Here is a 70,106-nt window from a genome sequence, read left to right on the forward strand (position 1 = left end):
GATGTTTTTTGTACTGTCATGATTGAGAATGAATAAATCAGAAGTTTTTTGCAAACAAAGAAACTGAGAATGTATCCGAGATATTATCCGTGTGCTGCTCCTGGATCGATCAGTGTATGCGTAACTAACTATCTACTGGGTACTTCATAGTTCGTAGTCGCACGCTATGGTAAGGTAGGCCTCGAAATATATTCTGGCCGTTCGCGCCACATCATCAGGTTGGTTGTAATGCTAGTATCATAATTAATATCATTCATGCCAACTAGACAATTTTGATGAAGTGTCATAGCATTAAATGAAAAAGAGAAGATGGAATATCATATCACGATATTATATCATAATAAATATTATGCTATTTTATATCATGCATGACAATAAATAAAGCATCATATGATATTAATATATAATACAATGCATTAAGGAGGTAGTATCATACTCCCCATTATAACTAGCGTGAGAGAGCGAGCCGCAAGTCGGCGTACGTGTACGCGCCGAGATATTTTACCAGAGATTCTGTGAGGGACGCACACTCCGATTTGAATGGATCGACGTGGTCTCTATTAAAAGGTAAAAAACAGAGATGAGATGTGGACTCCAGGTGTACGTGCCTAACAGTCGCCTAAAAGTTGACCAACCATTTACCCGTCTGACCTGCTCGCCGAAGTCACCTTAGACTTGTTGGCGTGTTGCCTTTTGTGAGACAAATGGGTACGTGTATGGTAGAAACTCTTTTTTATTAAATCCATGGACCATCGGCACATTGGCTTTGGTTTCACCTAATAAGTTCACCTTGGACAGAATAAAAGGATTGCAGTAAGAATTTATGAATAACGGGCATCTTTACTAGAGAACTCAATGTCAAATCGTGATGCAACTCGACAACTCTGTGTATTTTTTTGAGAAAGCGCATTTTCATTCAATCTTTATGTCGAGCCGACACAACCGCACTCGGTGAACGGCTGGCCTCTAGGTTTTAGATAGGGCTCCTGAGAGTCAAGTGAAAGAGATCATCTGTTTCTTCGCAAAAAAAACAAAAGAGACCATCTGTTGTTAGTAGCGGCACCAGGACTTGACATAGTGTTCCCCTGTAAAAAAAAGACTTGACATGTGTTTTTGGAAATAAACTTCCATCAACTCGAGACAATATTTTTGCCAAAGGGATTTTCAGGACAAACAAACAAAGTAAGGCTCAGGTCTTTGTCAAATTGTGTGGCTAATGATAAGATATATGGAATTCTTACATGCTTATAGCGAAATGAGAGGTTTTTTTGTTATATTTATCATCCATACGGCTACCCACTTGATCCAGATTTGGTTCTTATTACTACATGGAAGGTCATCTCCAATGTTGCAAAAACATGGGTCTTAAGCCAAAAAAACACTTAAAACATATTTCTCAAACATTGTCAGAAGGGGTCTTTGCAAAAAATAAAAATAAAAACTAACACCGAGTTATGTACCAAGCCATAAAGAATTAAAATGTATTTATCTCTTCTCTCGCGTGATTTGAGGGGTCAAAACTAGAAGAGGAAATGGTGACATGTGGGCTCCACCCTAAGGCTCCCAGTGGTATTAAGCATCGGAGGAATTCTAGTTTGCTATAGCATATTGAGTAAGACCTAGCTTATAACCTATTTAACAATTATATATTTGTGATGCCCATGCTTTGTACTTTATTCATCTGATTTGGATTATGACCTGGTAAAAGAACATGTGATGTATAATTTATACCATGATTTGCATATTGCTGTAGCATCAAGACATTATGATTTACAATAATACATTCTTCGTTCTACAAAAGCAATAATACATTGCATCAAAATGTGTTGCAGGCATCAGCCGTTAAAAAGGCCGGACTGCCCTTTCTTTTCAAAATAAAATCAAAGTAGAAGTGGTTTATAAAGGTGGTTGACATTAGTTGCTACAATGTCGAGGTGTCCTTTCATTTCCCTATCACTACTCTTATAAAAAGCATAGTTGGTGATGATGGTGTGCCTGCCATCCTGCAATATAGGCCGTTCGATCTATATCTAACGGATAGAAAGAAAACTATGACAATTTACCCGCACTCCTCTCCATATTTGCAGATAAGGTCTTCCCTCGTTCATCCCTTTCTCCCACAAGATCTTGATAGTCCGTGCAAAGCACGGGCATCTTCCTAGTTAAAATAAAACCAAAGGAGTCAGACGTGTATAGTTGGTCTAGTTGACATTCATAAGTCATCATTTGTAAAATAAAATAAAACAAGTACTTTAGTACATCTCGATTGATTATAAATATTTGCATTTTTTTTGCCCATCCGGAATAAGGAGTTGTTTCAAATTAATGTGTTACTTTTATTGTGGGTACACCTTATTTATGACGCTCGGGATATTTTTTTTGCATGTCGTGTCCAAATTTTTTGTTTGCCCATGTTTACGTCATAGCATGACACCGTATGGCTCTCGTACCAAACATCTAACAAGGTTCCATTGTTCAACCCATCCTTCCCCAATAACGTCCCTTTTCTACCCCTCGCCACCCTCCCCCGATTCACCGCTTATACTACGGTTGCCATGAAAAAAGTTTAAACCATGCAAGACAGACGCCATCTTCTTGCTTTCACGGTGCGTTTTATTTAGAGGACTTTGCTCGTCACGGGTTTCAACCAATGGTACCGGTTGATTTTCTGTACCGCGCCATAACTAATAAGATGATCTAATTAGCGGCCGGCGTTGTCTCGTCGTACTCGCGTCGGCGCGACAATATCTCCCCGTAAGTTTTCAAATTCGATTTTCTTCCGCGCCAATATATATAGACGATCTAATAGGACGACAGTTTGGGACACCTAGGTGTCCAGGCTCCTTGCCTTTGCACCATTCGATTGCATTAGATGTCAATCCATCACAGATTACTGATTTGGAAATAATTACATAGTTTGGAAACAGTTATAAAGATAATCATAAATGGATACCATTAAATATGGTCCAACACGCCATGCATATTAACACTTTTTTAGCAAGCAAAAAATACCCATGCATGGCATCGTTCCTTGTTGAGAGACATTAGTAATACAAATTGGAGACAGAAAATGCCATTGGGTATACGTACATTTTTTTCATATTTGTATGATCTGACGTATGTTGCATGGTTGGTTGGACACATAAAACATTTTTATTATTCCAAATTAAGATAGTATTAGATACCTATGGATGCCATATTTCACGTACCGAGGTATATACGGAACCAGATTTTTATAGTCTACAGGTTGATGGGATACCTACAATATTTCCATATCCTTTTTCACATAGGTATATACACGCGCATACATGTTAGGTATACTGTTTTATTTTTAAGTTTGCTGGGTATATACAAGGAGATTTGTGAGTATGTCGTAAAACATTATAGATACAAATGTTTGGACAATGTTTTGTATTATTTGATTGTAACTGATGTCTTAAAAAATCAGAGCATATATGCATACACTTTTCATTTCATTCGGTACATACATACCCTTGGGCATCTCAGTATCTAGGTATTGCGAAAATGTGAGAAACACAAAAACTCATATGTTAACAAAAATATATGGGTATATACATTGCGTCTTATTAGCATGTATTTGATACCTCGGGCATGTGTCAATGATTTGAAGTACGTACACCATTTAAGTACATACATATCAGATTACATACATACTCATGATATTTTCGAGGTATCTACATACTCATGATATCCCTGAATATATTCATTGTGTCTTGTTAGTAGGTATTTGAGATACCCGAGGTATATCCATAATTTTTATTTGGTATAATACAACGGGTATGTGTATACTCTTAGTTATATATAATACCACGGGTATACGTATATATTTCATTAAACAATACTTATGGTACGTTTATATTTTTATTAGATATAATAGCCCGCGTATGTGTATATTTTCATTAGGTATAATACATCAACATAATATTTGGAAATGGATTGTTGCTAGGAAATCAACATAATATATTTTTGGAAAGCAATTCTTGACAGCAGTGCATGCAATGAAAAATGGAAAGCTACTATTTCATTGATTGCACGCCATGTACTAATAAAAATGGCTTGCCATTAACGGCCTAGGTGCCCATGTACCTAGGTGCCCCAAACATTTTGCCTATATATATATATATATATATATATATATATATATATATAGATCGCCATTCACCAAAACTAAAGTAAATGCTTAATATGCGTGCTTTTTCTCCTAATAAATCCTTGCGGGTTCGCTCCAGTGCTGCCGAAGAAAGAAATGCGCGCGCCGACACGCAGCATAAATCTTTCGACTGTAGCGCCTCAGGATCCAAGGCAGATTTCTCAAGATCGCCGTTCACCATGTCGCAGCTGAGCTGAGCTGGCTGGGCAGTGAGCACACGCTGCGTCTTGGGCAGAGCTCTCCACCGCCGCCGCGCCGGCGCCTTGGACACACGCGGACCTGGACATTGTGCGTACCAGAGGATTCGCTCGCGTAGACAGATCTGGCATCGGGCAGCATGCCACCACGTGCCACGTACTTGCGCGGGTCCCGCAGCCACAGGCCGGACGACGACGTGTCACCCAACGCTTGCTCTCTTGCATGCTTCTTTATTTTATTTTATTTTATTTTGAACACCTCTCTTGCATGGTTCTCACCGACACAGCATTGATGCAGGAGTGCAATCATTTCTACGCCGCGCCACACCGGCGGTATTACTACTATTTCATCGATTGCTGAATCCACTTTTACTTCAATTTTTTGGCTAGGAAAAGAGGAAGCGTCGTCATAATCAGCTGATCCATTTGGGCAGGGCATCTACAGCCAGAATTACTCCAGAAACTCGCGGACGCGACCGGGCGCGTCGACGAACAGTGACCGGTCACATCTTAAATTTGCTTCTTTGCATTCGAGTCTAGGGATCGGATTTGCTAAGTCCGGTTGTAGATGGGTTTGCTTTTGTGCATTTGAGTCTTTCATATTTCATCCCCTAAATCCACACAAACTATGCAAGATAAACCTATATACTACGACACCCTAGCTATGATTCGTCGTCGAAAATGTCCATGACATCGGTGTCCGGCGCCGGGTGGACGGGCGCGTAGGAGGGCTCCGGCTCCTCCTATTCCTCCTCGACCTCATCCATCCATGCACGCGAGCACTCCTCCTCCTTCTCCTCTGCGTTGTACTCCGCCTCCATATCATGTCGACGACAGCATCTGCCTCCGCATCCGACTCCGAACGAAGTGAATCGAGGATGACTTGCTGCTCCGCCTGCAGATCTGCGTCCCCAACGTCCCCCACATCCTCCTCCAGATCCTCCTCCTCCTCCTCCTCCTCCTCCTCCTCAACCTCCTCCTCCTCCTCCTTCAAGTCCTCCTCTGGATCCACTCCGGGCTTCACGCCTTGCTTGGAGCTGCTCAAGGAGTTGCAGTCAGCGCTCCGGCGTTAGATATGGGTAACTCCTTACCCGGCGGCGTGGATGCATCACTAGAAGACGAGTTTCGGGCCGCCGGGTTTTGAACTGTTTTCCTGTGAGACCCCGTCGTCTGTCCGGCGTGAATGACGCGTCCGAGCGCTCCATATCTGTTCATATTTGGGTTGGATATGAGGGATGCCGGTCAGCCGGATGTTTGAGTCCCGTTTAAAAAGCCCATCTGAATTGCATTTTTTTGGTCGGTCAGTGATCGGGTCGTCTGTCCGGGAGTTTGAGGCGGATTTGGGAAGCCTCTCTAAGAATGAAAATTATCGCCTCGCCCACCAACACAATTCACCATGTGGTAGGCCTTTGATATCCACGTACACTGAAAACGCATGATTTCAATAGCTCATTACAAGTAAAATGGAAGATGCACCACATTTGCAGTCATGTAGATGTAGTATATCCATTTTTCTGCCCAATGCCATCGTAGACCATAGTCGAACACGTAGACATGTATGTTTGACCTGCCGGCATTATTTTTCACCCAGTTTTCTTTACCAAGTTACGCGCGCGCGTGTTACACATTCAAACACGCTTTCCTCCGGTCCTACTACCCTCTCCAAGCCTTTGACCCAAATTTGACGCCTCCCCTTTTCCGCACGCGGCACGCGGCCACGCGCCCCGTATAAAAACACGGCCGGCCGCTCATGCTCACGCCCCGCACACAAACAACGCGCAACCGCACACACCAATGCTTAGCATGTCGCGCGCCCCGCTCCTCCTCGCCCTGCTCCTCCTCTGCGCCGCCGGCGCGGAGGCCGCGGCCGCGCCCCTGCCCAGGTTCAGGGAGGCGCCGCACTTCACCAACTCGGCCTCCGCGCGCTGCCCGGCGCCGCTCCCGCCCGCGTCCGGCAAGGACGGCGCGGCCTGCTCGCCGCGCGCGGCCGTGCACGTGGCGATGACGCTGGACGCGTCCTACCTGCGGGGCACCATGGCCGCGGTGCTCTCCGTCCTGCGCCACGCCTCCTGCCCGGAGTCCGTCTACTTCCACTTCCTCACCGCGGCCGGGTCACCCACCCGGACGGCGGAGCTGGTGGCCGCCGTGCGCGCGTCGTTCCCGTCGCTGGCGTTCCGGGCGTACCCGTTCGACGAGTCGCGGGTGGCGGGCCGCATCTCGGCGTCCGTCCGGGGCGCGCTCGACCGGCCGCTCAACTACGCGCGCTCCTACCTGGCCACTACGCTCCCCGCCTGCGTGCGCCGGGTCGTCTACCTCGACTCCGACGTCGTGCTCACCGACGACGTCGCCGCGCTCGCCGCCACGGCGCTCCCGGAGGGCGCGGCCGTGGCGGCGCCCGAGTACTGCGGGGCCAACTTCACCGCCTACTTCACGCCGGGGTTCTGGGCGAGCCCGGCGCTCGCCCGGACCTTCCGCGGGCGCCGCGCGTGCTACTTCAACACGGGCGTCATGGTGCTCGACCTGCCCCGGTGGCGGGCGGCCGGGTACACGGCGCAGATCGAGGGGTGGATGGAGCTGCAGCGGCGGGTGCGCATCTACGAGCTCGGCTCCCTGCCGCCCTTCCTCCTCGTGTTCGCCGGCCGCATCGCCGCCGTCGACCACCGCTGGAACCAGCACGGCCTCGGCGGCGACAACTACCAAGGCCTCTGCCGCGGCCTGCACGCCGGCCCCGTCTCCCTGCTGCACTGGAGCGGCAAGGGCAAGCCGTGGGACCGGCTCGACGCCGGCCGGCCCTGCCCGCTCGACGCCGTCTGGGCCAAGTACGACCTCCTTCGCCCGGACACCGGGATTGACGCCGTCTTGTGATGATGGAGTGCGCGCCATTCTCTTTTTTGATCGGTTTGGCTTAATTAGGAGATACTAGATGAGCAGCTCCTTCTTTTGTTGATTGATGTTGCAACTTTGATTAGAGTGTTTGTGCAAGCTGCAAGTGTACATAGTACTGTTTAGACGAACAATTAAACAGAAATGGATCACTAGTTAATTACTTTCTTTTATTTTGACAAGCAAGTACTCCGAAACAGTTGGACTGTGATCAAAATCACACAAAGACAACTCGAAACAAATCCAGTAGAGAGAAGTATAATCGGGTCGAAGACCGGAAATGCCCGGTCGGTCTCGGGTCATAGCGCACCTAAATTATTATTTATTTATTTTGCAAAAAAGGCAAGTGTTTTCTGAAACTTTTTGAAAACAAATGGAGTATAATTTAGTGTTATATCCGTATAAAATTTAAAAATTTCCACGAATGAACGACTTCAAGGTAAGAAAACAAAATATTAGTAAAATAAACATGAACAGTAACTTTCATATATATCTTTTCCTAATAATAAAGCACGGATTGACTCGATGGGTTCACCGTCACAATACGCTTATTCCCATAATTTTACGCTTTTAATTTGATTTTAAAACATATTCGAGGTGGTACTAAATTTTTGCTCTATCTATTTCGCTGGGCAAAAATATGATCGGCACCGTTGGGATTAGATCCCTGGTCTGCCATGTTGATCGCAGCACAGCAAACCACTCGGACTAGGCTCCTAAGTTTGCTTTTTTGGGCGTCTGAACCTTAAGAATAAAGGGCAGGCGTACTCGGGCCGAGATCAATGGCCACGGTCGTGATGGGCATGTACGAGTGCTGCGGCCCACTGTCGTGATGGGCGTGTTTTTCTTTCTTTCTCTGTGGTTTGTGTTAACGGTATAGTGTGATGTCATCTACTATATGCCGGGTGTACGAAGAAAATAAAATATTCAAAAAAATCAAGGCTTATTACGATAGTATAACTCAGCTAGCTACGGCCTCCCACATCGTTTTGACGCCCTTAACCATCCGATCAGGCTCATGAACGAACCAGATCGTTTTAGCATGCCGCACAACGCCGTTGCCCTCATGTGCTGCGCGATCTACATGAGCCGGCTGGGCCAACATCAAAAGGGCCGCTGCTCCTTAGAACGGTCTGCGGGCTTTCTGGTGAACCGGGCCAACGTGCTGTACACGGCCTGAACGGCCACGAGGCCCGCATTTAGCGTCACGCCTGCTGATCTTTTCTTCTGTTTTTGCTCGTTTTAATCGGTCTACTCGGTGCACCCGGCGGTGGCGACACAATGCAATAATGGGGAGACGCTTGGCCGTCCTCCAGTAACGTCCATGGTAGTGCGGATGCGTTACTATTCGTTTGCCTCCTCTACTCCGTCACCCGTACATATATATGTTGCCTGCATCGGATCCTTTGCTGCGTACAAGGGACCAGGCTGGAAGTTGTTTTTCATATTTGTTTACTTATCAGATAGTCTCACCTTGCTATTTTACATTAATTTTTACCAGTTTATATACAATTTTTAGGTTTTCAGGCATCAAGAAGCTGCATTGGAAATTAAGCAAAGAAATAAAGAAAGGAAATAGACATTCTTTGCATGAGAAATAAAGAAGAAAGATGGTAATTATGTGGAGCCGGCAAGAAAGGTAATATGTATTGAATAAGAAATAAAGAAGGAAGGAAAGAAGGAAATTGATGGTAATTATGTGGGCGCCATATTAATCCCAGGAGTAATTAGCAAGCCTAGCAAAAAAGGAAAAAAATTGCATGAGAAATAAAGAAGGAAGGAGAAAGAGAGAGGAAGGAAATGGGCGGTAATTATGTGGGCATCATGATATAAGGAAAGAAAGAGAAAGAAAAACTAATTAACAGGAGGTGCGGGAATCAATGGCAGGTTGGCATGCCATCTTATGAGTAAAAATGATGTGGCATTTTTTAATCCTCACTAAATTCATGTCATTTTTTCTTCCATTATGTTTTCCTTGCTATTATAATCTTTACTAAATTTGCGCCAAATTTGTAGCACATTGAACATTATGTTTGCACATACAATCCTCACTAAATTTATGTCAATTGTTTCAACCGTTCTAACCCACAGGCATATATAGTACTTTTAATATATATAAATGGAGGTATAATATTATTGATCCTCCCATTTCGTATGTCCATGGTGTTTCCTCATACGGACCTAGGCTATTCTACCAATCGTTTGTCTTGGGCCAGTTGGCCTCTGCCACGTTCGCCCGCGTAATGTTTCACCAGTAAAAAGAACCGGTGCCCTCCCAACATGTCCGTGCGACCTGGCCCAACAAATCAAACCCACCACCCCTTTTAGAAGATGAGGCAAAAAATAGTTGACCGTTACTGGAATCAAACTCACAACCTTCAGTGTTTTTGGCGTTGATCGTGTTACCCTAAAAAAAGTGTTGATCATTTTAAAATAAAAATGAATTTAGTTTTTGTTTGTGTCCTACACAGATTGGTACTAAACTATTATGATGTAAAATTCAGATAACATAAACACAAGGCACAAGTATTTGATTGCGCAGATGAGGGTCATGTGGCCGGGATCTCAAACGCGACTGTTCGCTAGTCTGTCCATGCAGGTGATGCAATTCCTTATTGGTTCCAAGCTTAGGTGGAATGTTCGCCGTGTAGTGGACATCGTTACCAACAATGATGACAAAAAAAAGAAGTGGTAACAAAGATGGGGCGCTAGGGGTGATAATTTATTTCTCCCGTTGCAACGCACGGGCACTTTTGCTAGTAATAATAAAGCACGGATTGAGTCTCCGGGTTCACCGTCACAATGCACTTTCTTCTCATGTCATAATACGCTTTTACGATTTGTATAGACAAAATCGTAATATATACGAGGTGGTACTAATTTGGGGTCTGACGTACGGCTAAAGAAAATAAACGCTTCCAGACTTCCGCTTGGGACACGTTCGCATCGCCCACCTAGGCCTGCTCCCGGTGCGCCCCACAACTGGCTGGGCCTCAGCACATGGATCGCCCTCGCTGTGGCGGATCGCCCATTTTTACTCCACGCCGCCCGTACCGGGCCTCATGTGCTGATGGTTTTTCCTTGCCGTCGTAGGATCATGGCAAAATATATATGATTCGGCTTAATAATAATACCACATCGCCACTTTACGCCTAATCTAACCGGTTCATATAGGCACATCTTGATTATTCAACAAGTGACCAGAAACAGAAATGAGAATAATCACAAGGGGAACAAGCGACCAGAAACAGAGGCGAGGATAATCACAAGGGGAAGGAAAAGCTCGATCAAGAGCGGATGACAACGCCACGAATCGGGATTCAAAATCAAAGATAAAAAATATCACAGGCCGGTGGAGGGTTGACGGCAGCCGGATCCAGACGGGTGGATCCCGTCCGGTTGAGGCAGATCCGGCGGCGGCTGGACTTGGTAGGAGGGCGGTGGATCCAGATACGACGGGCTAGACTTTGGTAGGGGCCCGGTCGAGGGCAGACGGATCCAGACCGGTGGAGCCAAAGCGGGAAAAGGGAAGGTAACGAGAAGAGGGGTGGTGAGGGGGTGTGGGAAACTGGGGATCGATCTTCCCTGCCTTCTAGGGTTAACGGGGGGTAGGTTGGGCCGATGGTGTTGGCTTGGTTTTTGACTCCCCTGTAATACGGCAAAATCAGAGAAATATGGTGTTGGGCTTTAAGTCATTTAATTTTTTTGTGTCATTTAATATGTCTTTTGCATTTTGAAAAATAATATGTAAAATTTTAAAATCATTCATGCATCTTAAAATATTTGTGTAGTCCTAAGAAAAGTGTTCATGTATTAAAATAATGTTTTCTAATCTAATAAATACTCACCCTTTTCTCAAAATGAAAAAACATGTAACTCCAAAAAGTGTTCATGTGCTTACAAATATATTCACAATTTAAAAAATATTCATGCTCTTTAAAAATTATGTGATATAAAAAGTGTTTGTGTGTTAAAAAGAATGTTGATGCAATTTGGAAAGAAAATATACAATTTTAAACAGAGAGGGTGTAAGAGGGATGGCGTATGAACTAGGCATAGGCCGTAGCTCGAGAAGGACAACCGTCATGCCCAGCTCGATGCTAATAGTTTTAAATCTAATAGAGATTCACTTGTGATGGTGTAGTTTAATGACATGTATGAGTGCGGTGGCCGAAATCATCACCTTCTATTGACCATGACATGGTCGGTAAAGGTTGGAAGAGGGATAAGCGAAAACACGGATGAACCCTGTGTTTAAATAAATAACATGGAGCTGCAAAGGGGTCTTGAGTCGTGTTTATCGTGCTAGCAGTGTGATTTTTACTCCCGTTGCAACGCACGGACATGTTTGCTAGTATATATATATATTGTTGCATTTGTTTTCTTTCGCCCTGAATATCATGGAAGTCATCCCGTCACGGAACTTTTTACACAAGTGTAACCCTAGATCATGTTTAGTTTCAAAAAGTTTAAAGAATTTTTTTTATTTTTTGTTCTTTTTTTTCAATTTAGATGCATTGGCACCCGAGACCCAATGATCCGAGCAAGGTCAAAGACTAGTTCAAGAAAAGCCCCTTCTCCTCCTGTCGGCGCCGCCACCGGTCCGCCCCATCTCCGATGGCCTCTGAGCCATGGAGGTGCGGAGGAACTCGCCCGCCAGAGTGGGGGGGAACTCGTTCTCGTTCTTGTTAGGTTCAGCGTCTTGACTGGGGTTGTGTGGCGGTAGTGATGTCCCTTAATAGGAATAATGTCTCTCACGTTCTATCCCTGTCCTTATGGTGCACGGAAAATTCCATAGTGAAAGACTAGTTAGAAAATTCCATAACTGTATTGGTTTCTTTCTTTGTTGTTCATTAAATTAGCGTTGGTGTTTCTCTATAGTGGATGACTCATATTTTTTCCCTTCACCAAACTATATCTAAAAAAGGTTGCTCAATCTGATCCGGATACTGTATCTGTATGCAACTTGCCCACTCACCTGATTGTTGGTCGCTACGCGTAATACAAAATAGTGTAGTGTTGGTAAGAATCCTACGACGAGCGGGCCGTGTCGGGTGACATTCGGCCTGCACTTTTTACTTTTGGTAGCTGCGTAGCGCCACCTTTTCCAATTACAGTGTCAACTCCACTTACGCATTTCTCCTCATCTTTTCCCATTTGCCAGACTTGGACGAACACCATCTATGTACCAGCTCTAAGTCACGCATGACCATCGACCAAGAGTATATATGGATAGTACAGAGATGGTCATACGTGCCAAACATTTGGATAGCAATCTGCTCCCTCCGTTTTTAATTATAACCCTCTTAAAGATTTTAATATGTATTACGTAGAGATGTATATAGACATATTTTACAGTGTAGATTCACTCATTTTGCTTCGTATGTAGTCTGTATTGAAATATCTAAAAAAGCTTATATTTAGGAACGGAGAAAGTACTTCCCTAAAAAAAAAGGAACGGAGAAAGTACATCCGTCGCGAACTGAAGAATCTCAAGGGTTGTCTCAAATCAACTGGAATGTTTTTTTGCGAGAAAACTTTCAATCTATTCATCAACTGTCGAGATACTATAAAGAACATTAGAAGTAAGAATTACATCAAGGTTCGTAGATGACCTAGCCATTGGCGGAGCTTGAAGCTTAACTATGGGCAGGCTGCGTGGGCCAAAATGAAAGAAATAGCCTGTGATGGTGTTCTAAGGCCCAACAGTACAAAAAGTTGTGTACAAATTTTAAAATATTGGGTGGGCCATGGCCCATCCGGCCTTGTTGCAGCTCTGCCATTGCACCTAGCGACGACTACAAGCATTGGAGCGTGCTGAAGGCGCGCCACCGTCATTACCCTCCCTCATCGACCGGAAAGTTACTTGCAATACTTCTATTTTAGAGAAAAAAAATCATCTAGATCAACATTAGACGAGTTAGTATGAGAAATTTCCTTAGATTGCTATCATACAAGGACTTCAATTTTTCTGAAATAAATAAGAAACCGAACACCTTTCCAAAATCCTTCAGCTCGTCACATCAACTTTTCAGTAAAATAATTACGAGGGATCGATCCCGCGACCTCCTGGTTGCCCGGCGGCATTGCATGGCCAATTAGAAGGGAAAGAGTCGGCTTTTACACATTTTTCCTTTTTTTCTCTGATTTTTTCTTTCTTGTTTTGCAATGTTTTTTTTCATGTTCTTTTTTATATTTTTCATTTTGTTACTTTGTTTTTTATTTTATTTTTTCTTCTCCAGTTTTGGTTTTTATTTTTTGGATTTTTATTTGTTAGTTTTTTGTTTTTCATTCTACATTCTTATATACATGATCAACATTTTTTCAAATACTCCCTAAAAATAATTTTCCAAATACTTTTTCAACATTTTTCAAACACTTATCAACATTTTTATATACATTATCAATTTTCATATAATTGTTCAACTTTTTTGAATGCTTGATTAACATTATTTTTAAATCCTTGGTCAACATTTTTCAAATACATGTTCAACATTTTTCGAATGCTTGCTTAATATTTTTAAAATACTTGTTCAATATTTTTCAAAATTCTTGATTAACATTTTTCAAATACTTGTTCAACATTTTTCGAATGCTTGATCAACATTTTTCAAATACTTGTTCAACCTTTTTTCCAGTACTTTCTCAAATGTTTTTTAGAGTTTTTTTGTAATATATATATATATATTAAAGTATAAACAGAATTACAAAATAAAATAAAAAATAAACTAGAAAGCGTAAAAATAAACCAGAAAAACAAGCTTGGCCTCGCTCGCGCGTGGGCCAGCCCATCTGGGCTCCTCGAGACGCGAGGCTGCCCCTTGTGCTCTCTTAAAGCGAGAAATAGGGGTGCCCCCCCAAGCCTGTGCCCTAGGTGATCGCCCCTCCCGCCTAGGTACATAGTTGGATTTGTCGTCCACCCCAATAAACGTGAACTTAAGATCGTCAATGGGGACAAACCTCTTGCTAGTAAGGTCGGCGAACCATTTATTCCTTGCTAGATTAGAAAAAGGGCAAAACGGAAGAAACACTGACCATACCAAAACCGGCCTCAAACTTGTTGTTGCATCGCCTTGACATGCCGAAGTGCGTACGACGATAACCCATCAGATCCGTGGCACAAAAACACCATAGACCTCCTAATTTGTGCCGTGTCTGCCACGGTTACAGTACCAAGACGTCGCCTCCATGAACATGGGAAACTTTTTTTTTTTTGCGCAAACCATGAACATGGGAAACTAACATTGAGAAAACAATTTACACTCACTTGAACGATGATACGTGGTTCCCCTACCTCCGCGGTGCCAAATAGGCCATAGGAACTGCCGGAAACACACGCGAGAAAACAGAGCTTCCTTTGGCTAGAACGCTAGGTGAAGCGCGCACACACACACACATGCCCTTTTTTAGAAACACACCTTTTTTTTTTGAGAATCAGAAACACACACACACACATACTCTTTTTTTTAGAAACACACACACACATACTCGTCCTTGTTTTTTATGCAAGCCCGTGCATATTGGGCAGCCCAATAGCTTCACTAGCTCCACCAGCCAGCCCCCAGTAGGCTACACAAACTTTGCGAGCCCACCCGCTCTAAAGCAGCCTCGCAAGCGGCCCAGACAAGCCTTGCCACCCTCGCCGTCTCCCGCGACCACGCCACCGCCGCTGCCGCGCCGTGGCACACCGGCATGGATCCCAGGCCGCCCGCATTCGACCGTCGCCGCCCCCGTTTCACACAATCGCCCGACTTACCGGCATTCCAGCTGTGAAGCAGTGACGCTGCGTCAACCCGGCGACCCCCTCGCCGAGTCGCCGTCAGCGAGGCTGTTGCGTCGATCCGCCCGCGATCCTGCGTCCGTTGAGGCGTCATGGCTCGCTTTTCCGTGGAGGTGGACGCGCTTGTCGCGCGCGCGAGGAGAAAATATCTCCGGCGGGCGGAAATATCTGGCGCCACTGCTGGCGTCGTTTTCCCATCATTTTGGGTGGCCAGTGGCCACCCCCACTCAGGCACCCGCCACGTCCGGTTGCGGCTTGTCGCTCTCCGCGGCGAGCTGTGGCCACCCGTGCCCCGTCCTCTCCTCACCTCTTCGGCCGCCCCGGATCCGCTATAAGAAATCTCACTCTCCGCACCACTGGCCAGGTGCGCACTCCCATCCCATCGCATCCGTCCCCCCCCTCTCTCCCTGTTAGCAACTCCTCCGCCCGCCTCTCGCCGGATCCGCCGTTTCTCAGGTGAGACCCCTCCCTGCCCCGGTTGATTGGGTCTGAATGAATTTGTGGGAAACGGCTCCAGTTTTTGCTGGGTTGGGATCACAACTGTTCTAAGCCAATTGTGAGTACTTTTCCGTATCGGTTCGATTGATCCATGGCGAAGAAGGAAATTGGGACCTCAGAGCAGAGTATGATGTCGTCCTGACCAAACTCCAAACGTGGAGATTAGTACTGACTGTTGTCGCAGAAACGACCCAAAGTCGACAGTAGGAACGTGTGGTTCAGATACAGCTAACCTTTTTTTTTTTTTTGATATAGTATCAGATACAGCACCTCCAGTAATAACGAAGTTACCTTCGATATTTTTTTCGTTAAAAATGTAAGGAGGGGCAACATTCATCTTTTCACACGAATTACGGAAACGTGTCATCAAAGTTGAATACTCCCTCCGTTCCGAATTACTTGTCGCAGGTATGGATGTATCTAGATATATTTTAATTCTAGATACATCCATTTCTGCGACGACTAATTTGGAACAGAGGGAGTAGATATTTGTCTAAAAAAGAAGTTGAACAGAGAGAGCACGACTGCAATCTTTGGCATTTTTTTTTTTGCATCGAACGGCACCTCTTTGCTGAATCGGTGCAAGATACGCGGCCAGAACGGGGATACGCCCCGATACGCCAGGGATACGCGTATCCTCTGATGTATCCTTTTTTTTAGACAATGCTTGTTTTCTTAATTAAAAAAGGAAATAAATAGTAATGGGCTGTTACCACTTGATCCAAAGCCCATCAGCGGGCTGCCTTATATCAACGTCTGATCGCGAAAACAAACCCTCACTTACATCGTCTCATAAAAACCCTCACTTACAACTCTCGCCGATCTCTCCGCGCCGCCGGCAGCGACGCAGCGTCTCGCCGTAAGTCTCCCTGTCTCCGTCCATCTCCATTTCGCAGGCAAGTCTCAATCTTGCGTCTCGTCCATCTTCTGCTGGACTGCTACTATATCTGATCAACTGCCCGTCGCCGTCTGCTGGATTAACTTTTTTGATCGATTCCCCGGTGGTCACTAGTATTAATTTAGTTCATAATATCTACTAATCTGCCGCAACATATTGCCTGCCTGCATCTACTAATCTGTAGCTTGTACAGGAAATGGCCGCGCTGCAACCGTCGTTCTCGTCACTAATGTCTATGAACAATAGCTGCAACACCATGAAGTTCCCCAAGACTGCACTTTTGCCTGGTTTCGGTGGCATTTCGCGTCCTCAAGATGTGCAGGACAGGAGTGCTAGCCTCACCTGTTCAAGGCCTAAGGCAGTTTCAGTGACTGACCAGTCAGTAGCAGAGCCAGCAAAACCCAGGCAAACCAAACACACAGTTGATCCTGCTGCTCCAGAATTTCTGCCGCTCCCGGCATTTGAAGATTGCTTCCCACGGAGCACCAAAGAATGCAGGCATGCTTCCTGCTTTTGCTTCGCCTAGCAACTGTACTGGGAGTGTGCCAATATTGTTGTGTTCTAATGTATCAGTTTTATCTTATATTTGCCATGGTTATGCTCTGCAGTGAAGTCGTTCATGAGGAAACAGGCCATGCCCTGAAGGTTCCATTTCGGAGAGTCCATTTGACCGGAGATAGCGGGCATTTCGACACATATGACACCAGTGGCCCACAAAACATAAGCCCAAGGCTTGGTAACTCACTAGCCTTATCTCTTTTGCCATATTCTCTGTTCTGAACTATGTAGACTGTTTGTACTAATAAGCCATAACATCTAGATCAGCTGTTCAGTATGAAATTAGACGGCGTGTTTGTATTATCGCTCTCATGCAACCACGTACTCCCTCCGTTCCAAATCACTCGTCGCAGAAATGGATGTATCTAGAACTAAAATACATCTAGATACATCCATACCTGCGACAAGTAATTTGGAACGGAGGGAGTATTTGTTTTGGTGCCTTGAATTGCTCTGATGTTTCCCTTGTTGTGTGTTAATAAGTTCATCTTATAGTCAAATAATGGACAGTTTCATTGTTTCAACAGTCGGATGGTATTGATCAGATGCCTGGTTTTGGACTTGGAAAATAGTTGAAAAGGCAAAGTAGACGTATTAGTTTTTATGATCATATACCGGATATCTCTACAGATATTCTTCTAATGTTTTCTTAGTTGTAGTATTTCAAACTGTTTCATTCTTAAGTTTACCCTAGTAAGCACATTGGTTGTGCTTTGCGGAGAGATTACCCTTGCTCCTTCAGGAAAAAGTAGTTTCCTCCTGTATATTCTCAGTTAAAGTGTTGTAGAAGAAAACTGATGAAGTATCCAGGGAAATGTATTAGGTCCCTCGGAAAGTTAGATAGCATAAAAATAGCAATATAATTATTTTATCCATTCAATTGAATAGATATAGTTTTTCTGTGTCAAGCTTTTTGAATAAGTTTTAAACTCTTGAATAGATTGTGTCAAGTTTAAAATTCAAGACATTTAAGTTTGTTTGTAATAAGCATGCGTTGAACTTTTACAGGACTTCCAAAGATAAGAAAGGAATGGATTGACAGGAGGGAGAAGTTGGGTAGTCCTCGATACACCCAAATGTACTATGCTAAGCAGGGAGTCATAACAGAGGAGATGTTGTACTGCGCCAAACGTGAGAACCTTGCTCCTGAATTTGTCCGGTCAGAAGTCGCCCGTGGGCGAGCCATTATCCCTTCCAACAAGAGGCACCTGGAATTGGAACCCATGATTGTTGGAAGAAACTTCCTTGTAAAGGTGAATGCAAACATTGGGAACTCAGCTGTTGTGAGCTCCATTGAGGAGGAAGTCCACAAGCTCCAGTGGGCCACAATGTGGGGAGCAGATACTGTCATGGACCTTTCAACAGGGCGCCATATCCATGAGACCCGGGAATGGATTATTCGTAACTCCTCCGTTCCTATTGGAACTGTTCCGATTTACCAAGCACTTGAGAAAGTTAATGGTATTGCTGAAGATCTGAGCTGGGAAGTCTTCAGGGACACTTTAATTGAACAAGCCGAGCAGGGTGTTGACTATTTCACCATCCACGCTGGTGTGCTGCTTCGTTATATTCCTCTCACAGCAAAGAGGATGACCGGCATAGTTTCACGTGGCGGATCAATCCATGCAAAATGGTGCTTGACGTATCACAAGGAGAACTTTGCTTATGAGCACTGGGATGACATTCTTGACATTTGTAACCAGTATGATGTGGCATTATCTATTGGTGATGGCCTGAGGCCGGGTTCCATTTATGATGCTAATGATAGCGCTCAGTTTGCAGAGCTGCTGACTCAAGGGGAACTAACTCGCCGAGCATGGGAGAAGGATGTGCAGGTCAGAATAATAAGTAGGAGTGAAGTTGAACTTACAGAGTTGTTTCCTTTACAATATCAATATTCTAATATGTATAGTCATGGTTTATGTTTGTTTTTCATTGCAATAATCAATAACAGGACGTTCTAAATAGGCTTTGAGTAATCAACCTTCGATATAAATTCTGCTCACAGGATTGCTAACTATGTTATCCATTCAAAACTGTAGCTTGGTTTGTGCATAAGATTGAAGTAGATATTTCGAGTAACAGGTAAATAGTATAAACAAGATATTTTTTCCAGTACAGTTGAATATGATTGCCAGATCGACAGATTATATATTAAATGTAAAAGAGCACTTCTATTAGGATATATGTTTGCTGTTTATCATCCAACATTTCTGCATTTTCAGTTAAAACAGGATTTCTGCACCGGTACCTAATGGGTCAACTATTTTTGAAACATTGTATATACAACCATATTCATTTATAGTGCGGCGTAGCTTACTTTAATGAATAGGCTAAGCTTGTATAGAGATTAGTCGTCAGAAACCAACTCGTGAGAAAATATTGAAGACATAATATTCGAATTCTTGATTGTAAAGTGCTTTAAGTGATGAATCATTTTTTTATGCTCTAGTGACTGACAGTTGAACTTAGAACTGTACTATGCTCTGCATGATGAATTGTTTCTACCTGCTATGTCATTCAATAGTAAAACTTGGGAGCTGTCTTTCTGATATTTACACTTCTTAACTTCTAGGTGATGAATGAAGGTCCTGGGCATATTCCGATGCATAAAATTCCTGAAAATATGGAGAAACAGCTCGAGTGGTGCAACGAAGCACCTTTCTATACGCTGGGTCCATTGACAACTGATATTGCACCTGGTTATGATCACATCACCTCAGCCATTGGTGCTGCCAACATTGGGGCTCTTGGCACCGCACTTCTTTGTTATGTAACACCAAAGGAGCACCTTGGGTTGCCTAACAGGGATGATGTTAAGACAGGTGTGATATCCTACAAAATCGCTGCTCATGCTGCTGATTTGGCAAAGCGTCACCCCTATGCACAAGCATGGGATGATGCACTAAGCAAGGCAAGGTTTGAGTTTAGATGGTTGGACCAATTTGCTTTATCCCTGGATCCAGTTACTGCAATGTCTTTCCATGATGAAACATTACCATCTGATGGTGCTAAAGTAGCACATTTCTGCTCTATGTGTGGTCCCAAGTTTTGTTCGATGAAAATCACGGAGGATATTAGGAAATATGCCGATGAACATGGTTACGGGACAGTAGAGGAAGCTGTGAGGCAAGGAATGAGTGAGATGAGTGCTGAATTTTTGGCAGCAAGAAAAACAATTAGTGGCGAACAACATGGTGAAGCTGGAGGGGAAATCTATGTGCCAGAAAGCTACGTAGTTCAGAAATAAGGTCAGTTTGTTGTGTATTTTTTAACGACTGTCTTGCAAGTAGGGAGAGGACGCTCATAAAAATTTTCCCCTTTGGGGAGACTATACATGATAATAATACTGTTATTCCCCCTACATCTGAAATATTTCAGAAAATAAAGCACAATTTAAATTTGGAGCCACATATGTTTTTTATCCTCTAGGTAATAATTCTAACCAACGATGATCCCATCAGTTAGAACATATCGTAATTGCATTGCATGATCTGCTTGATCATAGTTCTACATTGTGATGTCATGCAATGGATTAGTTCCATTTGCATAGAGAGTGTGAAACTTTTCCAGCACTGAGCAAACTTTATCTTCTTTTAAAAAGTCAGTGTCGAATTAAACAAACTGTGTTTTAGAATGGTCGAATTAAGCAAACATTTAGTAGCACGATAATGTGGTTGAATGATCCATTCATTAAATTCGAACCAATTACATTGACATCATAATGAACTTTTATTGAAGTGACCTTTTCCAATTATAAGTTTAAGGCAGTTAACAAACCATGATTATCGTTGACTTGTATAATGTACCAGTGTGAAATAGACAATGTTTTGTATCTCTCTAATGTAATCTCTGAATTCAGAAATACAAACTTTGTGCAGATGTCCTTGGCAGCCGTCTGATCCAAGTGATGCAGATTTGGTGGCTAGGTCGTTTGTCAGCAGCACTTCTACCATCTTCTGTTAGGAGGTGGTAAGCAGGATATATGCCTCAATAAAGCTACTGCTGCTTAGCGTCAGTTCTTAATGTCATTATGGATTATGGGTTGTAATAAAAGTGAACTCTATGTTGTGTTACTTATGTTATAATTGTCTTTGCATATCATTATGGGATTGCTAGTGATGAAAGTTGCACCAGGGGTGCTTGTATTCCCAACGATCTTAAGGCCCCTTGGCCTGGATTGTTGCGATATGGGCTGAGAAAGTCCCTTTGAACCTGAACAGGATAATGCCTGCGAAGGGAGTGTGCATTTCTATTTTCATGTTTCCCAGGATACACTCAACCCTCGACATTCTGGAAATCGAGGGACCAAGTTTTCCTGAATGTGTGGAGCGCACCCGCTGGATATGCATGTTTCCTACTCTGACGCAACATGGTAATGTACACGATTTCTTTAACCAGCATACTTATTGGCATTTCTCCAAGAGGAGAGGATATTTACAGGCATAGTGTTATCATGGAACACATCAAATTTAGTCATCATGGAACACATAAAATTTACCCATCACAACTTTTTTTTTGAGGAATCCCATTACATCTTGGAAAGCATTGACAATGTCCTGTGTAATTTACTTTTTACACCTATTCATGTACATATTTCTATAGTAGAAGTATAAAAGATGCAACTAGACTGACAGATTGGAATGGTTATGTACATGCCACTTGTCAGTTGAGAACAAAATCAACGGCAGAACTCTTTCCGACTTGATTATGTGAAATGTGTCTACTAAGAATTATTTTGTAGAGTGACTGAGATACTGCTTATCGTGAACTATTCCTTTGGTTGTTCCCATTGTGATTGTCAAACATTTTCAAATACATCATAAACTTTAAACATTCATGCATACATAACTGTGTATCTACATTGTAAAACTTGGCAGCACTTTAGTGCTGGACTGCTGGGCCTGCATAGTTTATGACAACAAGTCTCCTCCCAAAAGTTAAGGCATTTCATACTTGTTTGATCTGCTGCTTAGTTCACGACCGCAGTTAGGCATACTGGAGAAATATGCCAAATCGGCGCACACCTGTCAGCTGTGCAAGCATGGTGAATAGCACGCATAAGTTTGTGATGTATCTATTATCAACCATAAAGGCCCATATATTTATCCTTGGATGCCATTGTATTGGCTAAGAACATGATTTTAGTTTTACCTTCTGATGTGTGAGACACATATTTCTTAGTCGATTTATTGCTTGCCACTCCACTTCTTGGCTGTGAATTACATGACCCAACCAAAATACCATGACTGACGCCAATTGTTGAGAGAATTGTGGGTAAAACACGTCACAAAGGTGGTGCTGGTGGCTGGGGTCTTTCTGAGTTGATAGTGGATTTCGGGTCTGCCCTCCGATGTGATTGTGCTGGTAGGGTGTAGGTCTTGAATTCTACAGGGCTGCGCTATGCACATTTTTTTTCTGATACGCAGCTCTAGTTTTCACTGTTGTTTTTCACCTTTGAAGTTCCATACAAAGGGATTCTTCACAAGTTCAGGTGTTAACTTGTACTTGTTTAATCTATATTGATATGTGCCCTTCCTATTTATTTTGGATGCATGGAACAATGCAATGTTGCTTCACCAAATTATCTACCTTGTGTTGCTTTGTATATTAATGTTTTCCCCTTGACAAACTTCAAATGTGAATTCAGGAACATATTTTAGAACTTCATGCTTGGCCCAAAATATTTTATAGCTGCATAACTCCAAAGTATTTTTGTTTTGTAAGAGGAAGATGTGTATTTTACTTATGGGCCATGGGGCTAATAGAAGTATGGCGCAACTCGTGTCAAACCACACAAACCAAACATGCCTGAACAAAGACTGGTGATACCTTTCCTTTTTCGCATAATTTGGCTAGCTTGCCGCAGTGTGACAAGCCTAACTAAACACAGAGCCATAAGTGTTATTACAAGCTTAGTGAAAAGACCGAGGGTACTTGAAGCACAATTTTCTAATGTCTTGGAACACACTGTTCGCATGATAATAAACATTTTTTTTCTGAAACAAAATGTTCGCATAATAGTAACAACTGTAAGTCCATTAGAAGCATCAATTTCTGGTGTGATTGAACATATTACTTGTGAAAAAACAGGCGTGGGAGCGCAACAATCACCACGAAGAATTGGAACAAATCCACTTGGTATGCATCACAAAAAAAAAGAAACACTTGCTATGAACAACAATTCTCAGCTCTTTTATTTAAGGAAATATATATCTACAACGAGGCAACTTTCTCTTCCGCCCAATGATACCAAATGGGGTGATTATGGCTAAAGTCGGGTGCAGAAAAATGCCTATAAACAAAACAAATGGAAACAGAGAAGCACACACTTGCAATGGAAATGTATTGGCAAAATGTTAGTAAAATAAAAGTTCATTAGAAGAAATTATGCTCACGGTGGTTGAGGCATGTGTGGTTTAGGGAAATATGTATACAATAAGAATCACACATCGGTAGTGCTTGCTGCAAAATTCCACCACCATTGGCACACATGTAAATAAACAGTGAAGCATAATTGCATATAATGAATACGTGGACAATATCCACCATATTATTGTCAGTACATTGGATACATGATAAATGGAGGAAGCTCGTACTCAAGAACGGAGGCAGAATACAACTGGAAAACCATGGAAACATGTGAGAAATGATGACATTATGTGGAAAATATTGAAATAATGACAACGCAAGACTATGTGCAACACATAACAACAACAACAACAACAACAACACCAAAGCCTTTAGTCCCAAACAAGTTGGGGTAGGCTAGAGGTGAAACCCATAAGATCTCGCAACCAACTCATGGCTTTGGCACATGGATAGCAAGCTTCCACGCACCCCTCTCCATAGCTAGCTCTTTGGTGATACTCCAATCCTTCAGGTCTCTCTTAACGGACTCCTCCCATGTCAAATTCGGTCTACCCCGCCCTCTCTTGACATTCTCCACACGCTTTAGCCGTCCACTATGCACCGGAGCTTCTGGAGGCCTGCGCTGAATATGCCCAAACCATCTCAGACGATGTTGGACAAGCTTCTCTTCAATTGGTGCTACCCCAACTCTATCTTGTATATCATCATTCCGAACTCGATCCTTCCTCGTGTGGCCACACATCCATCTCAACATACGCATCTCCGCCACACCTAACTGTTGAACATGTCGCCTTTTAGTCGGCCAACACTCAGCGCCATACAACATTGCGGGTCGAACCGCCGTCCTGTAGAATTTGCCTTTTAGCTTTTGTGGCACTCTCTTGTCACAGAGACTATGTGCAACACATAAGAAAAATAAAAGAAGCGCAGATAGCACATGGAGTATATATATCAATATAAACAACGAGGACTATAGAAATATGGCGGGTAAAGGAAGCATGTATATTGTTGTGTGCAATAAACCATTTATACGAAAGAATCATGTGTATGAAGCAAAGGAAGAATGACCATTAGAAATAAAAATGCAAGAAATAATGAAGCATGTTTGGCCATGCTGCAGTCTTAGGGCATACTAGAATAAACGGAAGCACTCCGCAATCAAAATTTGCTTCTACTGAAAATGAATTTTACTTCTAAAGAAATACCAGCTTGCATGTTTGATAGACATACATATTAACACAATTGAGATATGAAAAAAAATATAACGAAGCAAAGTGAGTGAAAAGAAACATGCCCTCGCGTCGTCCTCCGAGGGCGACTAGGGTTCCTGGCGTCGCCGCCACAACATTGCCTCGGCGACGTTCCGGCACCACCGGGAGAGAGGGGAAGAGAGCCCCCCTCCTCCTTATTCTTCTCCAGTCTCCCTCCTAGATGGGAGGAGAGTTTCCCCTCCGGTCCATGGCCTCCATGGCTCCCGGAGGGCAGGAGCCCTCCGAGATTGGATCTCTCTCTGTTTCGCGTTCTCGTTTTCTGACGCTTCACCGTTTCTTAAATTCCTGGAGATCTGTAACTCCGATGGGGCTGGAATTTTAACATGGTTTTTTCCTGATATTATCTTTCTTGCGGCAAAAGAAGGAGGTCAACCGACTTACGAGGTGCTCACAAGCCACCACAGCGTGCCCATACCCCCTGGCCGCATCCTTTTGGCTTTTGGCCACCTTGGGCATCGTCTTGCGTTGATTCTACTTCCCCCAAATCACATATATTCCAAAATAAATATCCATAAATTTTTATCGTGCTTGGACTTCGCTTAATATGGATATTCTGCGAAACAAAAAAAATGCAACACTCAGGAACTAACACGGGGCGCTAGATCAATATGTTAGTCTCAAAAATAATATAAAATGTTTTCAAACTTATATAAAGATGTAAAATATTGGCATAAAGATGTAAAATGTCTTCCTTTCGTGTGGGTACGCAACATGGTATCCCTGTCTGTTCTCGCCACCTCTGCTCGAGGACCCCCTCTCCCGATAGCTCCTCTCCTCATATTGCTTGCGCTCATACTCCCTTTGCCATTGTTGTGCCTTGAGTTGTTCCCTGAGGTCCCTTTCCTTCTTTCTCTCGATCTCATGTCTCAGATCCCTCTCTTCTGGCCAGCCGCCCCTAAACTTCTCCTTATTTGGGGAGATAACTTCCCCCTTCTCTCGCCGGTTCTGCCCACCAGTGCGGGCATCCCCGGGATGATCAAATTGCGCATTCAGACTGCGCTTCACTGGAACATTACGAGCGCGAGCATGGCTGTCCTGCTCCCTATTGTTGCCATCAGATTGTGAACTCATAAAATTGCTAGTACTGGCATTATTGTTTTTTCCTCCTTTAGCCTCCACCTTGGAGCCAGTGCTCCTCCCCGGTGATGCTCTTAACCAGCCCCCCCATTGCGCTGCTTTGTCAACCAGAGGCACACAACACCCGTTTTCATGCGCCCGCACTCAAAGCAGAAGTGGGGGATTTTTTCATAGTGAAAATCGTACCAAGTACCCACTTTGTCCTCTTGAGACTTTTTGAGGAGGAAGCCACGCACGAGAGGCTCCAGAAGCATGATCCGTGCTCTGACACGCAGCTGGTTTCCTCGAGCCATGCCGTCCTTGTCAACATCCACCTTCACGACTTCCCCTAGCCAATTGCCCAAAGCCTTGCCGAACGCCTCTGTCCTCTTGCCCGGTGGTAGATCAACAACTTTTACCCACACATCTATCCGATCAAAGACCATCTCCGATGGCCTGACATTGCTCTCATACTCCTTCAAGGCCAGGACATTGAAATCATATTGCCAAGGGCCATTATTCATTGCATGCCTCCAATCCCCTTCACTACCAAAGTGCACGACGAAGACGTTGTCGCCCATGTCCCAGAACCGAGCCTCGTGGTGAAGACCCCAAGCCCTCTGCATCGTTTTCTCTAGCACAGTCCTGTTAAGCGGTCGCGGAGAGAACGCCTTCCCCCCCGCAGACCACTTCATGTTCTTGGGCAAGATCTGATCTGGTTCCTCAAAGACGAAACCCTCCGCCTCCTTGTCCAACAACACCATCCCTCCCATCCTAGCTGAGAGGCTCGCGGTCGGATCCGGCGTTTTACATGTGATCGGGGAGTTAGAAGAGCCCCCGCTCGTAGCTTTGCCCGGGGTCGCTGTCGCCGCCGGGTTTGCCTTTGTCGTCGGGCTCGCCGCAAGGCGCCCCTTCGCCTTCTCCGCCATGGCTCGCACCTTGAAGGAGGAAGGCTACACCAGTCCGCGCCGAGGGAGACGCAGTCGCCGCCCCAGGCACCACCGTAAACTCACCACCCCCGTTACCAAAACCCTAACCCTAGCGCCGTCTGGGAGATCGCCTCGCGATCGCCCTTCAGTCGCCGCTTAACGTTTCGTACGTGGTGGACCCAAATGCGCGTTGATGTTGACTTAACGTACAGTGATGGCACGCTTGGTGGTCCGTATCATCACCTTTCCTATGGATGGAGAAAGGTCGGCCGCAGTCAACGGCGCGCACGACCCCCTCATTCCGCACGGCCAAACGTGCCGCACCCCGTCCCATCACATCCCCACCGTCCGTGGAGACACGCGTCGACCGATCCACCGCGTCGCGGGCTTCTCTCTCCCATTTCCCTCGCCCTTCTTCCGCTCCTTCCCACCGAAGCCACCACCGCCCACCCCTAAACCCGACCCTCCGCCCGCTTCCAGACCCTTCTCGAGCTCGCTCCCGCCTCTCGCCATGGGGAAGAGCCGCCGCGGCGCAGGGGGAGGGGCGAGGGGGCCCGCGCCGGCGGCGAGCGCGAGCGACGTCCAGCGAGCCGCGGCGGCGCTCGCCCTCGCCGAAGCCGCCGCCCTCCACGGGTTCGAGGTCACCGACGTCGGTACGTGCCGCGCGCCGCGACCGACCCCCCTCTCTCTGTCCCGTTTCGCGCCGCCATTTCGGGCGACATCCGCTCCGCGATCCTCCATCTCCCTGACGGCGGCGTGCGTTCCTGGTTTAATTTCCTGCTCGTCGCGCGCCCAGGTACCGGCGGCTGGTCGCCGCAGATGCAGTTCCTCCTCGCGTGCTCGCAAGGCGACCTGCGCCGGGCCAAGGGTACGATCCTCCTCCGTGATGGCGTTGTTCTGGATAGGGTTTTAGCCGTGGTTGGTTGCTACTTACAGTTGCAGTATATGATATGTAAGTTGAATAGTTGATGGTGCTGCTATGTGCTATGTGATGGTCTGCTCGCTTTAGTTGATTGATTTTCCTCTTGTGGGGGTTGTTTTCTGTACATTTCACCATCCGTTTACTGAGCGTCTTGATCTTGTTTCATGCAACATTCTTGTCGGAAATTGGATCATGTATGAGGATGTGCCTTAGTTAACGTGGTTCTGTTGAAATCTGGGTCGCCCTGAAGCCTTGGTAAATGGCATGGACAAGGATGACAGGGAGTCGCTTGCCTCTGTGAGGGTCGAGGGCTGTGGGGCGTTGCATTCCGCAGCAGGCGCGGGTGATATGGCCATCTGCAGGTACCTGGTGGAGCAGCTTGGATTTGATGTCGACTCGGATGCTAGCTCTGGTACGTACGCACGCCTCTCTGAAATACTAAATCAAATGCTCCAATGTTTCTTTCCAGTTCTTGTTTCTGGGAACCAAGCTACTGCTACTTAATACCATACGATGCAATTCGTAGATGGAATGTGAATTATTGGCATTAGGAATTTCCTTATTTGTTCATCTCTCATGCTCCGTCCATCTGCTCGTGCTAGGGCCAGTTAATTAAATTCTTACTGTTCAAAATTCAGAAGAAAAAAAAATCTTACTGTTCAGTTTATTACTTCGCTTCATATATTTTTGTTGCATAATATTAGATTATGATAGCGAGACCTGATGACTATAAGATTTCCTTCTAAACATGCTTGTGAATGCAGTATTAATTATACCATTTTGTTTATATGCACCTGCAAATGTGTGTGTCTGTGAGATTTCAGTCTTCAGTATTGCTTGTGATATGATGCTGAGGAAGTGCAGACAATGGCAGTAGATTTCTTAGGCCCAACCAGTTGCTATTTGACTAAAATTGCTTGATTGTAATTCTCTTGGCAGGTTCGACACCCTTGTCTTTCGCGGTGGCGCATGGGGAAATGACTGCTGCAAGGTATTTTCTTGAAAAAGGTGCTAATCCCAACACAAAAAGTTCCTCCACCGGCACGACTCCTCTGCATGAAGCAGTAGCAACAGGTGTCTATTTCTTCACATTCTGCTCTGTAAAAGTTTGTTGCATATATATGATGTCATATTTCTCTGTTGAGTTGCTGTCCGATTGTGTTATGAGGTTGACCGTCCCAACTTTGTGTTTATGATTGGGATGCAGCCCGGGAGTGATAATACGGAAGTGATGGTTCCACTACATGACTTCTTTAGAAAAAAAGTCCCAAAATGAATTTGTCCAGCAATTGAAAACCTTCTTGTCAACATGTTGTGAATACTGATAGGATATAACTATTTAAACGGTGTGGACGCCTCCTTTCTTGCTAGGCTGTGATGAAATTACACGACTGCTGCTATCGAAAGGAGCTAATGTTGAGGCACCTTCTCCTCATGGGACACCTCTAGTTGCCGCTGCAGCCCATGGGAAGTTCAATGCTATGAAGATTTTGCTGGAGCACCATGCAGATGTAATTAGTAAATTGATGTTCTTCCACTTGAGCTTACTTCTTTTTCTGCATAGCTCAAGTTTTGATGCGTATACAATCCCTAGAATCCTATTTGTTCAACATATATGGGACCTGGGAAGTGACTTGTATTTTTTCAAAATAAAATTGCAGCCGAACAAAGTCTCATGGGACTTTGGTACACCCCTGACCACAGCACTCTATGCTACTCCTGACAGAATGAATGAGTCCACTTGCTTAGCGTGCGTGAAACTTCTTGTCAAGGTGTGTGTGTGCAATTCACATTCTGCACATTTTGGTTGCTTGATGGAATCTCATGTCGGAAGATACTTTTTCATATCTCCACGTGTTTTATGTTATATCTGTTCACCCACAGGCTGGCGCGGATGTCAATTGTACAATTCCTGAAACTCCATTGGCAATAGCAACTAACAATGGTTTAACCACATGCTTTAAATACTTGTTGGAGGTTGGCGCCAATATCAATGTTCCAGCTAACCAGGTGAATTATTTTTCTAATGTATGTTTGTTCTTAAACCTTGATACTTGATGCTCTAACACCATTGTTGTTATCTCTGGCACTTGTTGCATAAACTTGTCCTGGTGATGAATATTATGTGATGTCTCATGGAAATCTTGGAGTGCACTCAAATCATATTTCTTGTTTACTGCTCCTTCAGTGCATATCGTAGTATTCAATATGTGAGGTTCAGTGACGTTGAGACAAAATCATGGAGAGAAAATCAGTTTAGAAGCCCCAGTAGTCCTATCCAAAAAGTAGGTGCTCACGATTTCCAGCACGGAGGTCATCTGGACGTAATGATCCTATTGCTTAGATCTGTTGCTGTTCCATTGTATCATTCATGACTTCACTTTTTAATATTTGCAATTTCATGTTTAGCTTAGTGTTAGAATTGTAGGCGCCCAATGATGTTACGTTTTTACTAGTTCCATGCGAAATTTTGGATCCAGACATATCACAAGCCCAAGAACTGTTTGCTTTTGCTCACACTAGTTGTCTGTCATGACATTATGTTATAGAGGAGATTGCATAAATTATATATCTTTGATTTTTGCAAAAATCTTCTCGTGTCATTTTTTTGCACTCACAGCCCCTGTATTTTCCTTTTTTGTATCCTCCATACACTGACCTGCTTGGGAAACCCCTCTCACACACACATATGGACATTGAAGTGATGGAAAACAATAGTGAAGGGTTATTGCAAACAAGAAACTGTCAGCTGGGAGTTTCCGATGTAGGAGTGACAAATGGGGACATTAATTTATGTGTTCGTTTTTCTTTTGGTATAAAGTATAAACTGGTATCAGCCTATCAGGTGTCTCTGGTTGCCAGAATTTGGATGGTTGGGACAAGTCTATACAAGAAGACGCAATAATCAAACTCTACTCATCTCTTTGATGAATAGATAGAGCACTTTGATCCGCTTTCAAAAATAATAGTCAGAAAGCTAGATAGATAGTTTCCTAGATCCTTCCATTTTTGGGACATAACTATAGGATGGAAAGCTAGATATGAGATTTGATCCATCCATCAGAGTAGCCACACCTTTCTGATAAATGGGGGACATTTGGAATCATTTCATCGAGAACTGGGAAATTTACTCTGCATATTAAGAGTGGGTAATGTACAGAAGTAATTCGTATCCTTGTGTTAGAATGTCATCTTAGTTCTGTACAGTTAATATGTCATCAGCTGTTTCTATTAATAGGAGAAATAAGACAGGTTATTCTGCCTTGGTACAGTTTTGCAGCATCTTAATATAAGTTTTGTTTAATGATTTAGGTTAAGAAAAGTGACAGTGATAGCAAAGCTCCACTGAAATCAAGCGGTGCAAAAGCTGTTAGGGGGAAGAACTATGTTGCTGCATCAAGATTGTGTTCTGAGGTATATTGTTGTGCAATCATTTTCAATGGCCCTCTTACTGAACAAGCTGTTGGGAGAGAACTGTTATTTTATATTGCTAATACATCACAGTCATGGACATTAGATGAGAATATAGCACTTGGCATCCTATGAATGTACATGTTCCCACTACTGGTTACTGATTCCCACATCTAAGAACGCCTTGTTGTGCTTCTAAATAATTGACCTGTATAGCTGCATAGGGTCGGGAGTTAATATACCAGCAAATCCAAGTTACTGTTGATTTGTGTCTTGTGTTTTGACTAATTTTTATAACCACTTTTTAAGTGTATATCATTAATTTTTAACAATATTTCATTACTAATAAAGGAATGTATTTATTTTAACTGGTTCACTTGACTACTTCTATCCTATTTTCGGCCGGGTTTCAGCTATTAACTTTGATCATTCTGAAGTTATAAAATTGAGCTGGGTTGGCTCGCTAGCTCACATGCACCCAGGTGAAAGTAAATTGAAAAAAATAGAAAAAAAACGAGGAAATCTAAATTTTTGTGTGAAGAACATGTTATAGCTGTGTACCTTTTTTGTGATAAAAAAATGACATTCGAGTTTTTTTTTGTGTGTGTGTGTGTGTGGGGGGGGGGGGGGGGAGGGTCAGTGCTATAGAAAGGCTATTTTGCATGTTTTTTGCTGAAGTAGGCAAGGCCTTACGAAAGGACGGTACAATTCCCATCCAAGGTTTACATTTATAGTGAAAGCTCTGCCCATTCATTTGGATTCGAGTATATCTTGGCATGTATCCTGCTGTTTGAAGAAAACCATGTTTTTTGAACTAGTTCGGGAAATAAGACATCCGTTATTCCGGCATTTTACAGCCTGTGGCATCTTACTTTTCTATTTAATCTTGGTACAAGTTCTCTTAATAATGTAGGGCAAGTCAAGTGACAAAGATAGGAAGGCTCGGCTGAAATCACTAGGTGCAAAAGCAGTTGAGGGCAAGGACTATGCCGCCGCATCAAAATTTTACACAGAGGTATATTTTGAGGCAGTTATATTCAAAAACGCTGTTACTGAAAACCCATTGGAAAACACTTTTATTTCTGTATTGCTAATGTAATACTGTATCATTAACTAGTTAACACAAATGGAGCAGATCATGGTTCTTGTTTTACCCCGCAATAAACAGGTTGTGCTTCGTGGTCTTTTAACATTTGGTTTGGTGCAGGCAATCAAGCTGGATCCGGCTGACGCGGTGTTGTATTCGAACAGGAGCCTTTGCTATCTGAAGTGTGGTGAAGCACATGACGCTTTGATTGATGCCAATGCTTGCATAAGTCTGGACCCTAAGTGGCATAAAGGTTACTACCGGAAAGGAGCCGCCCTTATGTCTCTTCTGGTAAGAATAAATGTTTTTTTTTGCTGCTTTATACATCACCTCCGGCCCTGTAGAAAATCTTTGAACGATGATTTCATTATTAGGAGTACAAAGAGGCCTCTGATGCGTTCTCGGCTGGAATGAAACTGGAGCCTAACAACAAGGAGATGCAGGAGGCGCATAGGTACAATCCAGTTCATTCCTTCTATAGCTATTCTTCAACGGTTGATTAATTAAATTACCTTTAAACAGTAGTGATATTATGGACCATGTTTTATGAACCTTGGTGCTCGTATGATGGTTTCACATTTTATGAAAGTGTTACGTTGCTGGCCGTATGTTTGTGCATGCTGTACTGTGGCATATCATTCCTTTTGCGACAAAAAATAGCATTCCCGTCTGATTTTCAAACAAAGGGACTACGAAATGGTTGTGTGAAGATGGAACAACCTGGAGCATTTATAATCCCATTGGCATCGTGTCGTGTGTAATGATTGAGATTTCTACTTGTTTCCTGTTGGCAATTTCAGGGAGGCAGTTGAGGCAATGAGGAAGGAACAGTCTGAGCCGAGTCTCTACGCACTGGATTAGTTCTTCAGGAGTGCTTCTGCTTCCACAGTAGTCTTTTTTGAATGTTCGTTCTGTGTATATATACCTGTAAAAAGGTAGAACGTACTTGTGTAGTGGTTTTGCATGTTACGATCCAAAACGCTCTTTGGATGCTGGGAGCTCTTATCAGCACATGAAACTGTTACCAAATGCCGCTCGGCAGTCGGCATGTCTTCTTTTTTCTGCGTGTTTGATGCAGTTTGGATGTTTTCATTGGTCCTCCGCTCAGGGCTTGTAAGAGCAACTCTAGCGGATCCTGCAGAATTTCGATTGCCATAAGGACATTTGTTGGGTGTGTCTAGGGCACATCTAGATGGGCTCTAGTTATTGCACATCTAAATGAGTGAATCAAGCATAAAGAGAAAAGGAAAAAAGAGAAAGAAAATATTCACACGAATCTCAATGTAAGATCAATGACATATGACTTAGATGTGCAATACTTATGGCACATCTAGATGTGCTTTAGCAAAACTGACATTTGTTAATATTTATGAAGGCTAAAACGGTTGAAGGCAAACACAGCTAACAAGGTAGAATTCTGGTGCTACATTTTCTTTCGGTACTGCTATAATTGTATTTTTTGGGGGAGCAAAATCAGCTAGGCTTTATTAAACCGAGGTAATGTTTACAGGTATTACATATGGATCATGAGGAGGACCTAACCACAAATGTCTACTCTGTGGAAGGGAAACACCTAGCCTATACAACTTATGAGCTTCAAAATTAGAAGCTTGAAATTCATGAACAAAAGAGCATGAAATAAAAGATTTCTCCATCTCCTTAATCTCCTTGACGACGACACCATAAGATCCTCTAGCCACACAATTGATATTTTTCACCACTTGCAATTTGATGCAATATGAAGATGGCGCATCCCAAGTCTTCAGCCGACGATAGAGCATGCAATCGTCTTAGTGAAGTAGGATCCACCGATCCATGAGTGACCAGGACTGATGACTCTAAAGCCCAGTTTTTGTCAGAATCTGAGGATTCTCCCAGAATTCGACCCCTATCCAGTTTTTTCCAGAATTTTTTAGCCCCATTTGTTCTACAATCCTATCTAATTAGATCCTAACTAGATAGAATTGTAAAAAAATGGGACTTAAAGATTCTGAGAGAAGTTGTGTAGGGGGTGGATTATGAAAGAATCTCTAGATTTTGGAAAAGAACTGGGCCTAAATATGTGCCATCTCTGTCACAGCAAATTGCTGCAGCCACCCCAATATTATGGTTCACAAATACTCCCGCGTCAACATTCATCTTAACACATCCAACAGGATATGGCCTCCATCTCTTCTCCCCCTGATTTGCAGGGCCAATGTTTGGCGTCAGCAAAGGGATAACTTGATCAAGTTGTGAAATAGAACTCGTCACAACAAGGTGAGTGGAAAGGGGGCTTTGATGTATACCCTCATGGATGAGTTTTCTTGCCGTCCAGATTATCCACAACGTTACCGTCATACGAGTTAGCTCCTCATGCGGCAGAAGCTTCATCATGGAGAACAACCAATTTCATGCGAGTGGTTCCGAAGTGGCTATCATATGTTCCAATAGCACTGGATCAACCAGAGACCACGCACATCTTGCCATCGTGCACTCGATGAGATTGTGACGCCATGAATCTTGCATACCACACATGCAGCAATTATTGTTCCTATGTTTCCGAACATCTTCCGTTGGAACGACTAAGTTCGAATTTTTCGCGTCCTGAGGGCGTGACTGGAAGCTAGGTCGTCTCAGGGACCGAATTAGCGCCGATTCATCCCCAGACCGTTATTTTTTAGCACCCTGGGGCCGAACGGCTGGAGATGCTCTTAGTTTTAGATTTATCAAGTCCGGCTATACACACACAAGCTGTCTCTGCTACACTTATTTTGGGCACACACTCGATGCACCCCAACCCCACTGCGTTGAAGTGATAGCTGCAGCAGAAGCAGCTCGACATCACTCGGCTCACCCAGTGCACCAACACATGCCACTATGGAGATCGTCACGCCTCCCCGGATTCTCCGTCGTCATCCGCAGTCAACGGCCCTCCCACTGGCGCCTCCGCACCCCGTCCCGTCGCATCCCATCCATCCGTCGCAGCCTTCTCTCTCCCACACAGAGGCCTCCTTTCCTTCCCATAGAAGCCACCGCCCCACCGCTAAGCCCGACCATCTGCCCGCCCGCTTCCAGGGCCTTCTCGAGCTCTCTCCCGCCATGGAGAACGGGAGGATCCCTAGCGGCGCCGGAGGAGGATGCGCGAGCGCGAGCGACGTCCAGAGAGCCGCGGCGGCTCGCGCCCTCGCCGACGCCGCCGCCCGCCTCGGCCTCCAGGCCACCGTCACCGACGTGGGCACGTGCGCGCGCACGCGACCCCCTCCGCTCTGTCTCGCCTCACCATTTCGGGCGAGTTTCATTCGGTCTACCATGGCCCCTGACGTGTTCCTTCCTGGCCTCCCGCTCGTCGCGCGCGCGATCTGGGTAGCACCGGCTGGCGGTGGCCGCCGCAGGAGCAGTTCCTCTTCGCGTGCGAGGACGGCGACCTCGACCGCCTCAAGGGTAAGACCCTCCTCCGTGATGGCATTGTTCTGGATTAGGGTTTACCTTAGCCGTAATTAACGTGGTTCTTTTGAAATCTGGGTCGATCGTCTTGAAGCCGTGGTAGATGGCATGGGCGAGGATGACAGGGAGTCGCTTGCCTCCGTGAGGCTCAGGGACGTTGGGGCATTGCATGCCGCAGCATCCAAGGGTGATGTGGGGATCTGCAAGTACTTGGTGGAGGAGCTTCGATTTGATGTCGACTCCGAGGCTGCTAATCCTGGCTCTGGTACGGCCGGCGCCTCTCCCAAATACTACTACTGAATCAAATGCTTCTGTGTTTCAGTTGAGTTCTTGTTTCTGACTGGGAAGCAAGCTAAGCAAATACTACTTCATACGGTACAACGCAATTCATAGACATAACGTGAATTATTGGCATTCCATCTGTAGGAATTTCCTTTCCTCATTTGTTTCGTCTCACATATGCGGGCCAGTCAATTAAATTCTTACCATTCCGATTATTACTTCGTTTTAACATATTTTTGTCGCGTAATATAAGCTTGTGCTAGTGAAACCTGGTGATTATAAAATTTCCTTCTAAAAAGTAAAAACATGCTTGTGAATGATGTTTTGTTATGCAGTATTAATTATACCACCACTTGTTTATGTGCACCTGCAAATGTGCGTATCTCTGAGATTTCAGTCTTCAGTATTGCTTGTGATATGCATCCCTTCATATGCTGAGCAAGTGAAGAAGACGGCAGTAGATTTCTTAGGCCCAACCGTTTGTTATTACGGTATGGCAGGGTGTCAATGTTTGACTAAATTGCTTGATTGTAATGCTTTGTTGGCAGGTGCGACGCCTTTGTCTTTTGCGGTGGGGCATGGGGAAGTGAATGCCACAAGGTATTTTCTTGAAAAAGGTGCTGATCCCAACATAAAAGATTCCTCCAACGGCACGACTCCTCTGCATGAAGCAGTAGCAACAGGTGTCTATTTCTTCACATTCTGCACTGTAAAAAATGGTTGCATATGATTTCATATTTCTCTGTTGAATTGCTGCCCGATCTGGTTATGAGGTTGACCATCTGAGTGATAATACGCAAGTGATGGTTCCACCACATGATTTTTTTAAATAAATATCCCAAAATGAATTTGCCCCGCAATTGAAATTCTTTTTGCCAGCGTGTTGTCTATACTGATAGTATATAACTATTCAAACTGTGTGGATGCCTCCTTTCTTGCTAGGCTGTGATGAAATTGCACGACTGCTGCTATCGAAAGGAGCTAATGTTGATGCACCTTCTCCTCATGGGACGCCTCTAGTTGCCGCTGCAGCTCATGGGAAGTTCAGTGCTATGAAGATTTTGCTGGAGCACCATGCAGATGTAATTAGTAAATTGATGTTCTTCCATTTGAGCTATTTTTTCTTCATAGCTCAAGTTTTTATGCATATACAATCCCTAGAATCATATTTCTTCAACATATGTGGAACCTGGGAGGTCCCTTTTGTTTTTCAAACTAAAATTGCAGCCGAACAAAGTCTCATGGGACCTTGGTACACCCCTGACCACAGCACTCTATGTTACTCCTGAAAGAATGAATGAATCCACTTGCTTAGAGTGCATGAAACTTCTTGTCAAGGTATGGTGTGCTGTTCACATTCTGCACATTATGATTGCTTGAGGGAATCTTATGGTGGAAGATGCCTTTGTATTCTCCATGTGTTTTATGTTATATCTGTTCACCCACAGGCTGGTGCGGACGTCAATTGTACAACTCCTGAAACTCCATTGGCGGTAGCAACTAACAATGGCTTAACCACATGCGTTAAATACTTGTTGGAGGTTGGCGCAAATATCAATGTTCCAGCTAAGCAGGTGAATTATTTTTCTAATTTATGTTAGTTCTTAAACCTTGATACTTGATGCTCTTAACATCATTGTTGTTGTCTCTGACACTTGTTGGATAAACCTGTCCCGGGTGATGAATATTATGTGATGTCTCTTGGAACTCGAGTGCATGCAAACCATAATTTTTGTTTACTGCTCCTTTAGTACATCTCGCCGCATTCAATATGTGAGGTTCAGTGACGTTGAGACAAAATCATGGAGTGAAAATCAGATTAGAAGCTCCAGTCGTCCTGTCCAAAAACTAGGTGCTGACTAATTCCACCATAAAGGTCATCTGGACGGAACGATCCTATTGCTGAGACCTTGTATCATTCATGATTTCACTTTTCAATATCGGCAGTTCATGTTTAGCTCAGTGTTTGTAGGCGCCCAATGATGTTACGTTTTTACTAGTTCCATGAGAAATTTTGGATCCAGACATGTCACAAGCCAAAGAACTGTTTGCTTTGTCTCCCACTGGTTGCCTTTCATGACATCATGTTATAGAGGAGATTGCATCAATTATGTATCTTCGTGTTTTTGCAAAAATCTTGTCCCGTCATTTTTTAACTCACAGCCCTTGTATTTTCCTTTTTTGTATCCTCCGTACCCTGGCCTGCTTGGGAAACCAAGCAACCCTCTCTCTCACACACATGGATATTGAAGTGATGGAAAACAAATGGGGACATTTATGCAGTGTTTCTTTTTGTCGGTATAAACTGGTATCAGGTGCCTCTGGCAAGTCCATGCAAGAAGATGATGCAATAATCAAACTCTACTCATCTCTTTGATGAATAGATAGAGCACTTTGATCTGCTTTCAAGAATAATAGTCTGAAAGCTACATAGATAGTTCCCTAGATCCATCCATTTTTGGGTGAAGATTATAGGATGGAGCTAGATAGGAGATTTGATGGATCCATCAGAGGTATACAGTGTAGTAAACGGGGGATATTTGGAATCATTTCATTGAGAACTGGGAAACTTACTCTGCATATTAATAGTTGGGTGATGTATGAAAGTAATCCATATCATTGTGTTAGAATGCCATCTTCAGTTCTGTACAGTTAATATGTCATCAGCTATTCTTATTACTAGAAGAAATAAGACAGGTTATCCTGCCTTAGTACAGTTTTGCAGCATCTGTAATTTTTAACATATCTTAACATAAGTTTTGTTTAATTATTTAGGTTAAGAAAGGTGACAATGATAGCAAAGCTTCACTGAAATCAAGCGGTGCAAAAGCTGCTGAAGGGAAGAACTATGTCGCTGCATCAAAATTCTATTCCGAGGTATATTGTCGTGCATTCATTTTCGATGGCCCTCTTACTGAACAAGCTGTTGGAGAGCACTGTTATTTTCATATTTGCTAAGACATCACTAAGTGGCAGTCTTAAGAATATAACACTTGGCATCCTACGAATGTATGTGTTCACACTCTACCGGTTACTTATTCCCACATGTAAGAATGTTTTGTGCTGCTATAATTGACAGGTATAGCTGTGTAGGGTCAGGAGTTAATATACCAGCAAACGCAAGCTACTGTTGATTTGTGTCTTTTGACTAATATTTCTATCCCTTTTTAAGAAGGTTATTAATTTTTTACAATATTTCACCTTGAGCATATCTATGCATGTATCCTGCTATTTGAAGAAAACCATGTTTTTTTGTACTAGTTTGGGGAATAAGACATCCGTTATTCCGACATTTTACAGCCTGTGGCACCTTATTTTTTTTATTTAATGTTGGTACAAGTTCTCTTAATAATGTAGGACAAGTCAAGTGACAAAGATAGGAAGGCTCGGCTGAAATCACAAGGTGCAAAAGCAGTTGAGGGCAAGGACTATGCCGCGGCATCAAAATTCTATACCGAGGTAAGTGCTGTTACTGAAAAACCATCGGAAGACACTTCTATTTCTGTATTGCTAATGTATCATTAACTAATTGACATTAGCTGGGAACTGATTTTTAAACATCCTTCCTAACTTACATGTCTGCGCCATGTACTGACTAGTTTCACACAGCTAGGTTACAGCTTAATTAGGATTTAGGAATCAGAAGTTGGGAGTGATTTTTCCCGCAAACAGAAAATAACTGAAATTCTCCGAATTGGATTTCATACTCCACCAAAGGGAAACAGTCATGGTTGATTTATCTGTTTTGACTTAATTTTTATTTTTCGTAAGTGCGTAAATCATTATTTCTTCAAATAAATTTGGATAACATTTATAACTGATAAAATCTCTTTCTTTTGTGCAACACATTCTATCTGACGCTTTTAACTGGTTTAGTGAGCTGTTTCCGTTTGATTTCTGAACTAGGTTCAGTTCTAAAACTGTAACCGTGCCACTTAGGTTTCCGATCACACGCTAGTTTAGCTTCACTTATCGTACTAGGTTCTTGTTTCATTCAGGAATAAACAGGCTGCGCTTCGTGGTCTTTTAACATTTGGTTTGGTGCAGGCAATCAAGCTGGATCCGGCTGACGCGGTGTTGTATTCGAACAGGAGCCTGTGCCATCTGAAGTGTGGTGAAGCACATGCCGCTTTGGTTGATGCCAATGCTTGCATAAGTCTGAACCCTAAGTTTCCTAAAGGTTACTACCGGAAAGGAGCCGCCCTCATGTCTCTTCTGGTAAGACTATAATCTTTTTGCTGCTTTATACATCACCTCCGGCTCTGTAGAAAATCTTTGATCCACAATTTCATCATTAGGAGTACAAACAGGCCTCTGCTGCGTTCTCGGCTGGAATGAAACTGAAGCCTGAAAACGAGGAGATGCAGGTAGCGCATAGGTATATATTACAATCCTGCATTGCATTCCTTCTGTAGCTGTTCTTCAACGATTGCTTAATTAAATTGCCTTTAAGCAGTAGCAATGTTATGGACCGTGTTTCTACGAACCTTGGTGCTTGTATGACGATTTCACGTTATGAAAGTTGATGTTACCTTGCTCGCTGTTTGGTATAGTACATATTATACTGTAGCACATATTTCCTATTGCGGCAACAAAAACATAGTTTATAGCTTTCTGTTCAAACAAAAGGAGGACTATGAAACGAAACCGGATGGAGCATTTCTAGTCCCATTTCATCGCGTTTAAACGACCGGCATTTCTAATCGGTCCCTGTTGGTTGGCATTTTCAGGGGGGCGGTTGGGGCGATGAGGAAGGAACAGTCCGAGCCGGGTCTCCGCGTACTGGATTAGCTCTTCAGGAGTGCCAGTGCTGCTTCCACGGTAGTAGTTCTTTTCGGAATGTTCGTTCGTTCTGTGTGTATATACCTGTAAAAAGGTGGTAGAATAGTGTACTTTGTGTGTTAGTGGTGGTTTGCATGTCACGATCCAGAATGCTCTTTTGCTGGAACCAAGCAGTTATCATCGATGCCTGAAACTTTTACCAAATGCTGCTCGGCAAGTCTGTTGGTTGGCAGCTCGCTTTCCTTTTTACCGCCTGTTTGATGCTGCAGACATGCCGTTTGGATGTTTTCATTGGTTTCCCGATCAGGCTGTATTGGTCCTCCTCTCAGGGCTTCGAAGAGCAGAGCAGCTGTAGCGGATCCTGCAAAATTTTGATAGACCGATCTAGCGAGCGGCTAGCTGCTCGCTAATCGTCCCGAACGGCGGTCTAAAATAAACAATGTTGGTCCCTAATCCGAAAAGGTAATAATTAGTCCCTTTCAATTGATAAAACAATTCTAATTAGAAAAAGTACCACATACTAGAAAAGTACTATAAAAGTATACATGTGAACAGATATGAACACATTTAATTTGAGTTTTCAAATTTTTAAAAAGTCATAATTTTTAAATCGCGCGTCAGAATTAAGATCCGTTTTCACAGTTGTAATCCTCGCGACGTGCTCTTTGAAAATAGATCCCGCATGGGGATGTTTCGACGAACTAGTCTTCCTGTCAATTAAATATCAATGTGTCTAACTAGACTGCATTGTCGCGCCTACTAAGCGTATATATATGCCAATAGTCATGTCAACTAAAAGCATCTTCAGCCGTTCGGCCCCCTAGGACGCATAAAAAACGCCCCCCTGGGGCAAGCCGGCGATGCAATCGACGCTGGGGGCGTTTTCGCGCCCAGTCGTCGCCCCCAGGCGCCGAAATTGGCCCATTTTTCAGCCCCATTTCGGCGAATAAAGGGCCCATATGGGCGACAATAGGCCCATATTCGACGTGGTTCGCCGTTGTTCGGCGTTCAATTATGCACATAAAAAAAATTATCGCATATTTCATCACAAAAATATCAAATACTTCAACAAAATAGTACAACAACAAATAGTTTAATACAAATTATATAGTTCAACAAATAAAAACTCATATTTCATCACACGTCGCACCCGGCGTCGCCCTTGACCCTCCATAGATGCTCTATCAGATCTTGCTGCAGTTGATGATGCACATGTGGGTCTCGGATCTCCTGACGCATACTGAGATAGGCAGTCCAGGTTGCCGGTAGCTAGTGATCAACTTCGGTTAGAGGACCCTGCCTGTAGTATGGTTCAGTGTCAAACACTGGGTCTTCTTGCTCGCTCTCGATGATCATGTTGTGCAAGATGACACAGCAAGTCATAATCTTCCATATTTGATCTTTCGTGCAGGTCTGAGCGGGGTACCGAACAACAGCAAATCGAGATTGGAGCACACCAAATGCCCGCTCGACATCCTTCCTGCAAGCCTCCTGAACCTTCGCAAACCAGGCGTTCTTGCCTCCTGGCACAGGGTTTGAGATCGTCTTCACAAATGTCGACCATCTCGGATAGATGCCATCAGCTAGATAGTACCCCTTGTTGTAGTGCCGCCCATTGATCTCGAAGTTCACCGGAGGAGAATGACCTTCAACAAGCTTGGCAAAAGATAAGAGAGCACTGCAGCACGTTGATGTCATTGTGAGTTCCTGGCATACCAAAGGAGTGCCAAATCCAGAGGTCCTGTGTGGCCACCGCCTCAAGCATCACACTGCAACCGCCTTTGGCGCCTTTGTACATCCCCTGCCAAGAAAATGGGCAATTCTTCCATTTCCAATGCATGCAGTCGATGCTTTCAAGCATCCCAGGAAATCCTCTTGCTGCATTCTGTGCTAGGATTCGAGCAGTGTATTCCGCATTGGGTGTTCTCAAGTATTGTGGTCCAAACACTGTCACCATTGCCCGACATAACTTGTAGAAACACTCTATGCTGGTGGACTCGGCCATGCGCCCATAGTCGTCGAGTGAATCACCGGGAGCTCCATATGCAAGCATCCTCATAGCTGTCGTGCACTTCTGGATGGAGGTGAATCCAAGAGCGCCGGTGCAATCCATCTTGCACTTGAAGTAGTTATCGAACTACCGGATGGAATTCACAATCCTGAGGAAGAGCTTTCGGCTCATCCGATAACGGCGCCGAAATGTTTTCTCGCCGTGAAGTGGAGCATCGGCGAAGTAATCAGAGTAGAGCATGGAGTAGCCTTCGAGACGATGCCGGTTCTTTGCTTTCACCCGCCCAGGCGTCGAGCCACCTCGCCGCGGCTTTTCATTGCTCGCCAGCAGCTGGGCGAGGGCGGCGAGCACCATGAGATGCTCTTCTTCCTGGACGTCGGCCTCGGCTTCCTCCTCCAGCAGCGCGGCGAGCGCTTCCTCGTCATCCGAGTCCATCGCCGAGGCAGGCAAATCGCCAAACACCTTGCGCTCGGTGAGCGTGTACCCGCCGCTAAACCGCGCCTCCGCGGCCGAAAACGCCCAGCTGCTGTTGGAGGGGCTGCCACGGCGAAGCGCTGCTATTTTTCCGGCGGGGAATGGCTATCTAGCGGTGTAGGGCGGTGGGCGGCGCCGGGATATAGCTACTGGTGGCCGAGGGCGCGGGGGGTGGGAGGCGAGTCGGGGAATAAAACCTTGACTTTTCCCCTGACGGTGTGGGCCAGCCACGCTTTTCCCTTGCGTCGGAGCCCCCAACTGCTCCCCAGTGTGCCGGGTGCGGCATGTGACCGCCGGGCGGAAAAAGGGCCGAACCGGCGATTTTCGGCGTCCTGGGGGCGCGACTGGGCCGTTTTTTCGGCGTCGGCGCCGAAAAAGTGGCCTGGGGAGGCCTATTGGGGGCGCGACTGGAGATGCTCTTGAAGGGTTTCGTAGTAATTTCAAAAAAATTCCTACGCACACGCAAGATCATGTGATGCATAGCAACGAGAGGGGAGAGTGCTGTCTACGTACCCACGCAGACCGACTGCGGAAGCGATGACACAACGTAGAGGAAGTAGTCGTACCTCTTCACGATCCAACCGATCAAGCACCGAAACTACGACACCTCCGAGTTCGAGCACACGTTCAGCTCGATGACGATCCCCGGACTCCGATCCAGCAAAGTGTCGGGGAAGAGTTCCGTCAGCACGACGGCGTGGTGACGATCTTGATGTACTACAGCAGCAGGGCTTCGCCTAAACTCTGCTACAGTATTATCGAGGACTATGGTGGCTGGGGGCACCGCACACGGCTAAGGAATAGATCACGTGGATCAACTTGTGTGTTCTAGGGTGCCTCTGCCTCAGTATATAAAGGACTAGAAGGGGGGAGGCTGGCCGGCCAAGGTGTGGCGCGCCAGGAGAGTCCTACTCCCTCTGTGAGTAGGATTCCCCCCCCCAATCCTAGTTGGAATAGGATTCGCGGAGGGGGAAAAGAGAGAGAGGGGGCCGGCCACCTCTCCTAGTCCTGATAGGACTAGGGGAAGGGGAGGCGCGCAGCCCATGTAGGGCTGCCTCTTCTTTTTTCCACTAAGGCCCATCATGGCCCATTTAGCTCCCGGGGGGTTCCGGTAACCTTCCCGGTACTCCGGTAAAATCCCGATTTCACCCGGAACACTTCCGATATCCAAACATAGGCTTCCAATATATCAATCTTTACGTCTCGACCATTTCGAGACTCCTCGTCATGTCCGTGATCACATCCGGGACTCCGAACAACCTTCAGTACATCAAAATGCATAAACTCATAATATAACTGTCATCATAACCTTAAGCGTGCGGACCCTACGGGTTCGAGAACAATGTAGACATGACCGAGACATGTCTCCGGTCAATAACCAATAGCGGGACCTGGATGCCCATATTGGCTCCTACATATTCTACGAAGATCTTTATCGGTCAGACCGCATAACAACATACGTTGTTCCCTTTGTCACGGTATGTTACTTGCCCGAGATTCGATCGTCGGTATCCAATACCCAGTTCAATCTCGTTACCGGCAAGTCTCTTTACTCGTTCTGTAATACATCATCCCGCAACTAACTCATTAGTTGCAATGCTTGCAAGGCTTATGTGATGTGCATTACCGAGAGGGCCCAGAGATACCTCTCCGACAATCGGAGTGACAAAACCTAATCTCGAAATACGCCAACCCAACATGTACCTTTGGAGACACCTGTAGTACTCCTTTATAATCACCCAGTTACGTTGTGACGTTTGGTAGTACCCAAAGTGTTCCTCCGGTAAACGGGAGTTGCATAATCTCATAGTTATAGGAACATGTATAAGTCATGAAGAAAGCAATAGCAACATACTAAACGATCGGGTGCTAAGCTAATGGAATGGGTCATGTCAATCAGATCATTCTCTTAATGATGTGATCCCGTTAATCAAATAACAACTCATTGTTCATGGTTAGGAAACATAACCATCTTTGATTAACGAGCTAGTCAAGTAGAGGCATACTAGTGACACTTTGTTTGTCTATGTATTCACACATGTATTATGTTTCCGGTTAATACAATTCTAGCATGAATAATAAACATTTATCATGATTATAAGGAAATAAATAATAACTTTATTATTGCCTCTAGGGCATATTTCCTTCAGTCTCCCACTTTATGATTCTAACACCCATGGAGCCTTGGTGCTGATCATATTTTGCTTGTGGTAGAGGATTAGTCAACGGGTCTGCAACATTCAGATCCGTATGTATCTTGCAAATCTCTATGTCTCCCACCTGGACTAGATCCCGGATGGAATTGAAGCGTCTCTTGATGTGCTTGGTCCTCTTGTGAAATCTGGATTCCTTTGCCAAGGCAATTGCACCAGTATTGTCACAAAAGATTTTCATTGGACCCGATGCACTAGGTATGACACCTAGATCGGATATGAACTCCTTCATCCAGACTCCTTCGTTCGCTGCTTCCGAAGCAGCTATGTACTCCGCTTCACATGTAGATCCTGCTACGACGCTTTGTTTAGAACTGCACCAACTGACAGCTCCACCGTTTAATGTAAACACGTATCCGGTTTGCGATTTAGAATCGTCCGGATCAGTGTCAAAGCTTGCATCAACGTAACCATTTACGACGAGCTCTTTGTCACCTCCATATACGAGAAACATATCCTTAGTCCTTTTCAGGTATTTCAGGATGTTCTTGACCGCTGTCCAGTGATCCACTCCTGGATTACTTTGGTACCTCCCTGCTAGACTTATGGCTGATGCATAGGCACACATCAGGTCTGGTACACAGCATTGCATACATGATAGATCCTATGGCTGATGCATAGGGAACATCTTTCATATTCTCTCTATCTTATGCAGTGGTCGGGCATTGAGTCTTACTCAACTTCACACCTTGTAACACAGGCAAGAATCCTTTCTTTGCTTGATCCATTTTGAACTTCTTCAAAATCTTGTCAAGGTATGTGCTTTGTGAAAGTCCAATTAAGCGTCTTGATCTATCTCTATAGATCTTTATGCCTAATATGTAAGCAGCTTCACCGAGGTCTTTCATTGAAAAACTCTTATTCAAGTATCCCTTTATGCTATCCAGAAATTCTATATCATTTCCAATTAACAATATGTCATCCACATATAATATCAGAAATGCTACAGGCTTCTCCAAAAGTCTGTATATACAGGCTTCTCCAAAAGTCTGTATAAAACCAAATGCTTTGATCACACTATCAAAGCGTTTATTCCAACTCCGAGAGGCTTGCACCAGTCCATAAATGGATCGCTGGAGCTTGCACACTTTGTTAGCTCCCTTTGGATCGACAAAACCTTCTGGTTGCATCATATACAACTATTCTTCCAGAAATCCATTCAGGAATGCAGTTTTGACATCCATCTGCCAAAATTCATAATCATAAAATGCGGAAAATGCTAACATGATTCGGACAGACTTAAGCATCGCTACAGGTGAGAAGGTCTCATCGTAGTCAACCCCTTGAACTTGCCGAAAACCTTTTGCGACAAGTCGAGCTTTGTAGACAGTAATATTACCGTCAGCGTCAGTCTTCTTCTTGAAGATCCATTTATTCTCAATTGCTTGCCAATCATCGGGAAAGTCAACCAAAGTCCATACTTTGTTCTCATACATGGATCTCATCTCAGATTTCATGGCTTCAAGCCATTTTTCGGAATCTGGGCTCACCATCGCTTCTTCATAGTTCGTAGGTTCATCATGATCTAGTAGCATGATTTCCAGAACAGGATTACTGTACCACTCTGGCGCGGATCTCACTCTGGTTGATCTACGAGGTTCAGTAGTATCTTGATCTGAAGTTTCATGATCATCATCATTAGCTTCCTCACTAACTGGTGTAGGTGTCACTGAAACAGTTTTCTATGATGTACTACTTTCCAATAAGGGAGCAGGTACAGTTACCTCGTCAAGTTCTACTTTCCTCCCACTCACTTCTTTCGAGAGAAACTCCTTCTCTAGAAAGTTTCCGAATTTAACAACAAAAGTCTTGCCTTCGGATCTGTGATAGAAGGTGTATCCAATAGTTTCCTTTGGATATCCTATGAAGACACATTTCTCTGATTTGGGTTCGAGCTTATCAGGTTGAAGCTTTTTCACATAAGCATCGCAGCCCCAAACTTTCAGAAACGACAACTTTGGTTTCTTGCCAAACCATAGTTCATAAGGCGTCGTCTCAACGGATTTTGATGGTGCCCTATTTAACGTGAATGCGGCCGTCTCTAGAGCGTATCCCCAAAACGATAGTGGTAAATCAGTAAGAGACATCATAGATCGCACCATATCTAGTAAAGTACGATTACGACGTTCGGACACACCATTACGCTGTGGTGTTCCGGGTGGCGTGAGTTGCGAAACTATTCCACAAATTTTCAAATGTACACCAAACTCGTAACTCAAATATTCTCCTCCACGATCAGATCGTAGAAACTTTATTTTCTTGTTACGATGATTTTCAACTTCACTCTGAAATTCCTTGAACTTTTCAAATGTTTCAGACTTATGTTTCATTAAGTAGATATACCCATATCTGCTCAAATCATCTGTGAAGGTGAGAAAATAACGATATCCGCCACGAGCCTCAATATTCATCGGACCACATACATCTGTATGTATGATTTCCAACAAATCTGTTGCTCTCTCCATAGTACCGGAGAACGGTGTTTTAGTCATCTTGCCCATGAGGCACGGTTCGCAAGTACCAAGTGATTCATAATCAAGTGGTTCCAAAAGTCCAACAGAATGGAGTTTCTTCATGCGCTTTACACCGATATGACCTAAACGGCAGTGCCACAAATAAGTTGCACTCTCATTATCAACTCTGCATCTTTTGGCTTCAACATTATGAATATGTGTGTTACTACTATTGAGATTCAACAAGAATAGACCACTCTTCAAGGGTGCATGACCATAAAAGATATTACTCATATAAACAGAATCAACCATTATTCTCTGATTTAAATGAATAACCGTCTCGCATCAAACAAGATCCAGATATAATGTTCATGCTTAACGCTGGCACCAAATAACAATTATTTAGGTCTAATACTAATCCCGAAGGTAGATGTAGAGGTAGCGTGCCGACTGCGATCACATCGACTTTGGAACCGTTTCCCACGCGCATCGTCACCTCGTCCTTAACCAATCTTCGCTTGATCCGTAGTCCCTGTTTCGAGTTGCAAATATTAGCAACAGAACCAGTATCAAATACCCAGGTGCTACTGCGAGCATTAGTAAGGTACACATCAATAACATGTATATCACATATACCTTTGTTCACCTTGCCATCCTTCTTATCCGCCAAATACTTGGGGCAGTTCCGCTTCCAGTGACCAGTCTGCTTGCAATAGAAGCACTCAGTTTCAGGCTTAGGTCCAGGTTTGGGTTTCTTCTCTTGAGTAGCAACTTGCTTGCCGTTCTTTTTGAAGTTCCCCTTCTTCTTCCCTTTGCCCTTTTTCTTGAAACTAGTGGTCTTGTTGACCATCAACACTTGATGCTCCTTCTTGATTTCTACCTCCGCAGTTTTCAGCATCGCGAAGAGCTCGGGAATAGTCTTGTTCATCCCTTGCATATTATAGTTCATCACGAAGCTCTTGTAGCTTGGTGGCAGTGATTGAAGAATTTTGTCAATGACGCAATCATCTAGAAGATTAACTCCCAATTGAATCAAGTGATTATTATACCCAGACATTTTGAGTATATGCTCACTGACAGAACTGTTCTCCTCCATCTTGCAGCTATAGAACTTATTGGAGACTTCATATCTCTCAATCCGGGCATTTGCTTGAAATATTAACTTCAACTCCTGGAACATCTCATATGCTCCATGACGTTCGAAACGTCGTTGAAGTCCCGATTCTAAGCCGTAAAGCATGGCACACTGAACTATCGAGTAGTCATCAGCTTTGCTCTGCCAGACGTTCATAACATCCGGCGTTGCTCCTGCAGCAGGCCTGGCACCCAGCGGTGCTTCCAGGACGTAATTCTTCTGTGCAGCAATGAGGATAATCCTCAAGTTACGGACCCAGTCCGTGTAATTGCTACCATCATCTTTCAACTTTGCTTTCTCAAGGAACGCATTAAAATTCAACGGAACAACAGCACGAGCCATCTATCTACAATCAAACATAAACAAGCAAGATACTAATCAGGTACTAAGTTTCATGATAAATTTAAGTTCAGTTAATCAAATTAATTAAAGAACTCCCACTTAGATAGACATCCCTCTAATCCTCTAAGTGATTACGTGATCCAAATCAACTAAACCATAACCGATCATCACGTGAGATGGAGTAGTTTTCAATGGTGAACATCGTTATGTTGATCATATCTACTATATGATTCACGCTCGACCTTTCGGTCTTCGTGTTCCGAGGCCATATCTGTATATGCTTGGCTCGTCAAGTATAACCTGAGTATTCCGCGTGCGCAACTGTTTTGCACCCGTTGTATTTGAACGTAGAACCTATCACACCCGATCATCACGTGGTGTCTCAGCACGAAGAACTTTCGCAACGGTGCATACTCAGGGAGAACACTTCTTGATAATTTAGTGAGAGATCATCTTATAATGCTACCGTCAATCAAAGCAAGATAAGATGCATAAAAGGATAAACATCACATGCAATCAATATAAGTGATATGATATGGCCATCATCATCTTGTGCTTGTGATCTCCATCTCCGAAGCACCGTCGTGATCACCATCGTCACCGGCGTGACACCTTGATCTCCATCGTAGCATCGTTGTCGTCTCGCCAAGCTTGTGCTTCCACGACTATCACTACCGCTTAGTAATAAAGTAAAGCATTACATCGCGATTTCATTGCATACAATAAAACGACAACCATAAGGCTCCTGCCAGTTGCCGATAACTCGGTTACAAAACATGATCATCTCATACAATAAAATTCAGCATCATGTCTTGACCATATCACATCACAACATGCCCTGCAAAAACAAGTTAGACGTCCTCTACTTTGTTGTTGCAAATTTTACGTGGCTGCTACGGGCTTAAGCAAGAACCAATCTCACCTACGCATCAAAACCACAACGATAGTTTGTCAAATAGACTCCGTTTTAACCTTCGCAAGGACCGGGCGTAGCCATACTTGGTTCAACTAAAGTTGGAGAGACAGTCGCCCGCAAGCCACCTATGTGCAAAGCATGTTGGGGGAACCGGTCTCGCGTAAGCGCACGCGTAATGTTGGTCCGGGTCGTCTCGTCCAACAATGCCGCCGAACCAAAGTATGACATGCTGGTAGGCAGTATGACTTATATCACCCACAACTCACTTGTGTTCTACTCGTGCATATAACATCAACATAAATAACCTAGGCTCGGATGCCACTGTTGGGTTTCGTAGTAATTTCAAAAAAATTCCTACGCACACGCAAGATCATGTGATGCACAGCAACGAGAGGAGAGAGTGCTGTCTACGTAACCACGCAGACCGACTGCGGAAGCGTTGACACAACATAGAGGAAGTAGTCGTACCTCTTCACGATCCAACCGATCAAGCACCGAAACTACGGCACCTCCGAGTTCGAGCACACGTTCAGCTCGATGACGATCCCCGGACTCCGATCCAGCAAAGTGTCGGGGAAGAGTTCCGTCAGCACGACGGCGTGGTGACGATCTTGATGTACTACAGCAGCAGGGCTTCGCCTAAACTCTGCTACAGTATTATCGAGGACTATGGTGGCTGGGGGCACCGCACACGGCTAAGGAATAAATCACGTGGATCAACTTGTGTGTTCTAGGGTGCCTATGCCTCAGTATATAAAGGACTAGAAGGGGGGAGACTGGCCGGCCAAGGTGTGGCGCGCCAGGAGAGTCCTACTCCCTCTGTGAGTAGGATTCCCCCCCCCCAATCCTAGTTGGAATAGGATTCGCGGAGGGGGAAAAGAGAGAGAGGGGGCCGGCCACCTCTCCTAGTCCTAATAGGACTAGGGGAAGGGGAGGCGCGCAGCCCATGTAGGGCTGCCTCTTCTCTTTTCCACTAAGGCCCATCATGGCCCATTTAGCTCCCGGGGGGTTCCGGTAACCTTCCCGGTACTCCGGTAAAATCCCGATTTCACCCGGAACACTTCCGATATCCAAACATAGGCTTCCAATATATCAATCTTTACGTCTCGACCATTTCGAGACTCCTCGTCATGTCCGTGATCACATCCGGGACTCCGAACAACCTTCGGTACATCAAAATGCATAAACTCATAATATAACTGTCATCGTAACCTTAAGCGTGCGGACCCTACGGGTTCGAGAACAATGTAGACATGACCGAGACATGTCTCCGGTCAATAACCAATAGCGGGACCTGGATGCCCATATTGGCTCCTACATATTCTACGAAGATCTTTATCGGTCAGACCGCATAACAACATACGTTTGTCATCGGTATGTTACTTGCCCGAGATTCGATCGTCGGTATCCAATACCTAGTTCAATCTCATTACCGGCAAGTCTCTTTACTCGTTCTGTAATACATCATCCCGCAACTAACTCATTAGTTGCAATGCTTGCAAGGCTTATGTGATGTGCATTACCGAGAGGGCCCAGAGATACCTCTCCGACAATCGGAGTGACAAAACCTAATCTCGAAATACGCCAACCCAACATGTACCTTTGGAGACACCTGTAGTACTCCTTTATAATCACCCAGTTACGTTGTGACGTTTGGTAGTACCCAAAGTGTTCCTCCGGTAAACGGGAGTTGCATAATCTCATAGTTATAGGAACATGTATAAGTCATGAAGAAAGCAATATCAACATACTAAACGATCGGGTGCTAAGCTAATGGAATGGGTCATGTCAATCAGATCATTCTCTTAATGATGTGATCCCGTTAATCAAATAACAACTCATTGTTCATGGTTAGGAAACATAACCATCTTTGATTAACGAGCTAGTCAAGTAGAGGCATACTAGTGACACTTTGTTTGTCTATGTATTCACACATGTATTATGTTTCCGGTTAATATAATTCTAGCATGAATAATAAACATTTATCATGATTATAAGGAAATAAATAATAACTTTATTATTGCCTCTAGGGCATATTTCCTTCAGCAACTAACATAATCATGCATGAGCTATTATGTCGACAAGAGTGCGCAACTCCTTCACCATCTCTCATTACAGCAGGTCATGAGCAGAAGATATTCTAATCGGTAATCATGAGGGTTGAGACTTGAGAGCAAAGTTTATGTTCATCCAAAGAATTCATGCACGGAACACCGTACAATAAAATCAATTCCAAAATGCACGAACTGGGGTTGCAAGACTTGTTCCTCATTGGGCCGATCACCGTCAGACGCTATTGTCATCTGGTCTAGAGCCAGGAGCCCAGGACCCAGTAGGGTGTCGAGGAGGAGGCCCTCATCGAATCCCCAAGGAATGAACCACAGGATGTTCGGCTGTCGTGCCGTCACTTCTGGACTTGTGGCCGGTGACAGATGGACGTATTCCGGGAAAACCTCACATGGCGCCCCGACGGCTTGCCGAAAACCTCACGGCCAAGGCTAGTGTGCTGAAAAGGTAAATAACGCGGGCAAGAAGGCGGGTGCTGACGAGAGGAGAAGACGGCGGCGCCGCTGCTCAGGTTCTCAACCGGCCTGCTTGCATGGATCCTCTGGTCCGCCACCTCCCCCTTGACCTCCTGGGATTAGACATGGCGAGGACCGGCGGCTCGATTCGAAGGAGAAGGCGAGTTGCCAGACGGGAGGTCAGCGGGATACGGCGGCACGGAGGCGGGGCGGGCTGCATCGGCCGATGTGTGGTGTGGCGGCGGCGGCGGCCGACGCGAGGGGATGGAAACGGAAGACGCTGGAGGATAGCGATAGTTCTATGTGCTCTTTTGTCTTGTAGCGTGAGCGCTCGACCGTGCCCGCGTAGACGCTTCGAATCGAGCGGCTCGTGTTTCGGCCGCTCCGGAACGGCAAATAGTGCGCGTGCACTTTCTAGCTTTTAGGAATTTTGATTGCTATAATGACATTTGGTAATATTCGTGGAGGCTAAACGGATGAAGGCAAACTCAGGATAACACGATAGGTTTCTGGTGCTGCGGTTTCTTTGTGTACTGTGTAGATTGGGGGTTCTGGCAGGTCTGTCCGGTATGCTGTAGGCCCCTGGCGCATCCATGGACATGCATGGGCCGCTGCCGCTGCGGCAGGCTCAGTGTCGGGCCCCCACTTTCCCTGCCCGTGTTTCAAGCGCCCATGGTTGAGCCTGCCGCTCCGGATCCGCAGCCCAAGTTTGCCGCTGACCACCACCATGGCTGGTGCTACTCCAGAGGCCAGACCACGGGCCGAGCGACGTGCAAACCAGCCCGCGTGGACGCAAGGGTCGCTCCGACCAAGGAGGCAACTATGTCCAAGGGGGAAGTATCTCCAACGGATCTCTCAAATCTAGGTTGCCGGCTCGGTCTCTCAAATGTGCTCATAGGGCTAGAGTGTGTGTACACGGGCATATTTGATGAGTGTATACGTGTATGTATGAGCGCTTGCGTCTGGACTGTGTTCAAAAGAATATATTCCAAATCGCTCCCTTAGAGCATCTCCGACAGGTATCTGATCCTTGATGAAATCCAGATATTGGGGAGTTGGGTCACAGATGGCGCAACAAAAAAAATTCTCACCTTCGAATAAGTTATTAGGATGTCCCAATGAAACACCTTGTCTTCGCAGTATATAGTGACATTTGGCCTTGTCCCAATACATTTTTCCAGTACTTGGCATGTGAACACGTTACACACGGCCGCTGCCGTACGTCGATGCCTCATTGCTGCATCCATCCTCATGTCGGTGTGTGGGCACGTCCTCTCGGTGATGTGCATCCCCACACTAGATGGTGACACATTTAGCAATGACCCATATAAAAAATGGATGACAACACACGAGAAATATGAGAGGGGGGGGAGGGGGAGGCGATGTCGTTTTCATTCCTCGGCGATGATGGCCGACGAACGGTACATGGCACAGCCGTGGCCTCCCGACCCGCGACCATAAATTACGACAAAACATGGGGGAGGCGATGTTGTTTTCATCCTTAGCGATGATGGCCGGTGAACACTACAAGCCATATCCATGGCCTCCCAACACACGACCATAAATTACGACAAACAGATGGAGGAGAAGGAGAGAGGGAGGTGAACTCGCGGACGCGACAAACCGATGGCCGTGTCACCCACGCATTGAAACGACAGGGTGGGGAGGCATGGTTGCCGCCCACGGGTAGAAAACGCGGGAAGGGGGGGGGGCGGGGGCGAGGGAGAATGGTTCACCCAAACCGGGTTGAAGCTTGGAAGTTGACAAGCCGTGGATGTACGCCTAGCATTTCCATTTCAAAACCCCCGAGCAGGAGCCACCACTCGGGTGCCGCATAGCGGATACGCCTCCCCCCACCTGCTCCCGGCTCGATCACGACCGTCGGATCGGACACGTGGCGCCCGATCCCCCGCATCCCGCGCTCCCGAGTCTATCTCTCTCCCACGTTCCCGCCCCTCCCATCCCATCCCATCCCATAAAGCACGCAGCGGCAGCGGCAGCGGCCACCTTCCCGAAGCTTCCGCCTCCACACACCGGAATCAATCCCACCTACCCAACCCCAACCCCACTCCCACTCCCTCCCTCACCGCCGCTAGGGCTCTGCTCCATGGCGACGGGGAGGCGCCGCGCCGTCGGCGGCGGCCGGCCCCGCGGGGGCGGGTCGGCGGCTGCGTCGGGGAGCATGGGCTACATCTCGGCCAGCGTCAACCTCATGGGCGCCCACCTCGGGATGCGCCGCATGAGTACGTCCGTCGCGCCACCTCCGTTCCGTCGCCCTTTCCCTCCCTCCGATCTGTCCGAGTAGAAGAGGTCTCTAACGGCCGGCGGTGGCCCCTTGTTTTTTTTTCTTTGCTTCCAGACAGCGAGCAGTCGGAGGCGATTAAGCGCGTCATCGAGTCCTCGGACGTCGTCGACCCCGACCGCGCCATGAGTGAGCACCCCCCGCCCCGCCCCCGCGAAATGCCCCTCCTTTTCTTCTCCTTCTAGCTAGGGTTTGGGTTTTCCCAGGGTCCTCGCCCAACATTGTGCGGTCAACTGTTGGTCCCTGTCTCCTGGGTCCCTTGATGTTTGCTTCGGGGCCCACGACTCAGTCATGCGAAATCGTGAAAAATGCAAGATTTACATCTTCAAAAAAGTTTGTGCCTTGACGTTGCTCTTTTGGGAAATCTGGGTTTTGTAGGGATGATGGACAATGTGAATGCGAGCGACAGTGATTCGTCGGATAACAACGAGGAGATGGAGGACTATGGGCCGCTGCACGAGGCGGCCGGCACGGGGAGGATGGACACTTGCAAGTACCTGGTGGAGGAGCTTGGGTTCGACATCAATGCTGATGCCAACAATGATTCGGGTATATGCCCCTGCTTCCTCAAGTGCCAGATTAAATGCTGTATTTTGTGGGCTCATCTCTATATGTGAATTGTTTGCTGTACATGTGTAACATACACTGCATGTTCTTAATTTCCTGCGTGCATTTTCTCAGGCGACTTTGCATCTTGCACAGCTAAATGAATGCCCATATGTTAAATTAGTAATATGCTAGCTTTTGAATGGCAATTTTATTGTTAATAAGCAAAATAGTGCCTTGTCCATATACAGCTGCGGTGGTTTCTGCTTCTAATATTGCCTCAGATATGCATTTCTTGTAAATTACTGATGGACAAAGGTCCATTTTGCAATGAAAATATATTGTGCTGATGTGTGGATTGTTATATGTTGAAGTTGTAGTTGCAGTCCAGTATGCGATGGCGCATTTGTAGGACTTTTATGCCTCACTCACATTATGTTGTGTTTGTCTGCCAAAGATGTCTTATCTGAGTTATTTGAATGCTCTGGCAGGCATGACACCCTTGGCTTGTGCGGTGGCGCGTGGTAAAGCAATTGCTGTGAGGTATTTGCTTGACAAAGGTGCTAATCTGAATAAGCAAGACAGTGTAGGCTTTTCTCCTCTGCACTATGCTACAAAGAAAGGTGACTCTCTCTTTCAGCACCTATTTACATTTGTATCTTTACTATTTTGCCGCTGCATAAATGTTTTTGCCACTTATTACTCATTTTCCGTGTTAGAGGCCCTGCCTGATCTGGTTACCAATGAGATGGCCATGCCCAGTTTATTTTTAGACTGCATATTTATATGTTTGTACTTTGTGCTCAAAGCATGACGGTTTGTTACATCTAAGCACTATGACATGTATAATGTGCCACTTGGATATATTTTATTACCTCTTATGTGTTTATATTCTCTAGTATGAAATGGAATTCAATTGCTTATTTTGCCTGCTTGTATGTGAAGCTTTTGATGTGCACTGTGTATGTGTATCTCTGTCCTCAAAATGCATCACTTTATTCAATTGAATAATGCAGTCCCGATCTTATGATCTGTGTTACTGTTTGATTCATTGTCCTAAAATAAGAATTGTCTAAAACACCTTGGTATTCATTGTGATTAATATACTTTACTTTTCATTTTTCTTAGGAAACGATGGGCTGGTACGACTGTTGCTATCCAAAGGAGCTAGTCCTGATATATCCTCTTGTGAAGGGACGCCACTACACGTGGCTGTGTCGGATGGGAATTATGGCATCGTCCAGTCTTTATTGCAGCATGATGCAGATGTAATAAGTAGTTTAATGTTTTCTGTATCTGTAGAATTATTTTGCTTTTTCATGGGAACTGACTTTGTTGCGCAAATACCTGTAGCCAAACAGGGTTTTTTCAGATTTAGGAACACCCATGACTGCTGCAGTTCTTTGTGCTGATGTTATTTGTGTCGCTGGAAAAATTTCTGTGTCTGCTGCTTTGAAGTGCATGAAGCTTCTTGTCAAGGTATGGTAACCAATTCATCTTCTTTTTATCTTGACTGCTGCGGGAAATCCAGTGTGGCTTTTGTACTGGATTTCTGAATTTTATGCGAAGTGTAAATAACCACACAGATTCATTTATTACACTGGTTGCATCCACAGGCTGGTGCTGGTTTGAACTGTACGACTCCTGATACTCCATTGGTGATAGCAACCAGCAAAGACTTAACTGAATGTGTCCAGTACTTGTTGGAGGTCGGTGCAGATGCCAATATTCCAAGCAACTATGTAAGTTTTTGACTTTTTTGACTTTCTTTTCTTGATTAATATTATCCTTGGCACTTCTAAACTGAGACTTGTGGCGATGATGTCGTGTTGGTTACTGTTGGAGCACGTGGGAATGTCTTAATTATTGCTGCTTTACTGTATCACACTTGTTTTTAATTGGATGTATCCTATGTCTCTGTTCACACATGTTGCGATCATCCTAAATATTTTCCTCCTGTACACAACAGAACGGTACGACACCAATAGAAATCGCTGCAGACTCTGGAAGAAGAGAGCTCGTGGAGATTCTATTTCCATACACTAAACCCATTCAACGTGTGTCAAACTGGAGTGTTGATGGAATCATTACCCACGCAAAATCAAAGCACTTGAAGGACAAGGTACAAACTCAATTTGAAGTACATTTATTTCGATGTCGCAATCTGTAGAACCTTATGTTTCTCCTGTTTGTGAGATATGTGTGAAATAAGGTGAATGCCATTCATTTGTTATGGTGTGATGTTCTTTTTCCGCAGAGTCTGCCTAGCAGCTACTCCCTCTGTGCCCAAATACTTGGCGTGGTTTTAGGTCAAATCTGTACTAAAACCACGACAAGTATTTTGGAACGGAGGGAGTAAATAACAAATATGTAGAGACAGTAGTACGGAACCATCACTTGGAGAAAGTTGACTAGTTTAGTCTGGGAAGTACATTCAGGAAGTCCTGAACACATATATTGTGAAACTCTGGTCAATAGGGAAACAAAATAGCAAATACAAAATAGAAATATAATCCTGTTAACTGGTTGCATGAAACAGAACTTTAATAGGTTGTTCCATGGAGATAGCATCATGGCATTACTCACTGCAAGTCAGTCAAGTATGTTTTGGTGCGGTTATTCATTTGCCATTATTTACTGGTTTTTAGGTGTTTTCATTGCACAATTTTGCCAGTGCCATTGCGTGGAGATGGAAGTACCACGTTTAGGGCATTCCAATTGTTTGTAACTAAACATGCTTACGAATTGAAGTGATAAAATTGTTGCTCTATAAAAATATTTCTGTTGTTACTTCTATAGAAGTTGTTTAATTGAGCGTCTCGCCTTCTCCATGTTTGTTATCTTCCATGTTTTGTATACTTATTAACATGCTTAACCATCATGATTCAGGGTAAGCAATGTGATAAGGCCAGCAAGGTTAAGCAAAGTGATAAGGACAGCAAGGTTAAGCGGAAAGAGGATGCCAGTGCACGGAAGTCCTCTTCCGAGGTATATCTTGCACATCTAGCACACTATAAAAGCTGCATCAAATGAGTACTGTGGATATAAATGTGTTCTCTTAATGGTGTAGGAGAAGGTAATTCAAGATAAGAAGGCTGAGCTGAAATCACTTGGTGCAAAAGCAGTAGAGGAAAAGGACTATGCCGGTGCATCAAAATTCTACAGCGAGGTATATTGTTGCAGCTGTTCCATATTTGTGGTAACATAGTTGGCTGTTGGGCATGGATGTATACACTCTTTCCTTTTGAGTTTGAGTGGTTTGATTCTGGGATAACGGATCGTGCTTGGGATTTGGTTTGTCGCAGGCAGTCAAAGTGGATCCTAAAGATGCAACGCTCTATTCAAACAGGAGCCTATGCCATCTAAGGATTGGTGAAGCACATGATGCTCTGGTGGATGCTGATGCTTGCATCAGGCTGCGGCCTGATTGGCCAAAGGGTTACTGCCGGAAAGGAGCTGCCTTAACAGTGCTCAAGGTCAGACAAAACCACACTCCACACATGGCTAGCCTTTAACTCGCTGTTTTACATTTCAACCCCATCTCCCCATGCTTACAATGATGTGCTTCATGTTTTTTTAATCATCAGGATCACAAGGAAGCATGCGATGCGTACATGGCTGCGGTGAAACTGGATCCATCAAATCAGGAGTTGCATGAAGCATTTTGGTATTACTCTTTCCGCTTAACCTTGCAATCTGGAGTATTTTCATCTTTGCCTTTCTTTTCCTGAACACGTCTTCTAATTCCAAGGACTGCTTAAATAGAACCTGTTTTTAACTCCGCATGTAGCTCTGTCACATTTTAGTTTTGCTTGCACACTGTCGTTGTGTACCGCTAGTTTCATGCATCTTGTGCATTCTTATATATATGGTGTATCTTTGGTCGCAACATACTTTGGAATAGATTGAACTTTGCACAGTTTGAATTGAACCCTGGCCACCATGGAGGCTCCATAATAACGGTCGTTGCGCCATTTTCAGGGAGGCGGTTGCGGCAATGAAGGCGGAACTTGGCGCTGGACAAAGCGGCAGCTCATCGGACTCTGATTAGGGCCGGCCTGGATGGGCATGCTCATCGGCTCCCTTCCAGGCTTCTCATTGCGTCCGTGTTTACGTCTGGCCAAACTGTTGATCTCTTTGTTGTCTTAGCGAAAGGCGAAGTCGTACTCAGCTCCTTGCTAAATGGCCATGTCTGCTCGTGCGAGCGCTTTGAATTAGTACGGTGCTTTGACGATCTGTTTGAAGCATGAATGGTACTGTATTTTGCTAGATTGTGGTGATGGGTGCTTTGGATTGAACTTGTTTTATCATCTGTGTTTGGTCTGTTCAAATCCGTCTTCAATTGCCCTAGGCTGTTTTGAATTTCTTTCAGTTAGCCGCATTGGCTCGGCTCTCCTGCACTGCATGGTTGACAAGAATTTATGATGATGATTTGGATGAGCGGTTAGGTTGGGTGGGTATTGGAATCGCCGGACGCTTTGCATAGTTGTCCTAATAACTTCAACCTTTCCCTAAAAGAAAAAATTAACTTCAACCTGGGCTCGCTTGTGTAGTATCCAAGAAAGCCTTCAATCCAAAGTGGATCGTCAGTAAAGAAGTGGATAGCACCGATCATTTATTTCCTTTTATTTGCGACGTGGAACACAACAACTAGAAAAAACCATATTAACTGAGTGAAAGAGTGTTTGATAGCACATGAACAGCAAAAGAATTTTGTCGGCATACCACTCTGAGTGGAATCACCAACACCAACACGGCAACAAATCGAGAAGGGTACAGCTGATGGGGACTTAAACTGTTCTTGCGAATCGACATATCACCCTGGGCGTTTGGGTACCCTAACCCGCTACCCAAACCCGAATTGTGCTGCCAAATTTATACCCACACTAAACCGTCGGGTATCAGGTAAGGGTTCGGTTCTCATTTCCTGGCTATTCGGTTTTCGGGTTCCAGTCTGGAAAACCCGAAATACCCACACTACCCGAATTATTCATACTAACCAAAGGAGGAAGGGGGCGGCGCTGGGTCGCCCGTCGGCTTGCGGGAGCTGAGCGAGCGACGAAGCAGAGATGTCTCGCGTGGTATTTGGCATCTCGCCATCCCGAAATACCCATACTACCCCAATTATTCATACTAACCAAATTATTCATGCTATTATCACACTGTCATGTTACCCATACTAACTAAAATACCCATACTACCCGAATTATTCATACGAAAAGCTGATGTGTGCTCCGAATTTTTTGGGTTTTTTGGGTATCTGAATTACCGAAACCGAAATTTCGGGTAATTTGGGTTCGGGTATATTTTTGGTAGAAAAAAAATTCCGGTTCCCATTTTTGGGTACCCGAACTACCCGAACAGGAATAACTGAACGCCTAGGGTGATCGACATATGATAATTTGCTTTGCAATGCCTCGTCTGCAATCAGGGTTGTGAGAGTGTCTAACATGCCTTCTGTTTTATGTTCTCGAGTGAAGCAAGTTTGGGTTTATCGCAAGCCATCGACGAATTCCCGCATTTTTCCTTTTAAACTATGACCACAGTAAATTTTCCTTTGCCCCAGTTTTTCCGAATCGAAGGCACGAATAGAATACTCCCACCGTCCAAAAAATACAGTGTGTATTAGATATTTCCAAAGTACATCCAAACCAGAAAAGATGTTGTCAAAGTCAACCCTTGAAAATTCTGACCAAATTTACAGAAAAAACGTCCTCGCCTAAAATACCAAATCAATGCCATTATACTCATGAGGGAACATATTTTTATATGACCAAAGTTAGTATAAAGTTGAGTCATCTAATTTGGAACGGAGAGAGTATGTATTTGGCATCATGGAGATGGATAAGTCTGTTCAATAAATTTGTCCTTTGATTGAAGTTTGTGATGATTTTCGCAAAAAAAAAAGAAGTTTGTGATAATTGACTTTCGCGAAAACCAAATGCACCCAGATGAAAATTTTCCATTCCCACATTTTCCATTGAAAAAAAAGTGGCACAAGCCGGGCTGCTCATTTCACGTTCCCGCTTCCGCTTCTTCTCCTCCCATTTTCCCCGCCTCCTTCCCCTCGAAGCCACCGCCGAGAGCCCCCACCGGCCCCGACCCCGCGCACCTCGCCGAGGCCGCCGGCCGCCGCGGAAGCCCCGCTACGATGGGGGCGGCGCAGTCGTACCCGGACGAGCCCGTCCCCGACCTGGCCTCCATGCTCGACGGTACGCGCATCTCCGCCACCGCGCGAAACCCTAGCCCCGCCTCGCGCGTCCCCTTGTCTCCGACGGCGGCGAGCTGACTCGGTCCCTCCTTCCTCCAGCCTGCCCCGGCCCGACGGAGAGGGCGCTGCTCGCGGCGGTCCTGGATGGCGACGTTCCCCGCCTCAAGGGTGAGTACCGTACCGCACCGCACCGCACGCCTCGCCGTCCCCCGCCGCCTCGTCCGCGGCGCGCTCGCCTGCCTGCCCGTGAGGCTCCTGCTGCTTCTTGCAGGAGCGCTTGTTTTGCTTCGCGCGTACTGGGCGATTGTGGGGAGACCCCGATTGCGCGCCCGACATGCTAATCAGGGGTGTATTTGCCTGCATCGCGATTGTTTTTGCCGTCTGACACGCCATGGTGGTGGTTGGTACCTACCCAATTGCCCCTGAAAAGGAAGTGGTGGCACCTACCCTTGTGATGAACTGAGGTTCTCGGCCAGATTTGGTTTTGTGATTCTACTACGGCGCTCTAGGCTACTGAATTTCCATGTTTAATTGTTTACTGACAATTTTGACCCAGATTGTGCAATCATATTGTTTTGTTGCAGACTTATAGTTCTCATATGCATTTTATTACAACTTATGTGCCACATTTTGGGGTGATGTAGATTTGGTTCGTGCAATGGATGTTGAGGATAGAGCAAACCTTGCTGACATGGATATACTAGAGGGCGTTGGACTGCTAGGATTGGCCTCATACACGCGTAAAATGAAGGTCTGCGAATACTTGGTAGAGGAGCTTGGTCTTGACGTCAATGCCGGTGGCTCCCGTGGTGGTGCGTGCTTTTCCTCTTCTAGACCAGTTACTGCATTTTTTGTGTTATTGGTTTGCTTCTATGGATTGCCATACTGTCATGTAAGCTGTTCTGTCTGATGCAACATGTAACTCAGACAATGGCTTAGCTATTTTGTTTACATATTCTTTTTAGCTCTAGCATGCAATTGCTATATCTAATTCTGAATGTTAAAAGCAGAAATTGCATGTGGAAACAAGTGGTGCTGTGCTGTCAAATTGTACGTTTTCACTGTTTTTGTCTCTGTTTTGCACTTCTCTGGTGTTCTTGATATAATCTTTTCAAGGCACGTTGGGAAGCTGAATTCAAGTCATGTATGTTTTTATGTTTCTGCTTAACTAAATGACGCTGATGCAGGTCCTTTTGAGAGCCTTTCACTTTTTATGTCATTTTTAGCATCCAGCTCCAAGGTGCATAGGGGAAGCAAAGCTATTTATTATCTCATTTTCTTATATACACTCTATTGGAATGATTGTATGATAGCTTGTTGGTTGATGACATGGACAAATTTACGAACACATATACATACAAGCTATTGGAGATGCTCTTATGATCAAATATGTAGCTCCCATTACATTAATTAATCATCACACATATTCTACTTTGTTACAAATAGAAGGACAAACTGTTTGATGCATGGACCTCGGGTAGTCTTCCCATATGGTGCCCGCCGATAAAGGTGGCACGAGCTCGGTAATCTAACTTGCATGTAGCATGCAAACCAATCCATAGTATTATGTCAGCAAAGATTACCTCGATTTTGAATTTTCAAAATCTTTTCTCTCAAATTATGTACCTGATTGGTGATCTGTTTTCACCACTAACATTCTTGCGACGAGATCTTTGAAACTAGATCCCATGTTGGTATGTTTTGATGACCTTTTCTTTTCTGTCAGTAGTTTTTAGGTTATAGTGACTTGGTTCATGTGATAGCCACTTGGTTACTGGGTTATAGATGCTTGGTTGCCACATTAGGGACATCACTCTCCCACTCATATAAGACTTGCATGGTGGTACTTCTATGGTCAGATATCATCTCCTACTTATTGGCAACAATTGAATTCTCACTCTCTGAGACCGCACAAGATTGCAGTGCCTAAATACATTATTACTTGGTAACCCCATGCACTATTAACGTGGTAATCTTTCACTACTAATATGGTAGCCGTTGTATGATAATCTAGTAGTTGGTAGCGACAAAATGGGATCTTGTTTAGAAGCTTCTGCCGAAATGAACTCAACAATTAAGATGGGTTGTTAATCAGGTTGGTGGTTTAGGACATAAATTGTTTTGAATTTTGAATTTAGCAATAAACACTGATGGCATCGGCACGAAGTGGTAGGTTCCCCACATGCATATACCATCTTTTCTATAGGCGAGGATCTACATTGGAATCCGCTGTATAGGAAAACTATCTGGGCACTTGCACCGATTAGTTTTTCTGTTAATATAATTAATCACATTCTGGCTTTAAAGTTGTTTACCATTTTTATGTGGTATTTTGTCAATATGCTTCCACATATAACATCTCTTAGTGCAGTTCAGAGCACGTGGGAGCATCTACCTCCCTTTCCAAACATGCAAACCAGAACACACCACACAATTGGGCATGCCTGCTCATGCACGCATACCATACTACATGTTTTATGTGGTTATCTGGTGGTGAGAGGATCTTTTAGTATTTACATGGAATGTGGTTTATCAGCCACATTTACAGGAATTTATCTAATGATACCTTATGGTATTGTACATTAGTAGAGCTTGAGTGTTTTCACCTTCGAGATGAGAGAGCGAGATATATTGGTGACCTGACAGAATACTTGTTTGTTGGCAGGTCCACCACCTTTGGGTTGTGCAGCGTTGTGTGGAGAATTTGTTGCTGCCAGATATCTTCTCAACCATGGAGCCGATCCAAATAAGATAGATGGGACAGGCTTTGCTCCTCTTCATTGTGCTGCCAAAAATGGTCTTTCTCTCTCTGCATAAGCTCATTGATCCATTGGTGATTTTCATGAATATTAATCTATTGCTAAACAAGAACAAGTGAATGCGAAGCTGTAACCATCAAACCTTCCGGTTTTGAATATTGAAAATACTTTCCGGTAATTTCACTGCTGTGCAGTAACTCTTTGTTCCATGTTAGTTTGTTCCACTGACTTATTTGTTGCCCTATATTTTCTATGCTGGGCTGGTCTGTTCTGGCCTCAGGATCAGCAATCTAGAAACCACCCGACAATCTTTTATGTACCTATCTTTAACATTCTTCTCTCGATCTTCTTAAAGGTATGTTGGTGAAATTGTTTTACAGAATCCTCAGGCACCCGAGAAAATCGTGCCTTTTTTTTTTAAACACAGGCAATCAGCCAGAAGAACCAAATCAAAATACGAAAACGCAGCGTCCAGGAACCATGGCAGCGGAGCAGAAGAGACAGCCAGATCGTAGCAGGGGGCGGGCAAGCACACGTTGCGGCCATTGACCAGAAAGGCAGCTTCATGCGCGGCTGTAGGAGAGCAGTTTAGACGCTGCAGCAGTTGACGAAGGATGGCCAGTGAATCGGAAGCCTCCTGAATTGGGACGGAATGGCGCGGAGCTGGCGGATTGAGCGGTGAGCTGATCCATGCGGCTGGATCGGCGGGTGTTGACCAGAGAGAGGCAGCAGGATTCGGCAGCTGGCGGCGCCCTGGGGTGGCAGCAGCAACGACGTGACCTTGGGGAGGTGGCGGCATCACGGGAGGAGCAGCAGGGTTGACCTGCGGATGGTGGAGGTGGACGAAGTAGCAGCCACCCCTGGCCTTGTCAAGCGCTTGCAGCCGCTCCTGCAGCAGGAGCGTGGACCTGCAGGGCGGAGTGACGTGGACTGCAGGGCGGGGTGACGTGGACTGCAGGGCGGGGTGCCAGAGCAAGCGGGCAGCGTGTGCGGGCTGAAGGAGGTTGGCCAGAGGCGGAGGCATGCGTGGCGTCAGGACAGAGCAGCAGCCGGCGGCGAGACAGACAGCCAGAAGAAACCGGCGGCGTGAGAGATTGGATTGGGAGACCGAAAAAAAATCGATCGGAAGAGGAGGACGAGTTGGGGCGTCTGAAGGAGACCTAAACCTAGGCTCTAATATCATGTTATGATGCAATTTATCTCTATTGCATAGCCCAAGGGGCATATAAATATTACACAAGACTCAGGGTACAAGGAAATGAAACATAGCCTAACAGGACTCCTAGACCTAATACTAATACTCCTTAACAATCATTACTTACCGTTGTCAATATGAGCCTTCAATCCCGGCAGCATTTAATTCTAGTGGTTCTTTCAGACCATGCTTTGAAGCAATGGTGTTTGATCCACACATTTTTAACGAAAGGGGGTAGCCGGCCTCTGCGTCATCATAATGCACACAGCCATGTGTGATCCAGTGATCCACACATATCATTGATAAGTTTAAGACGTGGGTGTCCGGGTAACAATATTGACCCATCTGGTTAAGGTGCCATTAATGTTCAATTGTCGGTTCTGCTTTTGATCTTCTCATGATTGTCATTGCAATTTCTGAAAGTTTTTTTTGTAACAACTTAGAGGAACTCAAATGAATTTTATGGTGAACTGATGTCTGTATCTTCAAATGTTTTGGTTTATTACAGGAAGAAAAGGTTGTTATGGAACTCTTTAGTGGCTCAGTGCACATCTTATAGGAATTTATTGCATATTTGTCTTAGCCAGCTCTTATAGTGTGTCTTTTTAATGGTTGTTCTTTATGACACCCATGCTATTCGTGTGTTTTGCTAGGGCATGAATGTGTACTGCGTCTATTATTATCCAGAGGAGCCAGTGTGGATATAGATGGCGCTCATGGGACGCCCCTGCACACTGCTTCTTACTATGGGAATGCTGGTGCTTTGAAGATTTTGTTGGACCACCATGCAGATGTAATGTGTAAATTCCATACTTTTTTCATTGACAATTTGGACAACTTGATGCAATCTAGACGGTTTATATGCTTGCTTTCATCTGTTATGTTGGACTTATCTTTGATATTTTACCAAATCTACTTTCACAAGTATTGAAGTTTTTACTGTATTGTTTTGACATGTCTTCATTCATAAATTTTCTAGTCACCTCACGTTCAAAATAATGGGAATACCTATAATGGCCAAGTTTAGGGTAGTTCGCTGGTAATTTACAGCTTTACAAATCCAAAATAATGCTAATGTATGGATGTGAGTTCAGACATATTATGTGACTGTGTAGAGTCAAATGCGTCTAACCTGTGTTTTCTGTTCTTACGTTGTATTTGAAGTCTTATTGCTGTAACTGTTGAATTATGTCACTTCTTAGGAAACTGATTTTCTTCTTTTTAATTTGTAGCCAAACAGGGTGTCAGAAATTTCATGTGCCCCTCTACTTATGGCTCTTAGTTCTACCAAGCATGGAGTGAGTGAATCTGACTCACTGAACTGTGTCAAGCTACTTGTCAAGGTCTGGTATCCTGTTTGTTTTGTTTCTTCATGTCTTGATTTCTAGACGGGAACTCATTGGTGGGTTTTGTTATCTAATTTTTTTTTGTTATCTGTTTTATGCATGGCATTTTGCTTTGCATAACATGCATCCACAGGCTGGTGCTGACATGAATTCTGCTAATCCGTGCACTCCCTTGGTGGTGGCAGCTACGTATGGCTTGGCTGATTGTATTAAGTACTTGCTAGAGGCTGGTGCAAATCCTAACATTCCAGATGAGCAGGTGAATCCTTGTTCCTCTTATTTTTTTGTTATTCTTGATGCATATGGTACCTTTGTTGGCTCAATGTGTCATATGCTTGTGACACGGTGGATAAGTCATGTCTAACCTTACAAATCTTATGGAAAGTTTTTTTTCCCTTTTCGAGAATGATGGGGGAGGGGGGGGGGGAGCAAAATCCCCCATCGCTTGTTGATTCAACTTCAACGGGGCAGGACTATTGAATGCAACCGTTTGACTCGAGCTGGAAAATCCCCCACTACTTGTTGATTCAACTTGAACGGAGCAGGACTATTGAATGCAACCGTTCGACTTGAGCTGGACACATACCCCTTTTGTCTTGATTTTACTGCAACAAGTGGCGGGTAGCTGACTTTTATTTAAGTTTTATGTGGAATGTTATTTAAAGTTTTAGAGGGCAGGCCTGGCGCAGTGGTGAAGTCTTCCCACTTGTGCCAAGAGGTCCTAGGTTCGAACCAGCCTCTCTGCATTGCACTTTGCAGGGGTAAGACTAGGTTCCAATTATCCCTCCCCAGACCCCACCTTGTGTGGGAGCTTATATGCACTGGGTCTGTCCTTTTTATGTGGAATGTTATTGTAACTTGTAAGAATATCACATGTTTCCAGAAAAACAAACACTGGTCAAAAGGTTGTTAGTTTTTTCTTAAAAGGGGAGAACCATGGGACATAATGAGTATTTTTTAAAAGTTGCGTGGTTCTTAGCATTTGACTCGACGAGTGTGAAGGGTAAGGAAGCTAGCCGAGCCTAGTAGGATCTGCGTAGGTAGCTGGAACGTAGGGTCCTTGACGGGTAAATTACGGGAGTTTGTGGATGCAGCGGTGAAGAGAGGTGTTGATATCCTATTCGTCCCAGAAACCAAATGGAAGGGACAAAAGGCGAAGGAGGTAGAGGATACCGACTTCAAGTTGTGGTACACGGGGACGACTACAAACAGAAATGGAGTAGGCATCTTGATTAAAGAGCCTCAAGTAGGGGGTGGTAGACGTCAAAAGGCAAGGGGACCGGATTATCCTGGTCAAGCTGGTCATTGGGGACTTAGTTCTTAATGTTATCAATGGGTATGCTCTGCGAGTAGGCCATAGTGAGAGCACCAAGATGGAATTCTGGGAAGGCCCGAAGGACATGGTTAGGAGTGTACCTATTGGTGAGAAGCTCTTCATAGGAGGAGACCTCATCAATGGCCACATGGGTACATCTAACACAGATTTTGAAGGGGTGCATGGGGGGGACTTTGGATATGGCAGCAGGGATCAAGAAGGAGAGGATGTCTTGAGCTTTGCTTTAGCCTACGACATGATCGTGGGTACTTTTTAGAAAGAGAGAATCCCATCTAGTGACTTGGTAGTGGAAAACACTTGAGCCAAATTGATTTCGTCCTCTTGAGAAGAGAAGACAGGCGTGCTTGCCTAGATTGTAAGGTATACCTGGAGAGAGTGTTGTCCCTCAACATAAGCTTGTGGTGGCTGATTTTTGCTTTTGGATTCGTGCCCAGCGGGAGATAGAACAAACTGGTGGAAGCTCAAGGGGGAGGTAGCTTTCAAGGAGAGGGTTATTACGGAGGGCCGATGGGAGGAAGGAGGTGATGCAAACAATATGTGGATGAAGATGACGGCTTGCATTCGGAAGGTAACTTTAGGGGAGTTTGGAGTGACCAGGAGTAGTAGAATCGAAGCTAAAGATACCTGGTAGTGGAACGATGATGTCTAAAACCAAAAGGCTATTAAGGAGACAAAGACTGTTTCAGACGCCTACGCCTGGATAAGAGTGCAGATGACGATGTTTCAGATGCCTACACTGTAGAAGGATGATGATATCGATGAAGATGTGAGCCATTGAATCAAAGCTGGATGAATGAAGTGGCGCCAAGCGTCTGACATTCTCTATGTTAAGAGAGTGCCACAAAAGGCAAAAGACATGTTCTATAGGATGGTGATTTGACCTGCGATGTTGTATGTCGCTGAGTGTTGGCCAACTAAAAGGCGACATACCCAACAACTAGGTGTAGCAGAGATGCGCATGTTGAGGTGGATATATGGCCACACAAGAAAGGATCGGGGAATGTTGATATACGTGATAGAGTTGATATTTTATGGGTTTCAATTCTAGCCTACCCCAACTTGTTTGGCACTGAAAGACTTTGCTGCTGCTGCTGCTGCTGTTGTTGGCATTTTCCATGAAAATATGGAGCTAACCAGTTTTTATCATTTGACATTCCATTTTTAGAATATTACTTGTGAAAAAAGGTCATAATACTATTACTTGTGGTGGTGATGTCGTGTTGGTAACTGTTGGAACACGTGGAATGTCTTAATTATTGCTGCTTTAGTGTATCACAGTGTTGTTTTAGCTGGACGTATCCTATGTTTCTGTTGTCACATTGCGATCATCCTCCATAAATATCTTCCTCCTGTTCTTTTTTGTACATAACAGTGCGGTACGACACCAATAGAAATCGTTGCAGACTCTGGAAGAAGAGAGCTCGTGGAGATTCTATTTCCGTACACCAAACCCATTCAATGTGTGCCAATCTGGAGTATTGATGGAATCATTACCCACGTAAAATCAAAGCACTTGAAGGACAAGGTACAAACTCAATTCAAAGCTCATTTATTTCGATGTTACAATTTATAGAACCTTATGTTTGTCCTGTTCATGAGATGTGTGAAATAAGGTGCATGTCATTCGTTCGCTATGGTGTGATATTCTTTTTCAACACCATCTGCGTAGCAGCTACAATAACAAATATGTAGAAACAGTAGTGCGGAGCCATCACTGGGACGATGTTAATAGTCTAGTCTGGCAAATAAAATCAGGAAGTCCTGAACACATATAGTGAAACTCTGGTTAGGAGGGAAGCAAGTACAAAATAGAAACATAATC

The 70,106-nt window shown here is 44.7% G+C and overlaps 6 protein-coding genes across 9 annotated transcripts in view; all 6 read left to right on the forward strand.

Moving 5' to 3' along the window:
• The first annotated feature begins 6,125 nt into the window (after positions 1 to 6,125).
• LOC125550247 (putative galacturonosyltransferase-like 1) lies at positions 6,126 to 7,414 on the forward strand. The gene has a single exon (XM_048713199.2). It carries the CDS (start codon positions 6,163 to 6,165, stop codon positions 7,231 to 7,233), a length of 1,071 nt encoding a protein of 356 aa, XP_048569156.1. The 5' UTR covers positions 6,126 to 6,162; the 3' UTR covers positions 7,234 to 7,414.
• Positions 7,415 to 15,243: 7,829 nt separating this feature from the next.
• THIC (thiaminC) lies at positions 15,244 to 22,138 on the forward strand. 2 transcript variants are annotated; one of them, XR_015600097.1, is made up of 7 exons: positions 15,244 to 15,487; positions 16,621 to 16,925; positions 17,036 to 17,163; positions 17,994 to 18,820; positions 19,561 to 20,236; positions 20,867 to 20,957; positions 21,123 to 22,138. XR_015600097.1 is itself a non-coding variant. In XM_048713200.2 (6 exons), exons 2-5 carry the CDS (start codon positions 16,624 to 16,626, stop codon positions 20,233 to 20,235), a joined length of 1,932 nt encoding a protein of 643 aa, XP_048569157.1. In that variant the 5' UTR covers positions 15,244 to 15,487; positions 16,621 to 16,623; the 3' UTR covers position 20,236; positions 20,867 to 21,089. The 2 variants fall into 2 exon arrangements, 1 of the variants encoding a protein (XP_048569157.1); XM_048713200.2 differs by lacking the exon at positions 21,123 to 22,138 and having other exon boundaries at positions 20,867 to 21,089.
• Positions 22,139 to 27,011: 4,873 nt separating this feature from the next.
• On the forward strand, positions 27,012 to 33,093 carry LOC125553403 (uncharacterized). Its single transcript, XM_048717189.2, has 12 exons — positions 27,012 to 27,266; positions 27,410 to 27,481; positions 27,786 to 27,947; positions 28,475 to 28,609; positions 28,907 to 29,046; positions 29,197 to 29,307; positions 29,420 to 29,545; positions 30,848 to 30,949; positions 31,860 to 31,961; positions 32,154 to 32,324; positions 32,408 to 32,487; positions 32,834 to 33,093. Exons 1-12 carry the CDS (start codon positions 27,125 to 27,127, stop codon positions 32,892 to 32,894), a joined length of 1,404 nt encoding a protein of 467 aa, XP_048573146.2. The 5' UTR covers positions 27,012 to 27,124; the 3' UTR covers positions 32,895 to 33,093.
• A 1,807-nt stretch (positions 33,094 to 34,900) lies between these two features.
• Positions 34,901 to 40,727, forward strand: LOC125554504 (uncharacterized). The gene is made up of 12 exons (XM_087517481.1): positions 34,901 to 35,254; positions 35,383 to 35,456; positions 35,554 to 35,724; positions 36,290 to 36,424; positions 36,684 to 36,823; positions 36,969 to 37,079; positions 37,190 to 37,315; positions 38,517 to 38,618; positions 39,099 to 39,200; positions 39,789 to 39,959; positions 40,040 to 40,119; positions 40,472 to 40,727. Exons 1-12 carry the CDS (start codon positions 35,115 to 35,117, stop codon positions 40,530 to 40,532), a joined length of 1,413 nt encoding a protein of 470 aa, XP_087373607.1. The 5' UTR covers positions 34,901 to 35,114; the 3' UTR covers positions 40,533 to 40,727.
• Positions 40,728 to 54,569: 13,842 nt separating this feature from the next.
• LOC125550245 (uncharacterized) lies at positions 54,570 to 59,742 on the forward strand. Its single transcript, XM_048713196.2, has 13 exons — positions 54,570 to 54,832; positions 54,949 to 55,020; positions 55,270 to 55,440; positions 55,929 to 56,060; positions 56,566 to 56,705; positions 56,791 to 56,916; positions 57,054 to 57,179; positions 57,407 to 57,559; positions 58,327 to 58,425; positions 58,508 to 58,606; positions 58,743 to 58,913; positions 59,025 to 59,104; positions 59,419 to 59,742. The coding sequence occupies exons 1-13, from the start codon at positions 54,697 to 54,699 to the stop codon at positions 59,486 to 59,488; spliced, it is 1,575 nt and encodes a 524-aa protein (XP_048569153.2). The 5' UTR covers positions 54,570 to 54,696; the 3' UTR covers positions 59,489 to 59,742.
• A 1,703-nt stretch (positions 59,743 to 61,445) lies between these two features.
• Positions 61,446 to 70,106, forward strand: part of LOC125517653 (uncharacterized) — a 10,249-nt gene continuing 1,588 nt past the window's right edge. Inside the window, exons 1-9 of one of the 3 annotated variants that reach the window (XM_048682862.2) lie at positions 61,446 to 61,649; positions 61,748 to 61,816; positions 62,293 to 62,460; positions 62,659 to 62,698; positions 64,314 to 64,445; positions 66,256 to 66,395; positions 66,835 to 66,945; positions 67,082 to 67,207; positions 69,657 to 69,809. In XM_048682862.2, coding sequence (XP_048538819.1) covers positions 62,440 to 62,460; positions 62,659 to 62,698; positions 64,314 to 64,445; positions 66,256 to 66,395; positions 66,835 to 66,945; positions 67,082 to 67,207; positions 69,657 to 69,809 — 723 coding nt within the window. In that variant the 5' untranslated portion in view covers positions 61,446 to 61,649; positions 61,748 to 61,816; positions 62,293 to 62,439. The remainder of the gene's footprint in view (positions 61,650 to 61,747; positions 61,817 to 62,292; positions 62,461 to 62,658; positions 62,699 to 64,313; positions 64,446 to 66,255; positions 66,396 to 66,834; positions 66,946 to 67,081; positions 67,208 to 69,656; positions 69,810 to 70,106) is intronic. The other 2 variants (XM_048682860.2, XM_048682861.2) reach the window with 2 other exon arrangements.

This window comes from Triticum urartu, chromosome 4A (assembly GCF_056163025.1).
Source record: "Triticum urartu cultivar PI428250 chromosome 4A, HENAU_Tu73, whole genome shotgun sequence".
In the NCBI taxonomy this organism is placed as follows: domain Eukaryota; kingdom Viridiplantae; phylum Streptophyta; class Magnoliopsida; order Poales; family Poaceae; genus Triticum; species Triticum urartu.

Excerpts from the sequence above, each read along its gene's own strand:
- LOC125550247 (XM_048713199.2), top strand. The coding sequence starts at position 6,163 with ATGCTTAGCATGTCGCGCGCCCCGCTCCTCCTCGCCCTGCTCCTCCTC.
- THIC (XM_048713200.2), top strand. The coding sequence starts at position 16,624 with ATGGCCGCGCTGCAACCGTCGTTCTCGTCACTAATGTCTATGAACAAT. Across the intron at positions 16,926-17,035 it reads CGGAGCACCAAAGAATGCAG|TGAAGTCGTTCATGAGGAAA; the intron begins GCATGCTTCCTG and ends TATGCTCTGCAG. Across the intron at positions 18,821-19,560 it reads CATGGGAGAAGGATGTGCAG|GTGATGAATGAAGGTCCTGG; the intron begins GTCAGAATAATA and ends CTTAACTTCTAG.
- LOC125553403 (XM_048717189.2), top strand. The coding sequence starts at position 27,125 with ATGGGGAAGAGCCGCCGCGGCGCAGGGGGAGGGGCGAGGGGGCCCGCG. Across the intron at positions 29,047-29,196 it reads TGCTGGAGCACCATGCAGAT|CCGAACAAAGTCTCATGGGA; the intron begins GTAATTAGTAAA and ends ATAAAATTGCAG. Across the intron at positions 32,488-32,833 it reads GAGATGCAGGAGGCGCATAG|GGAGGCAGTTGAGGCAATGA; the intron begins GTACAATCCAGT and ends TGGCAATTTCAG.
- LOC125554504 (XM_087517481.1), top strand. The coding sequence starts at position 35,115 with ATGGAGAACGGGAGGATCCCTAGCGGCGCCGGAGGAGGATGCGCGAGC. Across the intron at positions 37,080-37,189 it reads GCATGAAACTTCTTGTCAAG|GCTGGTGCGGACGTCAATTG; the intron begins GTATGGTGTGCT and ends GTTCACCCACAG. Across the intron at positions 39,960-40,039 it reads CCGCCCTCATGTCTCTTCTG|GAGTACAAACAGGCCTCTGC; the intron begins GTAAGACTATAA and ends TTTCATCATTAG.
- LOC125550245 (XM_048713196.2), top strand. The coding sequence starts at position 54,697 with ATGGCGACGGGGAGGCGCCGCGCCGTCGGCGGCGGCCGGCCCCGCGGG. Across the intron at positions 55,021-55,269 it reads CGACCCCGACCGCGCCATGA|GGATGATGGACAATGTGAAT; the intron begins GTGAGCACCCCC and ends TGGGTTTTGTAG. Across the intron at positions 59,105-59,418 it reads GAGTTGCATGAAGCATTTTG|GGAGGCGGTTGCGGCAATGA; the intron begins GTATTACTCTTT and ends CGCCATTTTCAG.